Consider the following 59553-nt stretch of genomic DNA (forward strand, 5'->3'; position numbering starts at 1 on the left):
TCCTAAATTTACATAATTTTACACTTGCTGTTCTTTTAAGCATCAGGGGAAGGGCAAAGGTTTCGGGAATGGACAAACTAATAAATAACCCAATTGAAATGAATTATTGGTGTTTTCCACTGTACTGCAAACTTTCTAAGAGACCCACCTAGCTCAACACCCGGGCACCAGACCGAATTTTAGGGCCAAAGGTATTTTTTTGCTACCTTTGTGGCCTTTTACATGTAGCATCCCTGTGGCTGAGGGATGTTGCTCTATGCCTCTGGGTAAATCATTTGTTCATTTCCTACCCTTAAAAAATAAAAGAGGCACCCCACCTTTCTGCTTTAGGCAGTTTCAGAGCTCCCAGAACTGCTGCTTATGTAAAAGACAAACAAAAAAAACCCCAGTTGCTCACAGTTATAATCCCAGCTAGCTCAGCTTCATGAAAGCATTCGGACATGACCACAGCTAAATGCCATGCAAATGCCCAGGCAGATCCATTAATTAAATCAGCTGTTCAGCAAAGGCCTTAATTGGGCTGTGACAAGCTCCCGGAACAATTGTGATGAGAGTTTATTCCTCGTCTGTTGTTCTTATTAACTGCCACTTCCTTTGCAACGACAGGCCCTTTATGCTGGAAAACTGCATATCTGCACGAGGTTCATCGCCTCCCAGGAACCTAAGGAGAGCTCTGAAAAATGAGGCCAACGGTTAATCTAGATCAGGGGTAGGGAATCTGTCTGGCCCTCAGAAATCTCTCCACGCCACACTCCCATCTTCCCAGGCTGCACCCTTCACTGGCCTCGTTTTACACCCTCCTTGAGTGTTTCTGACTGGCTGGGATGTGCCCTTGAACCCCGAGATACCTCTTAGAATCATAGAATCATAGAGTTGGAAGAGACCACAAGGGCCATCCAGTCCAACCCCCTGCCAAGCAGGAAACACCATCAAAGCATTCCTGACAGAGGCTCTTGCTTCTCTGGATGGGGGATAAGGAAGAGGGTGTGCAGGTGGGTGCACAGAATCTAGCCTACTGTACAGACTTAAAATTTATATGAATCGCTTTGCCCACTTTTGTCTCTGGCTGCATCCAGCACCGACAAGTGGCCTTTGGAAGGTTGACCAGAAGGGAATGCAGCCCTTGGGCGAAAGGTTACCCACCTCTGATCTCAACTCCCAAGCAAGTGTGCACAGCAGCGCAACCTTAGCACCTTTGTAAGATATGTTGGTTGGCGAGACTTCAGTCGGGCCTCTCTATAATCTTTCACGGGCTTAATGCATTTCTAAACTGGACTGGATTTAGAGGCAGGTGGCCCAGGTTGCCAGATTCTGGGCGGGATGACTGTCATATGATACAGCCGCTCAACAACTGGAACAAATTCCACAAACAGTGGAATATGTGGATCTGGCTCCTGCCCCAAGGATCCCTGCAATACACAAATTTCCCCTCCCTCCCTCTACACGTACATAAGTGCCTGTTTTTGTAACTGCAGCCACGTTTTCCAGTCATAGAAATAAGAGGCAGGTTCATCAACAAAAACACCAACAGCTTTCAAATGTTTAAAGGGGGTCTTTCTCCATTTTAAATTTTTGCTCAGATAAAAAGCCTTCACATTCAGGTGGAGATGTAGACAGACGGATGTATTTCTGTGTGTGTGTGCATGTGTACACACCAACATATACACATACCTCTCTATAGATATATATATTTACATTATTTTAAAAACCACTATCCCATGTCAATAGCTGTCCTTGTCTTTAAAAACCAATGAAGACGTACAAGAAAAGAGAAGATGGTGAAACAAGTTTATTATTATTTTAAAAACTATTATGTCTCTGCTGCACATAAAGAAAAGGACTTTTTGTTGTAGCCTTCCCCATCCAGTTGTCTTGGACTTCAGTTTCCAGCGGCACAGCTGGGCTTCCTGGTCCAAAACCTCTGGAGGGCATGAGTTTGGGGAAGGCAACACAATGACCAGCAAGGCAAAGTTGCTGGTTCCATGTCTGAATGCAAGGTTTGGAAAGGATACACACCTCAAACTTTAGAGTGTTAGTTCTGAAAAGATTCTTTTAAAAAATAAAGAAATAAAAATTGTGTTTCACAAAACCCCTTCTTGTGGGTTTTGTGGTTTTATTTTGCAAATCTCAGAGAGATATAGTTCAAAGAACCATCAACAGTCAACATGTGAAAAAAAGATTAACAGTTTTGATTCAGTACACTTCCGGCTTAAATTCACAGTAAGCAGATATACAGAAACAGATTGAGGCTTATGGTTTGTTTGTTTGCTTTTTTTAAAAGGAGAAGGGGAAAAATAACATCAAGGCCATTTTGCTTCCAACGTGCTGACCCAGGGCCAGTCTAGATTTTGTGTTTTAAAAGATATTAGCCGTCAGCAAAATCTAAAAACATGCAAACGAGCAGAGTTCTTATTGCTGGTGAAATCGCACTGGGTTATCCTGCCAACGAATTAAAAATCCTGCAGCTTCACGTGTGTTATTCCTTGTTATCCTAAAGCAGACTTCCCCAACCTGGTGCCTCCCGCCCCCCCGCAAATGTTTTTTGCTGTCCTGCAACTCCCATCAGCCCCTGCCGACACAGCCAATAGTCAGGGACTGTCTGTTGGAGAAGGCTATTCCAGACTCTCATCTTGAAGGGAGAGAATTCAATTCTCTAGTTTTATTGTCTATAGCTTGTAAGGCCTATAGGAGTTTTTTCTTCTGTATCAATATTCTACATGCTGTGTATAGGGTGAGCAGCTAAGAGGGCCCCTCATTCTGCATAGCATGAAAGGGTCATCTCGACCCAAGCTGGCGTTAAACTTTCTGGCATGAAAAGCCCATTCCAATTAAGTCCTGGTGAGAGGGTCATCTTGACCCAAGAAGTCCTGGCACAGAAGCCCAGCTTTAATTAGTGTTCCTACTTTCACTTTTGAGAGGCGCATTCACCCCCCTCTCTGGGAAGTCAGTCTGTTGCCTTCCTAAGGAGAGAAAGGGATCTCTCTCTCATTCTGGACTTTGAGCTGGATTTTTGGGCTGAAAATCTTCTTATTTAGAGAGGAAAGAGACCCTCTTTCTCCCTGAATACAGGTAGGTTCTCCTTCTGAAAGACATTTAAATTCATATGGCTGGCTTTAGAGCTGTTCGGCAGTGGCAGAGGCTTGATAGCCATTTGTCAGGCATACTTTGATGGTGTTTCCTGCTTGGCAGAGGGTTGGACTGGATGGCCCTTGTGGTCTCTTCCAACCCTATGATTCTATTCTATGATTCTATATTGATGTAAGTTCCCCCTTTTACCTTTTTCTCTAGGTTCTTTTTCTTTAAGATAGTCTTTTATTTTCTGAAAGCTCTCTTTGTGCTTGAGTGCAAACCTCCTTAATGTTTCCTTTTAAGTATACTGTATTGATGTAACCTAAGTACACTGTAAACTTTAGCCCCATTTATTTGATATGATTGTCTGGCTTTTGTATTTTTTATGTTATTGGTATAATGTTCAGTTTTTCTGTAAGTTTATTTGATGTTTAGGTTTTGCCTGTTTGCTTCATATAATTTTCTGGCCATTTAATATTCAGTTTTCTCAGTAAGCTCCTTTTGAGGAACATGTTCTTAGTGCATACCTTTGTTTGCTGGCATATTATTAATCAATGAAAAGCTGTAGGTCAAAAAGCCCCTTCCCGTGGAAGGTATAGAAATTGGCCAGAGATGTGAAGGGGATTGGATAATCCTTTGATGGGTGATCCTACCAATTAGAGGGAAAGGCAAAAAGCTTTAATTATAAGAGCCAGCCAAAGGGCAGACTGACCCATACCTTAAGAGTGAAAAGCTTTAACTTTCACCCAAGTAATGAACTCAGGGCTGTTCTGGCCAGGAGACAAGATGAGTCATTGAATAGGTGGCCTGGCACATGAAGACAGGCAAGCACCAGGAACTTGAGGCCAAAGTGACCTTTTGCTTTGATATTACAAATGGTGTGACGTGCATGAACTCATGAATTCATAATGAGGGGAGAGGGATTCTGAAGGGTATAAAAGCTGTATGTATCTTTTCGCCTGTTGTATTTCGCTGTGAATTATCACGCGGAAGCCTTCTGCTGTCCTAGGCAGTCAGAATATAAATTCTTTCTCTATTTTATGTCTTCGGAGTCGTTATTGACCCCTTGTTCTCTCTCAACTCGTGGTGCAACGCGAACCCCAAGGTTAACGGAAATGGTCAGCCATGTAAAAAGGCTACATTTTCCTGGGGGCTCGTGCCGGGATTTGGCGTTCCCCGAGGTTGAGGGACAGTGACCGGAGCTGTCTCTGCTAGGCGATCAGCTCAGGTTCGGTTTGGGGCTCCTGTGCACGTCCTACTAGCTTTGTAGGAGGAGCAGCCATTCCGTTCTTGAGTGGAGACGCAGCAGAAACGGAGAGAAAGAAGAGCGGCCGCACAGGAGGTGCACAAGGGGTGCACAGGGGGTTTGGAAACCCAGAGGTAAGCTCTGTTGTGAGAGCTAAAACAGGGATCTGATCAATCCCGGCCGGTAGATTGCAGTTAAGTGCAACTGGCAGAGGAAAAGGCTGGTAGTTTTGCAGTAAGGTGCAACCAGCAGAGGTAAAAGGGAAGTGAAGGTGTGTGTGGGGACACTCCAAGTGTGTGGGGTTTGAGTGAATGAGACGCTAGGACTCAGAGTCACTGGCAAGGCGAAATGTTGGTCTGTAATGTGAAAGTGGATGTGAGAAAAAATTGGTTAGGTGGGGGGAGTGTCCCAGGTCATGGGGAATGGGAAAACAGCTAGCCTGCGCTAGCTGAGATGGGGAATTGGAATTTTTGTTGCTGTGTAAAAACTTATGATTTGTAATAATGTTATGATATTGTGAATTTCCTCTTGTGTGTGTGTATATGTGCCTGTCTGTCTCTGCAGTGATGCCATGTTGGGTGATTTTGTATGAGTCCACCTGTGTCTGAGTGATGCCACAAGAGGCTATTTTGGCTGCTAATCCAGTATGCATTGTGAAGTGAATTTTTATGCTAATCCAGTATGCCTGGTGAAATGATTTTTTTTCTATGTGTGGGTCTGGGTGAAATTCTGTTGTCTGTGTGTGTACATTCCAGTGAAAAACTGGGACAGGAAATCTTTTTTCTCTCCAGTTGTCTAGCGGACAGGGACTGCCTGTCCTCTTGTCCTCCTCCTCCTCCCCCTTTACCTCTCAATGTGTGTGAGTGAGTGGAGGTGCAGAGGGCAGCCCCAAGTTTTTTTTGACATTGAGAGAGAGAAGGGAGGGCTGCTATCTCCTTAGAGAGTGTGTGAATAAAAATTGTGTGTTCCTTTGACAATGGAAGCAAGATGATCTGTTTGTCTACCTGTTGTGCTGTTTTTCTCATTTTTAGTTTTTATTATGTAAAATAGCCCCTCTTACATAACAATCAAAGTAAGAGGAAGGAAGGGGGGCCTCACAACCCCCCCAATATCACTGATACTGTGTGTGTGCCAGTAGGAATTAGCCAAAAGGGAGCTAAGTTGCTGTAGGCTCCATGTATGTTTTTGTTTGTTTGTCTTTTTTTCTTTCTCTCTTTGCCTTAACACGCAACTTTGTTTAGGTCGAAGATAGCTTCGGGTCCTGGTGAGCTGGGATAGAGGAGAGAAGATCCCCCCCCCATTAAAGTCCACCCTCTTTCACAGCTCTTTCTCTGTGTATGAAGTGGGGTGGCTTATCAAAATCTTGCAAGTAGACCTTTGTATCATCCCTTGGCCCTTCTTGTGGGAATTTGGAATTGATGGCTGCACAATGGCAGCCTTTTCAGGTGGATTTGGAATTGATGACATGTGACTGTACAGTGGCAGTCCCCTTGTATGTCTTGTTTTGTGTTGTTGTCCCTTCAAGGAATCTGTTTGAACCAAGGGTTGAGTGAGTATTATTTACAACTATTTGTGTGCCAAGGCTTGTATCCCAAGTGGACATGTGTCTGCACAATTTCCCTTTCGAGGAATCTGTTTGAACCTAAGTGAGTGTGTGTGATTTATAAATTGTTTGTGTGCTAAGGTTTGCATCTTCAATAGAATGGGCTGTAAAAGTCTCTTTCTCTGCAAGGTTCAGGTGAATGTGAATGCCATTCTGAGAATTATTTCTGTGGGAAATGTGAGGTTTAAGTTTAATTGCTGTTGCAATCAGGAATGTTTGTTTGTTTTTGAAGCTAATACAGTCTTTGTTTGCTTCTCGATTGATATTTGTTAAGTAATAAAGGAGTAACGTGCTCATTAAAGGAATGTGATAGGGAGATCGCCCCTATCTCTAATAAAAGCCTGTTAGCAGGAATAGGAAGGAGGGGGAGACAGACAAACCTCATTTTAAAGAGCAAATTTCCCCCCCCCCCTCTCTCTCTCTTCGCAGCAGCAAAATCTTGGAAGGGAATTGGCTCTCCCACCAGCTTGAGGGGGAGGTGATTTAAGCAGGCTGATGATTTTCAATGAAGGTTTATTAGAGGAAAAGTTTTATTTTATATCCCAGGTTTTAAATTTTTTCTGGAAAGATTTTGAAGGTATAGTATGTGGGAATTTAGATGAAGGTTTAAAGTGGAAGGAAGGTGGCAAGTACAGAATGGAATGTAGGAGCAGAAAGGGAAGGGCTATTGGCAGCAATTGTGACAGAAGTCCGGACGAAAGTGAGGATTTGGGGGAAGTTTGAACCTCAGGAGAAAAGGGGGCAGAAATTTGGAATGATTGGAAGGAAAAATGATGGCAAAGAGAGTGTGTGCATATTGAAGGAAATATTTATCTTTTGCAGATTTGAAGTGTGCTTTCACCACCCACCGTGCCCAAGTTGCAGAGCACATCTCAGGGGTGACTCCATCGCCCGAACAAGACACCATGGAGCGGGGCTGGCGGTCCGCCAAGCTGCCGCTGCGGGACCATGGGTCGATGAGAGGAGCCTGGAGATGGCTCTGATATTACAGAGGTGGTAGGATATAGCAAACCCTTCAAAGACTGTTTTAAAAAGACAGGGGCTCTCCTTATTGCCCTGTCCATGATTCGTTGTTATCTAAAAGAACCCTGAAAATTGTCACCTTTGAATGAGCACATCGAGGGATTAACTCCATTGTCCAAAATGAAACTTTGCTAAGCTGGCCGCCACGCAGCATGAGATGATGGGAGTGACCTATCGATGGCTCTGAATCAAAACTGATGGCCAAGCTCTGTCTGATAACCCATTTCTGTAAGAGCTTGTTCCCTTTTGCTCTGTTTGCAGAACCCACCCTAAGTTCTCCTGAGGGTCAATAATGGGCTGGTGGTTTTGGTCAGGTATTAGGAAAGGGGACCATAGAAGCTGACATTCAGGTGAATAATATGGCATGGTAGAGGTTATGTTTCCATCTGGACAGCACTTAATCTGTGTGATTTCTGAGTAATTGAATATACTTGTTATCCACAGGTGATGGAGGCTTTGCGTCTTAAGTTGACATGGACTCTCCAGTCTGCTTGGATGCAAACAAACAAAAGAGGAGGGAAAGTTGATCTCTGATATTGTTGTTGGAACCGATAATAAAATTGGGATGGGGAAATGGATCTTATTTGGGAGATATTGTATCTTTCTGTTCCCTGACATTAGCAGAGTTTTAATGCTATATTGGTCTGAAATAGTGAAAATAATAATGATAATAATGGTAATTGTAATAATGATTAATAAATAATAATAATAATAATAATAATAATAGGATGTTACCTTTCAGTGTATGGATATTTGTCTAATAAAGGTGAATATCAAGTATTACAAATTTTGGTATTATGGAATGGAATCAATCCCCTGGGGGATGACTGAAGGGTTAACATATGGATAAGAATATATAATTTATATATTTATATATCAATCTGATGTGCAGGAGTTGGAGTTATTAATGTTATGAGTCTAAAAGTTCTGGAAAATGAACTGGCATCTTTAGGTGGTCATCTTGAAATGATAGATGTTGCAGGAAGCTGGTGTGTTGATTCAAGATATAAAGGTTATATTAAAATATTATCTAATCCATATGATTAGACAGGAGCAATAGATATTAAGGGCAAGATCTACCCCACTGCATATCTATGGAAATTGGAAAATATTATTCAAGTGGAAGTGCTGAAGGTATTAATAGATAAAAGATATATCTCCAATATCGATATAAATTGGAAATGGTTCAAAATATGTGGTATTGTGTATTTGTTTATACTTGTGTGTATTTTAAGGTTAGAGTGATTGCATGGATTGGGAAAATGAACCAATTTATTGCTCTGGGCCAAAGGTAGACCATGTAAGGTCAAGGGTGGAGTTATGGGATAATAATTGCGGAAGAATATTGTATTTCGAGGAGATAGTGATCCGACATGGTCAGCCTTACCTTATAAGTATATGGGAGGCCATCATTATTTGTTTAAAGTATTCTAGCTTACCTCAAAGAGGTAGGAGGACTGAGGTGTGACCATTATCGATCGTACCCTTTAAGAGCAGATATTATCTCTGTCATGTGTCTTCTATTTTTTTAATAGGAAAGCCCTCAAATGCTCGCCGTGTAGTCTTGCTAAGCCAGTTTATCCCTATGCAGCGGCTCTGAAATCTAAGTGGCTGAGGTGCCTCCCTGCTCGTGCAGAAGTGAACCTGCCGCAGCGTGCCGGAATATCCCTAGAAGCTGAAGATCCGGAGAAACCCTGTCTCTGACCCCACCGGGAGCGGGTCAGAGCACGGTCTCCAATGGCAACAAAGGCCTGCTGCCAATGCACCGGGAGCCATTGGCCCTGCGCACGCCTATAGAAGAAGGGGAAGAAAAGAATACTGAATGGGAGGACCGGATGATCGTATTGCTTTAATTTGTGTTGACCAGTTACCAGATAACGTGACCAGTAGAACAGTTTCTGTAATTAGTGTTAGGAACATTCGAAGTAAGGGATCTTTAGTTGAACCTGTTGGTATTGTATCCCCCATTGCACATAACGAGCGCCCTTCCGGCCAACCAGAGTGTTTTGAGGTAGGCTGCTACTCCTGTGGTTGTAAGCATTTGGGAATATCCCACGGGCCACACGGAATACCATTTGCCCTACCGCTTGGCCATAAGGCCAACTCCCACCAGAGGGGCCCTGCAGGAAAGTTAGAGGAGGTATTGTCTGAAAGGAGGTGGAATTTCAGTGATCCTGAAAGCCAATACATTTTAAGGGAAGCATATTATAGAGCAGGAGGAAATTAGAATGGATTGGTGTGAAGAGCCATGGAAATATTGGTTCTGGTGGGTTGGAACAGTATCAGGAGGAATACTCATGTGGCTGATAGGTTATTTTTGTTGGCATGAAAGGAACAGAATCTGTGGTCAGAGGTGTCCATCCCCACTAACCTTGGGATTCTCCTTTTGGGAATGGTAGGATGTCTTGCACAAGAGCTACACTCCATTGAAGCTCCCTGATTGCGGTCCCAGCAGTTAATCCATGAGCCCAAAAGGAATTATTAATGAGACGTGAGATGGCAGACAGATAGGTTCAGCAAAGGCCTTAATTGGGCTGTGACAAGCTCCCGGAACAATTGTGATGAGAGTTTATTCCTCGTCTGTTGTTCTTATTAACTGCCACTTCCTCTGCAACGACAGGCCCTTTATGCTGGAAAACTGCATAAAGACTAGTCTGAATAATGACTAGTTATTATTTGGGTCGTCTGAATAATGATGCTTCTTTTGTGCTGCGTTCCCCATTTACGATGTCTGAACATCTTCCCCACTTGCAGGGTCTAGGAAAGATTCTCCCATTTTGCAGCCAGCCAAGGCCACCACAATTGGGGCAGCGGTCTCAGAAGGCAGGCATTGCGTGCTGTTAAAGAAATTGTCGGTTATTTAATGACTACGTTTAATTTTATTAGGCTTTTTACCTCAAGGGGGTGCCATTTGACTTTTCTCGCTCAGATGATGCTACATCTGGCCTGAACTGTAGGAAGCAAAGTATTTTTTTGTCATAGTTGTGGGTGGGAACTCTGTGTCACTAGCAAGTGAAGTCCCAGCTCCATTCAGTCTCCCCGGAATCGATACAACACACACCAGAAATTAGCCGGGGGGGGGGGGGAGGAGCACCCTTTCATTGATTTCGTTCCTAACAAACTTCAGCTCGAGCACAACTTATATGGAGTCTTGCCAACTTTTGACATCTAAATTTCCTCGCTTCTGGTTTTCCGGCCGGCAAAGGCTTCCCATGCAAAAGAATCCCATAGCCCAGAATTCCACAAGTCCGGAAAGAAATTAGGCAGACTTTCAAGACTTTTCTTTGGTAACATACTTATAATGAGCCGTAGAATGGAATTCCCCCATGCGTTGCTTGTTTTCAACTGTGACCATGTGTTGGGCGACAGCACGTGACAACAGTATGTGCAAGAATGATTGTGTGCATACACAAATTGGAAAAAAGAGAAGCCCCCCCCCCCGTTCCCTGGTTTAACACAAAGCTGTGAGCCCTTGCCATGGCAGCTCAGTCTCTTGCCCTTTCTGCTCTGTCCTTTTCCATGTGTGATATCTGCAGAGTGGTTTTGCTATGGGTAGCAAGGTGCACACACACTGGACTTCTGCAGATGTCTCTGTATTATCTAGCTCTGAATACAGAATGGTGAAACCATAAAATTGGAAGGTACCCAAAGAGTCATCTAGGCCAACCGTCTGCCATGCAGGAATCAAATATTTCCTGACAGATGTTTAAAAACCTCCAAAGGAGAGCCCACCTGCTTCTAAGGGAGCCCATTCCACTGTTGAGCAGCTCTTACCACCAGAAAGTTCTTCTTAATGTTTAGTCAAAATCTCCTTTTTTGTAATTTGAATAAAAATATCCTTGTAATATGCCTGATTACGATTTTGTTTTGTTATCTGCTGTACTGTACAAACACACACAACCAGTCCTTGGAGGAATCTCCTGCTGGAAGCTAGCTATTTATTGTAAACTGAAAAGTATAGAACCAATTCCTTCTGGTCAGTAGTTTCCCTGCTGACCAGAAAGCAGAGGGCGGAGAGAAGCATTTTGAAGCAGGGATTCTGGGTGGCGAAGAAGGATTGCAACTCAGCCCCCAAAAGCGGGCTACTGGGGAAAAATCATAACCACGCAGAATGGTCAATACAGGTTTCTTTCCTGTTGGCAGCCAAGGCGCTGGAGAGGGTGCCTTAAAAGGGCTACATTTTAGTCCAGAGCTGACAGCTGCTGATTCTACAGTGGTACCTCGACTTACGAGTGACTCGACCTCTGGAAGCGAAAAAATGGCCGCCGCTTCCGAAACTTTCGACTTACGAAGGGAAAGCGGCGGCACGATACCTCAACTTACAAAGTTTTGAAAGCGTTTTTTTCGACATACGAATTTTTCCCCCGTTCGAAGATGGCGCCTTCGACTTACGAAGATTTCAACTTACAAGCGCGCCTTCAGAACGGATTAATTTCGTAAGTCGAGGTACCACTGTATTCCAAACCGTGAGGGTGGGGGAACTGTAGGCTCTTTCTCTTCTTATTTCCAGTTTTGTCTCATTTATTCTTACCAACTTTTGCTGGTTAATATCCTTCAGGTTGGATACAGGGAAAAGGGAACAGTTTTTTTTTTTAATCTCTCTGAACACAAAAAACACCAGCCTCTAGAAAAAAGCCAAGTTTCGGTCACTTCTGCAAAAATAAAAAAAAATGTTGAATTAAAAATAAATTCCTCTGAGGGGGAGCAGCAAGATTTACAAGAAGAGCAGGGTGAGAAAGGGTATCTTGTTCCATTCTTGCCTCACCCCCACCACCACCCATGTCTCTCAGACATCCACAGCAATAAAAGGCTCGCTACCCCTTTCATTCAAATCACAGTGGTTATTCCCCAGAAACTGGTATTAATAGACTATTGTATTTTAATATTCTGTTGGAAGCAGCCCAGAGTGGCTGGGGAAACTAGCCAGATGGGCGGGGTATAAATAAATTATTATTATTACTATTATTATTATTATTAAACAACCAGTGGCATTGTTTCAGCACCCAGGCCTATCAGTTTCCCCCTGGTGTTTAGGAAACATCTATTAAGGACCATTTCTCATGGCATCTGTGCATGGCCGCCTATTTTGGTTCCCGCCCCACGGCCAGATAGTGCTGTACGGCAAAGCAGCTCATCCAAATGAGGCGTTTGCCATAAAGCCAACCCGCCATTCCGTATCGCAATACCTAGCGCGCCAAGCAGCGGCTTAACGGTTGTGACGAACGATTCCGAGAAACCGAAATCCTGCGCAGCATCCGACTACCTGAGAATCTCATCTTTTCGCTTCAGAGAACAGCAGGCGTTTTAGCCCTCACGGATGCAAAGAGCAGCAACGGGGAAATGTGCTGGCGGCCACCTCCTCACGAGGGAACCCACAGCACGCAAAACCCAGCAGGGATTCTGTCAGTCGCCAAGGCCTAGAAACCTCATTGCACCAGCAAAATAAAATAGAAATATGGTTCCAGTAGGCATCCCGAAGGCTCATCCGAGCAGGTCTTTGGTCACACTGGCCAGGAATCGGAAGCAAATATTATAAAGTGCTGTTTCAACAGGTGGGTCCTCTTGGGTGTCCCGTCCCCCCCATGGCTGCTTCCGTCCACAATGCAGCTGCAGGCAGCGGTGTCTCTCGGGAATTTCTTCCATGCGGAGATGCCTCAGGAGAAGGGGTGGGGGAAATCTAAAATGGTCTTGTTCAAGTGAGTTTGGTTTCATACCACAAGTTAGAAGCGACAGCGCACAGACACTTCAAAGTAGCTTAAAATCCTCAGGTCCCCCCACCTACCTACAAGATTATCGACGGGTAGACAGAAAACATACACCGAAACAAGACTGCCATGTGACTTGCAACCCCAGGAAGGTATAGTGTAATCTCAAGAGCGCATGAAATCAGTGGGGCTTTGGAAAACCCTCCAAGGTGTTGTCTTCTTGCCAGAAATTCAGTTCTCGACAGTGAATTCTCCTCTTTCCGCAAAGCCCAGTTACTCACAAGAGTTTTCTCTCTCTTTGTACACGCGTTTTGCTTTAATAATCATATATACATATACAGAACAGTTATTTACATCCAAGTACACTTGTCTCTGTATAACTTAGCAGCATATAAGTAAATGATTTGCTTCCTAGTTCAGTTAATAAGCACTTTCACATACAGACAACCCGGCAGTGATTTCCCTGCAGATGCTAGCAACAGTAGGGTTCGCCCGACGCAAACCACCACTAGGCAGAAGGCGTCTGTCTCAGGTGGTCGAATCTGGGCACCATTGTAGAGCGGCAAACCATTTTGTTCCAAAACCCATTTATATATATATTTAGAGAGGGTGACTCTGCGCAAGTTTGTGAGAGTGTTGTTTCTTAGGCACCAGTATGTCTGAGAAGGCCTGACCCTGAATCCTGCTGTCGTGGGTGATTGGGAAAACTGGTGTAGAATGGGAAAATTTGTGGGTTCTTCTCTGATATCTATCAAGGCCCCCCCCCACCAAAAAAAGCACCATAAAAACCCTCTGAAGAAGGCATTGACCATCAGGCATTCTGGAGGCAAGCTACTGTAAACCATGGATTGCGCAAAAAGAAGACACACCCCCCCCCCCAAATCTTTTATGCAGCCAAATCAACTTACAGCACAAAGTTTTTGCTGCTGTTACTGATTTGCTGTGGAAGATGCAAGTGGTAAATCAGTATACAATCAGCAGCACAAAAACGGCGCACACAAATCTACTAAACCATTCCACGTATAGAATTCTATATTGGTAGTCCAATCAACAAGAAAGCAATGCAAAAAGTCAAAGAAGCCACAAACAGAAAACTCATTCAAGTTAGTACAACAGGACAATTTCAGTCTTTAAATGTCTTTAGCCAGGCTCCTGTAGATATTGATGAAAATAGGTCCAGTCAGATGATACGCACAGATGTTAATAGATGAAAGCAAGTCCAATCAGATGGAATATTGACGATGTGACGCACAACAATTAGACAGGGTGCCGGCGTTTGTCCCCTGTTTCACCCATGGACAATTTTGGGCTTCTTCAGTAAATAATGTAAATAATAATAAGTTTGTAAATAATGAAAAGATAAATGAATACAGGAATCAATACTTACACTTCATATGAATTAATGCTTAAGCCAAGAAAGAACTTAGCATATGAAGTGTAAGTATTGATTCCTGTATTCATTTATCTTTTCATTAATAATATAGAAATTTTTGATTATTCATATAATGAATGTGTAAATGTTAACTAGGTTTGGTTTATATCACCAGTGAAAGTGTGCAAATGTACCAAATCTTTGTGAAAGAATATTGTGAAGAAGACGACTAGATGTTATAGTTTAGATGAGATGTAACATGTAAATTGTAAGTATGGATTTTTGTATTTGTCTGTTCAGACATTATTTACAAACTTATTATTATTTACAAACCCTTTGCACTGTATGTTTTAATACTAATAAGGTTTGACTTATCCCACCAGTGTATGTATACAGTAAATCCTGGGAAAGAGTTTACTGAAGAAGCCCAAAATTGTCCATGGGCGAAACAGGGGACAAACGCCGGCACCCTGTCTAATTGTTGTGCGTCACATCGTCAATATTCCATCTGATTGGACTTGCTTTCATCTATTAACATCTGTGCGTATCATCTGACTGGACCTATTTTCATCAATATCTACAGGAGCCTGGCTAAAGACATTTAAAGACTGAAATTGTCCTGTTGTACTAACTTGAATGAGTTTTCTGTTTGTGGCTTCATTGACTTTTTGCATTGCTTTCTTGTTGATTGGACTACCAATATAGAATTCTATACGTGGAATGGTTTAGTAGATTTGTGTGCGCCGTTTTTGTGCTGCTGATTGTATACTGATTTACCACGAGTACTGGCAGCATAGGTTTATTTTTTCAGTGGAAGATGCAAGGGCACGTCTGCACTCCAAATATAAACCATCTTAAAACTGGGTTTAACTATCGCGGTTTCCCCGTAAATCCCGGGAAGGGTAGCCAAAGCCCCAAAGAGAATTGTGATGTCTCCTCTCTTTAATACGAGTGCTCAGGATTTAGTTTTAGGTAATAAAACGGGCTGGGAATAAGATTCCGGAGCCAAAAACCTTTAATCACAAAATGTAGACTCTAGCTTACATATTTCATGGTCAGGAGATGTGGCAATAACAGTTGTGGGCTTTACAGGGGAATTTCACAAACTGACAAGACACCGGCCAATTAGGGACGCTAGCTAATGGGCCTGACATTTAAAGCACTACGATACCACTGTCATAGCTTCCCCCAAGGAATCCTGGGAGGGTGCTGAGAGTTGTGAGGGAGACCCCAGTTCCACTAACCAAGCTACAGTTCTCAGAGTGGTTCAATAGTCTATCTCCCCCTTCCCAAAGAACTCTTGAAAATTGTAGCTCTGCGAGGGAAATAAGGGTCCTGCAACAACTCTCGGCAGCCTTAACTAACTGAACTTCCCCAGGATTCTTTGGAGGAAGCTACGATTGTTTAAAGTGGGATGACACGGCTTTAAATCCACAATGCAGATGTAGGGCCTTAGTTCCCATTGCAGGGGAGCCAAAGGGCTGCTTGTGGGCAGAGGGCCTTCTCGGTAGTGGCGCCCGCCCTGTGGAACGCCCTCCCATCAGAAGTCAAGGGAATAAACAACTACCTGACATTCAGAAAATACCTGAAGGCAGCCCTGTTTAGGGAAGTTTTTAAACTGTGATATTTTAAATGTATTTTAATGTTTGGTGGAAGCCGCCCAGAGTGGCTGGGGAGACCCAGCCAGATGGGCGGGGTACAAATAATAAATTATTATTATTCCTGAGAGCACTTACTTGGTTGGCCAATGTGAGAAGCAGGTGGCTGGACTAGAGAGATACTCCTGGTTGACTTGACCTTGCAGGGCTCTTTTTTGTGTTTTTATGGGTTCCTTGTCTGGTTGGGTGCCAAATCAGCTACATGAGCTTGAAATGGGAGTAGCTTTGCAGAGCAGACAGGCTCCAGATTTCCTGTTTCCAGGAGGCACCTCCTATTGCAAGGCTGCCACGTTCCCCCAAACACTTAACTTTGCGACGTTTTGGTATTGGAAAAATGCCACCGAACTTTCCTGTCCCAGCTAGCGAGCAGCCTTTGCTTTTAATTTTTTTTTTTTTAAATCACTTTAAATGCAAGTCCAACAGCACAATGGTAGCCACGAACGCCTTCAGATGGCCCCCTCCTCCAAGTAAGGAATTTTGAGCTCCCAATTGCTTCCAAGAATAATTGGTTCTTTTATCGGCCTTGCATAGCATTCATTCCTTTCCTAACCTAGGGCAGATAAGAAGGTCCATGAGAGGGTGTGGAAAAGCTGGGAGGAACCGGCTAAGTTGCTGCAGACTAGCAAAATACCACTTTTGAGGAAATCAGCTTGCTGAAATGCTCTGCCGCAAATACAGGTGAAACTCGAAAAATTAGAATATCGTGGAAAGGTTCATTTCTTTCAGTAATTCAACTTAAAAGGTGAAACTAATATATGAGATAGACTCGTGACACGGAAAGCGAGATATGTCAAGCCTTTATTTGTTATAATTGTGATGATTCTGGCGCACAGCTGATGAGAACCCCAAATTAACAATTTCAACTTTGGGGTTTTCATCAGCTGTACGCCACAATCATCACAATTATAACAAATAAAGGCTTGACGTATCTCGCTTTGCATGTCATGAGTCTATCTCTTATATCAAACTCCAGTAGCTAATGAAAACAATTGCTTACATAAATGGACTTCTCCACAATATTCTAATTTTTCGAGTTTCACCTGTATGGGAGCCCAACTCATATTCCTGGGACCTAATCAGCACTTGCTAAATAAATCTAATTGCATGCAGCTGAAGCAGCAGGGACACTTGGTGGCAGGAGCTCCTTCGCAAGGGAAGAGGAACGTTAATGCAAAAGGACTGGATGGTAGGCCCGGCGGTAGAGGGAACCTCTCGGGCACCTGGGGTGGAGTGCCCAGGGGCGGGGTGAACTGCCCATGGGGTGGTACACAGTAACCATAGGGGTGGGGCGTGCAGCAGGGCCTCAGCCGCCTTACAGCTGGGAGGGAGGCAGCGGACGGACAGCACAGAGCTTGCAGGCATGCTGCAGGCCCTGCGGTGACGAGTGCCACCCGCCATTTTGTCACCTCCGTCAGGGTGGCACCCGGGGCGGCCCGCACCCCCTTCCTTACGCCCCTGGGTAGAGCCTCTGCTTTTCATGCAGAAGCCCCCTGGGTCACCGCCCAGAATCGCCATGCAGGGTTAGGAGTGCCTCCTGCCTGAAATCCCGGAGGGTTGCTGCCAATCAGTGTAGACAATACTGAGCCAGATGTACCAATGGGCTGGCTCAGTATAAGGCAGCCTCCAAGCGTGTGTGTTTCTGCTACTCGACAAAAGCAATGTTCTGGGGAGAAAGGCCCGAGGGGAGAGAAAAACCACCCATCTCTCGATTGAGATCATCTCTAATTCTAAATAGGTTTGGCCAAACCATCTTCCCATTAAAAAAAATACAGTTTTTGGCTGAGCAAAGAGCAGTGCAATGATCTAGAGCAGCCTTTCCCAAAGTGGGTTAGTGGGATTGTCTAAGGGGATGCTAAGAGGCAAGGGGGCAGCCAGGGTAGGGGGAAGGCTCTGGAGCTGCAAATGACGTTTAGTCTTTGAAAAGCTAGGGTCACTGGATCATCCATTTTGTTGAATTAATGAAACTTAATAATTTTAATTAGATTTTAAAATAAAAATAAATGTTTTGAATTTTATTGTGCTATTATCTTCCTTGGTGGGTTCATCCAAAACCGCTGTTCTGCATAGCTGTCAAGTTTCGGATTTGAAAATAAGGGATGAGCACCCTCACCTGTCCCGGGGACAGTCTACGGTTCTCAGAGACAGTCCACGCCGTGGTAATCCCCCCAGGCTACAAATTAATTTACCCCAGGAAAGAGAAATCAGGGCAGAGAAAAGAAAGCACTTATTCACGCAGCACACGGTTAACCTCTGGAACGCCCTGCCACAGGGAGCAGCGATGGCCACCAGCTTGGATGGCTTTAGAAAAGCATTAGGCCAATTCATGCAGGAGGAGACGACCACTGATGGCTTCTGGCCAGGTTGGCTCTGCTCTGCCTCCAGTTTGGGGCAGCAATGCTTAATCTGAGAACCTGTTGCCAAGAAACATTCATCTATTTTATCTTCTTCTTTTTATATCTGTGTCTGTCTGTCTGTCTGTCTGTCTCTGTTAGTTATTAGGTATTTATATTCCACCTTTTTCTCCAAGGAGCTCCCTGGTCCTAGTCCTCATTTAATCCCCACAACAGTCCTGTGAGGTAGGCAGGCAGGCAGGCAGGGCTGAGAAAGGCAGGGACACAAGGAGTCCCCGGACTCCAACTCTCCTTCCCGGAAATAAGGGAAATTTAAGGGATATCAACAATAAGGGATAGCAGTGGGAAACGGCTTGGAATAAGGGAGTTTCCCACCAAAAAAGGGAGACTTGACAGCTATGCTGTTCTGGAATAATGGCTTTTTATAGGGTAGGGGGGCACCAGGGATGAATTTAAGGAGCCAAGGGTGTGTGTGGCCTGGAAATGCTTAGGAACTATTGACTAGGAGAACGCCTGTGCTCTTGCTTTCTTAACCACGCTGGACAAGGCAGATGACCCAATTGTGTTTAGTGTTTGGAGCTGGACTAGATGCCCCACATAACTTCCTTTCTATCCTGTTCTTCTGCCTTCTCCCCAAGTGCCAACTACATGTGGTAGCTTAGTTTTTGCCCTCCTGGCTGCATTAAAGGAACGAGATGTTAAGTGCCAACTATCTAAAATGGCAGTCAATTTTTTTAAAAAATGTTATCAATTTTCATGGGGGGGGCGGGGCGGTTTCACCAATCTAGGCCTACTGATCCCACCTCAGTTCACGACCCTCTCGTCGGGATATCTGGAGCACTGCCTTTGAGAGTGTTGTTTGGGTTCAGTCCATGCTGCAGAGCATAGATTGTACATGTCAGGAAGGGAGTCTTGACCCCTACTGTCTGTGCAACCTCTCTCACATCTTGTGTGTGTAGAACAGCATATGAACACCACCACAAACTAAGATGGAGTGTGAACCAGGAAGTAAATCAATATGACTTGCTTCCTATTTATAATAGGCTTAGCCTGGGACCGAAGGTGGCACACATGAACCCCGCAATTGAGAACTCAGAATTGGCTTTCATAGGTAACTCCTTTAAAAGGGGGCGACAGACAGCAACACTACGAATTCGTATCACTTTTATACTGGTTCATGGCTCCTCTCAAAGGATCCTGGGAATTGTAAGTTTTCTAGGTGCTGAGAACTGCCTGCAAGAGATCTGCACCCCCTGCTCCTCTCAGAACGACGGTATCCAGAGTTATCTAGGGAGCAGAAATTATGATTTATGTCCGGTTGTGACACAGAAATGCTTCAGGATAGCCTTCCCCAACCTTGGGGGGGGGGGCCTCCAAATGTTCTGGACCGCAGCTGCCATCACCCCCTGACTCTTGGCCATGTTGACTGAGGCTGATGGGAGTTGGGAGTCTGATACCTGGAAGGCCCCAAGGCTTCCTCAGAAAATAGAGACATTCTGCTGATGTGGAAAGAGAAAGTCCCTTTCCCCCCCTGAGGAACGTTGGAGGGATTCCGCCCTGGGTTATGGCAAAGATGAGGCAAGCCTGAGTGTGGCATGAACTTCTACTAGCCAATATGGCTAAAAAAATGCCCTGGAAAAAGAAGGGTGGGTCAGAAGACGATTAAGAGAGGTGCTGCAGTAATGGCAGACACAGAAAACTCTGAGGTGTCTTTGTCAATGGGGCTAAGAAAAAAACAACAACCCACACCAGGCACGCCAACTCCTAGGGGCAGAGGGCTCTACAACATGCCTCAATATTTGCTGGCAAGGGACTGGGCCCTCTTGATGTGGAGGGGGCAGAGAAGGCCGGCGTGGTTCAATGGCTGGCTCCTCCTGAGTACGAGAGAGGAGGCCGCACCCGGCTGCCCAGTTGGCCTCTTCCCGACAATGCACACCACACACGTGTGATGTCATACGTGTGATGCGCATTCCACGTCACGTCGAGGGGAAGCCGAGCGGGGAGCCCAGTGCGGCGCAGCTTCCTCTCTCGCACTCAGGAGGAGCCAGCCATTGAACCGCACCACGCCGGGCTCCCCACTCGGCTTCCTCCCGCCGATGCGCGTATGACATCACATGCAAGTGACACACGTACGATGTCACCTGTGCGACGCGCGTCCCAAGCATGACATCACACAATGCGATGCACGCTGGGCCCCCCCAATCTTGGGTGCAAGACTGCACCCCTGACCCCTCCCCACATACGCACACACAATCCACCCCCCCAATACTCCTGATGTCAGCTCATCCCTAGAAACACAGAAGAAACACCTGTCTCTATTTTTCCTTGATCACCCGCAGAGCACCAGAGCATGTTGGAGATGCCCAGGGCAGACGAACGTACACTGCTGGTTATATAGCATATTATTCTCCTTGGGAAGATCACTGGCTGAAGTACATGCACAGTAATTTGGGGAGGTGGGGTGGGGTGGGGGACAACGTACTTTGAACGCCTCAAGTCCTTTCCTCAGATCTCTGTGGACTCTATCCTCTCCAGCCTGGAAGGAGTCCATGCTTTCTTCTCGTCGGTGTGTGGCGGGCTGGTGACCTTGCTGGTCATTTCGCTGACTTTGTGCTCGAGAATTTGGTTCTTCTGGTACATCTCCACGTAATTCAGCTGCAGCTGCTTCTGGTACTTGATGACCTTCTCCTTCTCCTCCTGCCAGGTGCGGCGCTCCTCCTCAAAGTCCATGACCTGCTGCTCCCGCTGCTGCCTCTCGGCCTTCACCTCCGCCTGCAGCCGCTCCACCTCCTTCTTCAGCGCGTTGAAGTTCTCCTCGCTCTGCCGCTTCATCTTGGCCTCGTCACTCTCGCAAGCCAAAGGGTCCCTCGCCAGCTTCTCCGCGAGCTCGGCGCTGAAGTGGCCGTGGGCCCCGCCCAGGCTGGTGAGGGTCTGCTTCAGGTTGGAGACCTCCAGCTCACACTGGTCAAGTTTCTCCCTCAGCATCTGCACCTCGCCCATCTTCCGCTGCAGTTCGCCCTCAGAGATCTCCAGGCTGACGCTCTTGGTGCTGTAGGAGTCTTTCAAGTTCAGGATCTGCTCCTCCTTCTCCCTGAGGAAGCTCTTGCCTTCCTTGAGCTGGGTCCGCAACCCGACGATCTCGTTGAGCTTCTGGGAGACGTCGGACTGGGAGTCCTTCAGCTGCTGCTTCAGCAGAGAGATCTCGCCAGCCTTTTGGCACACCTGGAAGAGAGGCCTTGTCATGAGACAACTCAAAACAGTGTTTGCTCCAGTGCACACTATGCTTCAAGCAACATCATACCACTCTGGACAGTCATGGCTCTATTGAATGAAAATAACTGGGTACTGAACAAGAAGTGCAAAAGCAGAACTTACACCCCAGTTAACAGTGGCCCATTGAAGTACGCTTCCAGCAGAGTTAAAGATTAAACGCAACAGAAAAACTGACTTGGCTAAAGCAGGCACCAGGAGTAAAGAAAAGGCTTTCTAAACTAGAGTTTAATTTACGTAAACTAAGTAAGAACTCCCTGTTAGTTTCTAGCCTTCTTCCAGAGACTCTGTTAAACTAAATACAAATACACTTTATCGAAAAACTCTCACTCCCAGCCTCCAACATTCCCAACAACTCCCAAAGCTAGGAACGCGCTTTGCAACAGAGCCTTATTGAAATATACTTGGAGTCAAGTGTGAATTTCATGCTCTTTATTCAGCTCATAGTGGTGAGGAATGCAGTTCCCCCAAAACGTTTGCTTTATATACACTATTTACACAATGGGCCCCACGTGATTGGCTAATTCCGGGATACTCCTGTATGCCAATCGGAGTGCGGATTCACTTCCACCTGGAGCAGGATTGGGTGGCTCCTGCGGACCAATCAGACTGCTGCAATGTCAATCCTATTGTTCTGGGACCAATCAGACTGCTGCAATCTCAATCCTATTGTTCTGGGACCAATCAGACTGCTGCAATCTCAATCCTATTATTCTAGGACCAATCAGACTGCTGCATTTTGGATCCTATTCAACTCAGTACATAACACTTATATACACAGAGTAACGGCCACGCTTCAGCCAATTAAGAACAAAACACCGGCACCTGTATCTTCTATTTCTTAAACAGACAGTACTGACACCAGACTGGCTCAGGTATAATTTAAAACCCAACAGGCTCCCCCCTCCAAAGGATTCTGGGAACTGTCATTTGTTAAGGGTGCTGGGAATTGTTAGAAGACCCCCCCCCCTATTCCCTTTCAGAGCTACAGTTGCCAGAGTTTCCTGGGAAGAGGGACTGATTGTTAAAACAATCCGGGAACTGTAGCTCTGGGAAGGGAATAGGGGGCTCCTAACAGCACCGCTAACAAACTACAGTTCCCAGGATTCTCTGGAGGAAGCCATGAATGTGAAAGTGGTGTAGCACTGCTTTAAATGTAAGGCCTACTTTAAGCTGCTGTGCCAGCCCCACAGAATGAAAGGCACCGGGTGCCACAGCACTCCTGCCCAATTTACTTTACCCAGCCGCTCCACACGCAGAAATGCCGTTAGAGACGGACACATCTATCTGTCTTGGGATTGCTCAGTTTCTCATTTTTTTTCACTGGTAACTTCCGTTTTCCCACATTTTCATTTCAGCTAGTGAGCTATTTATTTTTAAGTCCTCGTGAAAATTCATCAGCTCTCTAATGCAGATATCTTCTAATGCATGCCGTTTTCACTAATAGGCACATTTTTGCAAAGCAGTTTGCATCATAGCACACGTTTTATGCTAGTTTACTTGCACATTACTTGGCTGGAGAACTGCATTGCTAAATTCAGACAAATGCACATTTCATACGATAGCTCAACAGAATATTAAAAATACGATAAAACATCAAACATTAAAAAATTTCCCAATGCAGGGCTGCCTTCAGCTGTCTTGTAAAACAGTTGTTTACTTCTTTCACATCTGATGGGAGGGTGTTCCACAGGGCGGGCGCCACCACTGAGAAGGCCCTCTGCCTCGTTCCCTTTAACCTCACATCTCGGAGTGAGGCAACCGCCAGAAGACCCTCGGAGCTGGACCTCAGTGTCCGGGCTGAACAATGGGGGTGGAGATGCTCCTTCAGCTATCGTATGAAATGTTTTCTTTCGCCGCCCCAGGTAGCGCGGAGCCTTACTCCGCCAGTGCCACTATGCAATGGAATCCAACCCCTAAACAGTGACAAATGTTGAAGCGCCCTAAGATTTGGGTGCCTGAGTTTAATTTGTTCCTTTAGATAATTGATAAACCGCTGGATCGAAAGAAATCATCCAAAAGAACGTAGAAAACATAGCTAAAAACCACAAACCACTTAATATAGAATCTTCATCAATATCTTCACTATTAGGAAGATAAAACCTGTAAGTCTTTACAACAAATATAAGTAACTAAATCAAGGGCCTGGACAGACTTGCTGGAACACAAACGTTTTCGGGAGGCATCTAATAAAACAATCCAGCAAGGCACCTACCTAATATCAAGGGGCAGGGAGTTCCACAGCACACGCGAAGGAACAGCTCCTTGCAAATGTGTAATGGACGTCATGTGGCACTTGTATGAATGCTAGTTTGGAAGAGTGAAATGATCTAACAGGCATGGAAAGAGGCAAGTCAACCCCATAAGTAAATTGGTTGTCAGCAGTTAAGGGCTTTTTGTACACTAATACAGTGTTACCTTGGTACTCGAATGGCTTGGCTCCTGAACAAATTGGCTCCCAAACGCGCCAAACTTGGAAGTTAAGTGTTCCAGTTTGCGAATGTTTTTCGGAAGCCGAACGTCTGACGTGGCTTCCAATTGAGTGCCGGAATCTCCTGCAGCCAATCAGAAGCCGCGCCTTGGTTTTCAAATGGTTTCGGGAGTCGAACGGACTCCTGGAACGGATTAAGTTCGAGAACCGAGGTACCACTGTAGTAAAATATAAATGAATAAATATAAATAAAAGTAAAACCACCACCACTGTCAGGGAGCTGCACCCCACTGCCAGACAGAGTCTGGGTGGGGACAGACAGCCCCAGCCACTCCTAGCCAGTGATACGTCTTCCAGCGGGTCTTCCAGCACCTCCCCTGGGGAGGAGGAGTTATCCTCAGGCAGCCAGGTGGAGCAAGGGCTCCTGGATGTTGCTCAAGGACCCAGCACCGCCCAGCAGACCCGCTCTGAAGGGGAGCTGCCACAGAGGGGTCAAAAGACCGGGTAGGCGGCACTTCAGGATGCCGAAATTCTTATGCTGGGGTCGCAGCCGTAGAACGGCACTTCCGGATTCGTCTAGCGACCAGGTAGTCATGTTTCTCAGTAGCTCTGCACTGTAAATAGCCTTGCACAATAAAATGGTTAAAAGACAAGGCGGACTAGGGGTGGGCTGAAAAATGTGTGTCTTTATGGATATTCTCTTGTGTTATGGTATTGACATATGGTAATGGATACTGGTTAAGGATTAAGGATTAGAATTAAATGCCAAAATTCTGGGGATTGGTGGAAGGAAGGGGGGGGGAGAAGAGCTAAAATGAAATTAATTAAAATATGTTGTTATATTGAAAATTAAAATTAGGCAATGGAGGATTCCGGAATATTGTAAAGCAGAGGATATGTTAAATTCATAAATAAGATATTTCAGATGAAAACTATTTGGTAAAAGAGTTTAAAGGAAAACGTTAGAATGTATAAGTAATATGGTGATTTAATTGGCAATAACTGAATTAGGATTAATCTGGAAATCAACGGGGGGGGGATCAGGGAAGTCTCTAAAGATGATATGTTAAAATAAATTGATTAAATTGGAAAAAATTGATAATTACCCCAGTGAGAGGGGGGTTGTTTGTTTTGCTCCCCTTGGTGAGAGAAAGGAGAGTTGGGAAAATTTAATCATGTTTTGTAATTTGGTTTAAATTGGAAAATCTTAATAAAATATTAATTTTTTTTTTTTTTTTTTAAAGACAAGACGGACTTTGTCTTTACTTGTGAGCAACCCCTTGAGGATCCTGATAACCGCCACCACAACCTTTGGCCCTCCAAATATCGCTGACCAACAAATCCCACCGGAGTTGTGGTTCTGCAACATCTGAAATGTCAAAGGTTGCTCACACATAATGTGGGCCTTCAGGACGCGTCTAGATTACACCCCCTCCTCAGGCCAACAACATCTTGAAGGCCCCCAAGTTGGCTCTCCGTGACACGGACCACACCTGCCTCTCACCTCCCACTTGGTCTCCTCGATCTTGGGAAGGAACTCGGCCTGCTCCTTCTTGAAAGCCACGAACTTCTTCTCCAGCTCTTCCCGCTGCTGGAGGAGCTGCCCCACGTCGTCCTGGAGCTTCTTCTTCTCCTGCTGAAGCTTGAAGATTTGGAGCTGCAGAGCCTGCTGCGCCCTCTGCGCCTTCTTGGACACCTGCTGCAGCTTGTTGGCGTAATTCTGCCGCAGGTCCTCCATCTCGCGCTCCCAGATCTTCTGCTTCTCCTCAAAGACCTGGTAGATGGCCGCCTCGCTCTTGTCTAGGTTCCTCCTCATCTGAAGGACCTCCTGCTCCTTCTCCCACAGCCGGTCCTCCAAGTCCTGGATGATGTCGTCGGTCGACGGCGAGTGGAAGGGCATCGTCTCGTTGAGGTGGTTGAGCCGGCTGAATGAAGACGTGCTCTTGCTGGAAGACCGGCCGCTGTCTGAGGTAGATATCCCATTGTAGCCCACAATGTTCTTGTCCACGTAGGTGGTCCCAATGCGGTTTATGTGGCTGGTCGAGGCGCTCATGGGCCCGATGTGCTGGCTATAGCCTGTGCCGTAAGTGGGCAGGCTGGTCAAAGAGTTCCTCCCGGAATCGGAGAGGCCGCCCGCCTGGTTGGTAGTCCTGTTATGGCTGGGCTTCTCCATCCCACTTTTGACCGTGGAAGGGCTATTGCTGTTGGTGTGGTTCAAAGTCTTCCGGGTCTCCGATATGCCGTTGTTCTGCGGCGGGCACAGGTTCTGCATGGAATGGAAGTTTTTAGGGACTACGGGCTTAAAGGCTGATGGTCTAACTAAGGGCTCGTTGCTCTGCAAGGAGGAGGGAAAGAAAAAAACAGCAAATTAAACATGAGGACTGACACAGCCTGGATAGCTCGGTTGGCTAGAACATTGGTTTTCTTTTTTTAAAAAAAAATATATTTATTTTGTTTTTCAAATTAAGATTTCACAGAGATATATCAAACATAAATAATAAAAACGAGATTCCAAGGAACTTCCTGGACTTCTACCCTCCCCTTAGTGGGTCCTATTATTTATCATTTCCTCCTGCATCTTCTTTGATAATCCAAATCCTTTTACCTCTTCCACTATGTCCAGAATTCAACCTTAAACTGCAAGTGATATTCCAATCCTGAGCATTTTCAACCGGTGTGCCATAGCACCCTGGGGTGACTTGAGGAACATTCAGGGCAGCCCTGGGGGGCGGGCATCATTTCATTAACTTGCAGCCCATAATTTCCTGCATTATCTCTATTTCTCTCTGAGGAACCGGCAGTTTTAAGTTGCAGCCCAAAATAAAGCAATGGCAAAAAAGTGGGGAAACACTTTTGCATGACTGTTTCTCTTCTTAAAATCTCCCTCCCAGGGACCCAGTGTGGTGTAGTGGTTGAGAGCGGTAGACTCGTAATCTGGTGAACCGGGTTCGCGTCTCCGCTCCACCACATGCAGCTGCTGGGTGACCTTGGGCCAGTCACACTTCTCTGAAGTCTCTCAGCCCCACTCACCTCACAGAGTGTTTGTTGTGGGGGAGGAAGGGAAAGGAGAATGTTAGCCCCTTTGAGACTCCTTTGGGTAGTGATAAAGCGGGATATCAAATCCAAACTCTTCCTTTTTCTTCCTTTTATTTTTTTTGTTTGTTTAAAAACAACTTTATTGAAATTTTAAATTAAAACAATCAATTAAACAACTTAGCCAGATCATACATACTAATCAAAGCATACAAATCATACACCTATAACCCCTCATCGCCACCCCCCTCTGACTTCCCTCCAGCATCATTTCTTCTTCTGTCATAAATCTGAGGGCCTTCTGTCGGTTCCCTCACTGCGAGAAGCAAAGCTACAGGGAACCAGGCAGAGGGCCTTCTCGGTAGTGGGTTTTGTGGATTTTTAAAATATATATTTTTATTTTGCTGGAAGCTGCTCAGAGTGGCTGATGAGCCAGTCAGATGAGCGGGGAATAAATAATAAAATTATTATTATTATTTAAAAAAATTAAAAAACCCAAACCCAAAGATGTATACAAATCAGACACAGGTCTTAACAGATCCTGCCACGCCAGAAGAGGCCACAGATACGTAAAACACCTTCAAATTAAGGGCCAGAAGCCTGGGTAGAAAGGGTGCACTTTCCCAAAGTCAGTCCAACAGGTGCAGCTCTGACGCCGGAAGCACTGGGAAAGGAGAAACCTGCTGCTAGCTCATCAGACCTGCAAATGGCACCAAGTTGGGAGGGGTAACTAATGCCATGGAAGGCAGAACTGAGATTCAATATGGCCGCAATTGCGGGTGGCGCTGTGGGTTAAACCACAGAGCCTAGGGCTTGTCGATCAGAAGGTCGGCGGTTCAAATCCCCGCGATGGGGGGAGCTCCCGTTGCTCGGTCCCTTCTCCTGCCCACCTAGCAGTTCGAAAGCACGTCAAAGTGCAAGTAGATAAATAGGTACCGCTCCGGCGGGAAGGTAAATGGCGTTTCCGCTGCTCTGGTTCACCAGATGCAGCTTAGTCATGCTGGCCACATGACCCAGAAGCTGTACGCCGGCTCCCTCGGGCAATAAAGCGAGATGAGCGCCGCAACCCCAGATTCGTCCGCGCCTGGACCTAATGGTCAGGGGTCCCTTTACCTTTATGACTGCAAGAGATTGGAGAATTGGGCCCAAGCCAGTTGAATGGATTTCACATGGGACAAATGTCAGGTGCTGCACATAGGCAAGGAGAACAAGATGCACAAATATGATGGGGCACACCTGACTTCCTAGCAGCACATGTGAAAAGCATCTAGGGGATCTTAGTGGACCACAAGGTGAACATGAGTCCACAGTGTGATGCAGCAACAAAAAAAACAACTCATGCTATTCTAGGCTGCATCAACAGAAGTCTAGAGCCTCGATCAAGGGAAGTCATAGTACCAATCTATTCTGCCTTGGTCAGACCCTACCTGGAGTCCTTTGTCCAGTTCTGGGCACCACAATTTAAAGAATGATGTTGACAAGCTGGAAGGTGTACAGTTTAGGGAAGACATAGGCAAACTTGGCCCTCCAGACGTTTTGGGACTACAATTCCCATCATCCCTAGCTAACAGGACCAGTAGTCAGGGATGATGCGAGTTTTAGTTCCAAAACATATGGAGGGCCGAGTTTACCTATGCCTGGTTTAGGGCAACCTTGATGGTCAAGGGTCTGGAATTTCTCCACCAATTGTTTGACTTGGCAGCTTCCTTGTGTTCCTAGGACATCCAACCCCCAGCCATGCCCCACTTGAAAATTGGGGGGGGGGGGTGTCTTGGCAGACCACTTAATGAGGATAATGGTGATTTATTAAATTTGTTCATGTCACTTCGTCTTGCCCAAGGCAACTCCAAGTGACCTATAACCAAACAACCAAGCATCGCCTGTTGTACATGCAAAGAGCTAGATGTTTCGTTATTTTTAATCGTGTTTTTTTTAAAAAAAATTGCTTCCTTCAAACTGCAATACAATGAAATGCAGTCTGTAAGAAATAAAGGAAGCAATGAAAATACAATTGAGAATGAATGCAAACATTTAATGCCGTCATTCCACAGACCACCTGCCGTGAGCCAGTGTGGCTGCTCACAGACCACGGCCTGGGTACCTCTCTTCTAGGATGCAAATGGAATCTCACCTGGTCTAGTTTACCAGAGACTGGCAATATCTTTGGTGGGTTACTGGGTTCTCTGTACTGGGGAGGAGGTGGGATGTTCTTCTCGTTGTTGGCCGCGACGTTCCCACAGAGGTCCGCCTTCCCCTTCTCGCTCTTGCGCAGGTCCCCGTTGATGTAGATGGAGTGGGAGATCTTCTCCGTCTTGTAGGTCTTCTCCTCCCCGGAGTAGCGGTTGGAGATCTCCCGCGTGGAGTAGCTGTTCCGGGACCCATCGAGCTGGCGGCTGCCGCTCTGCGTCCTGGTACCCACGCTCTTCATGGCGAACTCTTGCTCGCCGGCGACGCCGCTGCCGACGCTTCCCATCGTGCCCTGGGAGGCGGGTTCGGTGAGCCTGGGGTCGAAAGGGTGGAAGGCTTCCTTGCTGTGGTAGCTGGCGTCACTAAGGACGGACAGGGTCTCTAATTTGGCCATGGCAAGCTATGGTAGTGCAGGCACGAGACGTCAGTGGCACTGGGAGAGAGAAAGGGGGAGAGAACAGAACGTCACAAAAAGAGGTCGCTTTGAGAAGCCGTGAGAGCACAAGAAAAGCCCAGCTATGGAGCCACAAGGGGAATAAACGTGAGAAGAGCCTCACCAAAGGCCCATCTAGCCAGCCTAGCATCCTGTATTCCAAGTAGCCAAAGAGATGCCATCCAAGCAGGACCTGGGTGCAAGTGTCCTCGACTCCTACCTGAGTTCCCTAGCAGCTGGGATTCAGAGGGTGTATTGTCTCCAAAATTGGTTAGGAAATTATAAAAGTTCAGAAGTAAACTAAAGCCGAGGTAGAGAAGAAAATATATGTAACTAAGTTTGATGTAATAATAATTGTAAAAATGATAAGGAGGAAAGAAAGGTGGTATAAATTAGATTTGAAGATGATTAGAAAACTGGGAAATAGGTTTTATTTTGAAATCAACCGGGGGGGGGGGAGGATTTGAGGAAGTCATTTGAAAGATGAAATTGAAAAGACTATAAATACCAGGCCCAGGTGCAGGGCCAGGACTTTAGCAATGATTTATATAAAATGATGGGTTAAATGTGAAATGATACTATATGTGCCTCTGTGAGAGGGGGGTTTGGATTTTTGCTCTCCTCGGTGGGAGAGGGGGGAGTATGAAAAATTTAACCATGTAATGATTTCTGTTTTAAATTGAAAAACTTTATAAATTTTTAATAAAACAACAACAACAGAAGGTGTATTGCCTCTGACCCTGGGGGACAGAACACAGCCACCGTGGCTCACAGCCACAGATGTCCCCCGTGGTTTCCCCGCCTCCCCCTTTCAAGCCACCCAAGTTGGCAGCCACCACTACGTCCTGCGGGAGCCAATTCAGCCGAGCGGCATGCTATCGGTGGCTACCAGCCACAATGGCTTGTCTCCATCTCCACCGGGGGAGGCAGTAAACCTTGGAATCCCACTTGCCGGGAACTGCAGGTGGAGAGAGCGCTGCCGGAACTCAGGTCTCGCTTCCAAGCTTTTCTTTCTGCTTGGCTGCTGAGCTAGATGGACCATGGGGCCTGATCCTGCAGGGCTCTACTTGCGTCCTTGCGATTCTTGTTTCTGGGCCAGGGTAAGGGGCCAGGAGCTGGCGCGCTGCAACTCCTGCTCGCCTCTATCGCAACATTTCTGAGTTGCCGAACATTAAAAAAATAAATAAGCGGTACGAATGAAAACGCAGCGAAAAATGAAAGAATGGTATAAAAACAGTACAGATCACAACAGCAGAGGTGTAAAAATCCAGACTTTATTGGGTCAGAGAGAGGAGGGTGTTCCAGACTAGAGTCTCCCTGTGCCTTGCCCCCATAACAGGAGCCAACTCTTAGGGGCCGAGGTCTCTGCCTCCCCAATAAAACATTTGAGGGGGCCAGCCCCCCAAAGTTGATGGGCATTGCCATTCAAACAGTGGGTGGGTGCCACATCTTGTGATTGATTATATGGGGCTGGGCTTACCTGGCCGCCCCCTAATGTTTTATTCAAGCTGGCACCCCTGCTTGCCCCTCTTGGCAAACGGCAGCAACCCCTGCTGTCGGGAAGCTGGGAGAGCAACGGAGACCTACTGTGACCACTGGACGCTACTGCCTGCCACCCCCCTCTCGTCCTGTCCCCTTCCTGACCTGTTAGCCTGCTCACCCACTTGCCTATCTGTTAGGGACTGGCTGGATGAGGAAGAATGGTGGGAGCCACCACCCAACTGCCCCCGCCAGGAGGGCACAATAGATGACAACTTAGATCCTGGATCCTGGTGGTGGGACACCGGCCGCACCTCATCCCAGGCCCACTTTGGGTGGATTTCGTACCCTTGCCCCGCACACTGACCCTCATGTAGACCTACTGCAGTCCAGTATAGGATCTAACCAGGTCAGGCCCTTGAGCTCAGCTGCCCACAGTCCAGGGCTAATGATACAGCCTTCTGGCCCTTACATGGGTGCGATTTAATAAAATAAAGCACAGCTGAGATCGTCCCACCCAGCCTGCCAAGGTCATCACCCTGCATGCTGAGTCAGAAAAACTGGGAGAAGGGCTTCCGGTTTGGTGCCGGATAATGGCGGAGCGGAGCTGAAGAGCTCCGGCTCCCGGGGGGTTTTAGGGGTCTCCTTGTCTGCGCCAAGGGCCCCTTAAAGCCACGGGAAGAGCGTCCCGTGGACCGCGGCCTCGTGGGTCCCAGACGTGCCGTCTCTGCTCTTGATTGACCCTCGTAAGGGGGGGAAATCAAGCGAGCGGAGCTCCGACACGGGACTGAAGAGGCGGATGCACCCCCCCAGGAGATCAAAGCAGCGATTCTGCCAGACCTGAGCACCAAGCTTTTCCTGCTAACTTCAAAGAAAAAAGAAGAACCCCGGCTGCTGTAAGTACGGGACTAATTGGATTTACATTTGAACAATTGGCAACCGGGAGGGATGTTAAAAGGAAGCCCGTCCCTCTCCTTTGTTGTGTAGAGAGGTAATTAAGTTTCAAGTTGCTGCAGCTACATCGCTAGATACAATGTTGTTTGGAACTACTTTGACAGAGAAGATGGATTAAATCCCGGTGAGGGGATTGAAGATTTTGGAAACATCTCTTCTGTGACTTTTGGAATTGTTCTTGGCACCCTGTCTCAGGGAAAATGGCGCTGGAAAACTAGTACGCAAGATGGAAAATTACTGACATTTGATACCCTTTGTTTTCTCCAACCATGCTTGCTTTCGCTTTTAAACTGATCCTAGATCCGGGTATTACCCAGGAACAAAGAACAATCCTTCTGCAATTTGAACTGATGAATCGGAAAATGGACTGGATAAGGTGCAATTTTAAAGAAATTTGCTATGGAACAAGAGAAACCAGTCAGATCTGGGAGGACTTTGATAATTTGGAAGTAAACTTCTCCAGGGAGCTGCAGGAGGTGCTGGAGAAATGTGATGAACTGATTCAGCATCCCCAAGTAAATGGATGGCCCTGTTGTAGTGAGAGACACAGGGCCGATGTTTTGGCTGGAGTTACAATATCCTGTCTCTGGAGTGGGAGTCCAGAGATGAAGGTGAGAAGATTTTTGAAGACACAAGTGGAAGAAAATCAAAATCGTGAATTGGAGTTGCTGGAACAGGAGAGTTGGTGCTCCTTGAGGCTCCTAAGGAGGAGATTTATAAACTATAAGGTGATACTGAACAAGGACAATAGAGGGAAATGTAAAGATGAATGGCGGGGGAACATGGGAGAGGGCAGAAAAATGATAAGAAGGGGAATAGGGTGAAAATGATAAAATTGAATTAGGACGGATTCATGGTACCCTGAAGATAGCGTGTTAAGATTTTAGGATTTTGTTGTTAAGCTGTAAGATTCTGATGTTAAGATCTTGGGAATATTGAATTAGTGAAGAGATGTGCAATTGATTAACAGCAGCAGTTTAAGTGAAAAGAAGAATAAGATTGACTTAAGAAATATTCTATGATACTATAAGATGTTAAGTTTTTATGATAGTATAAGAGGTTAAGTTTTTTTTTCCTTTTTTCCCCCATGATTTGGAACAAAAGATAATTGAAGGATTGTAAAAGTAAAGAAGCTTATTGGAATTTTCTAACAAATTAACCAACTGTAAGTGGATATGGATAATGAATTGTAATGTTAAAAATGGATGTTACCAAAGTATATTAGTATAGAAAACAGAGGAGGGAGAGCGGGGGAGGTCTCTCAAGAAGATTAGAAACTAGATTTTGTTAAGTAGTAAGAGATAAATTGGTGTCCCAGTTTAGGTATGTATTTGCGTTTGTTTTGTTTGAATTGTTCTATTTGTTATTATGTTATTTTGTCATTATGTTATTATGTTGATGTTGTTGTGTTTTTTATGGTGTGGAAAACCAATAAAATTTATGGAAAAAAGAAAAAGAAAAAGAAAAACTGGGAGAAAGCCAATGGGGCCCCAACCGTTGCTATTTCTCTCTCCCCCCTACCCCGAGGTCTGATACTGCCTAAGCACCTCAACAGCCTCACCTGAATATCTGTCTGCCATCTCCTCCCCCATTCCATCTTAGGAAGCTGCTGTTGTAGGTGCTCTGTGAGATTCTCCTCTTTATTCATCCCAGGGCTTAATGGTGGCACCCGGAGGAGATTCCAGGACGCCGGCTGCGTGCACCCGACTCCTTGCAAAGCGGGCATCAGCGAAAGGGGCAGTTTGGATGGGCAGCAAGCTAGCATAGTGCAGCAACCCTCACAACCGAGACAGCAGGGAGTAGCGCAACAGCTAACCGGACGTAATTACGATTGTTGCACGTACAGTGAAACCACAGCTACCAACACCCCCATGATCCCTTCCCAACACACACACACACGGACATGGACACACACACACCAATAAAATCCTGCAGCAAGGATGTTAAGTGCACTGGCATTCGGAAAACTCTAACCACAACAGCTACACACACACACACACACACACAGCCACAAAACAACACGTCCAGTCCCCAGTGCCATGAGAAAAGTGCTGTTGGATCAGGCCAAGGGGGCCCATCTAGTACAGCGCGCTGTTCTCGCGGCATCCGAAAAGGACGCCCATAGGATGCCCACACACAGATGCTGAGCGCAACATCACCCTCCACCACCAACCCCGCGATTCCCAGAAACTGGTACCTGGAGGATGGCGCCTCCAACACTGGGGGCAGAACATGGCTTCGTCCTCATTGGAGGTTGGGTGGCCATCTGTCTTGGATGCTTTGGTTGAGATTCCTGCACTTGCAAGGGGTTGGACCAGATCAGTGTTTCCCAAACTCGGGTCTCCAGCTGCTTTGGACTACAATTTCCACCTTCCCTGACTACTAAGCTAGGGATGATGGGAGTTGTAGTCCAAAAACAGCTGGAGACCCGAGTTTGGGAAACGCTGGACTAGAGGACCCTTGGGGTCCCTTTCCAACTCGCTGATTATATGATCCTATGAATGCCATTCTAATATCAGGTGCTAAATATCAGGGAGGCTAGTAGTAATGGCATCATAACCTAAAGAGAGCCTTGGCTGCTGGATGAGGCCATAGACCTGTCTGGTCTCTCATCCCCTTCTCACAGTAGCTAAACAGGTGCCTACAAGCAGGTGATAAAACTGGAGGAGCGAGAGGAGAGACATGTTTCACCAAACAGGTCGAGATCCAGATCCACAAATGTGATAGCCTGCAGCTCCTCACAGCTGCCATTTGAAAACTGGGGAAGTCGAAGGTTTAACCATACAGCTGTATGCATATACATGGGGGGGGGGGACAGAGTGTTTGTGTGTGTGTGTGTGTGTGTGTGTGTGTGTGTGTGTGTAAGACATTTCTTCAAGGTAGCATGTAGCCACAGGTTCCATGTGACCAACTCAGGCACCTTTCCAAACCAGGGCATGTCATTTTAGGGGGTGAAACTTAATTTTTGCTAATTTCTTCAATTGGGGGGGGGGGGTGTCTCTAAAACTGCAGTTATTTTGTGACAGGACAACATTTAGCTCGGCAAGTCTGCGCTTGATGAAGAAGCACATATACGGCTTTGGGAAAACCAAAGACTTTCACCTTCTGAAAACACCACGTAATGCTAAATAAATAACAACAACAAATAACTGCAAGTGCTTGGCAATCATTTTTAATGATTCCTATGCAATTTTATGCACATTTTACTTGCCAAACAAAACTAAATTGTGTTAATTTAACCGAAATATCTTTCGAATTCCCAAGTCGTGTTAATATATATATATTTTTAAGCATCCCTAGTTTTGGGAATTTGAAAGTTGAAAAATTCAAGATGCCTTATTCCCACATACCTGAGCCCATCCTCTTTTGCCAAGTTGTGGCACATTTAAAAGAACCAATGTCCACAGCGGAATGACAAGTCTCCTCACCTAGCAGGGAGAGATTGCTATTATAACCCCCATGCAAACTCACTCACCAACCACGGGGGGTGCGGATTCCGACCAGGGGAATGTCAGTCAGCAAAAGAGACAAATTGGGTTGACTGTGGGGGCGGGTGAGGAAGAAAAGGAATTAGCTTAGGATGCGGTGCTCTCGTGGGTTGGCCTCGAGGTCATCGTGTCCTTATCCCTCCCTCGCACAAGACAGAACAGTGATTTTATTTACTTGAATGAGCCGGCTCAGGTCTAAATCTCCGGCTGCGACACAGCACCTCCTAGGTTCCCAAACGATCCCCGCTCATTCATGGGCCTGGTTATAGGTGCTAAAAAAAATGGAATGGAAGAAGATAAAACAGATTAAAACAAGGCCCCTCATCTGGAAAGTCTTGAAAACAATACAATTTTCATTCTGCCCCTCTTATCCTGACAATGTGTTCGCCTCAGAAGCGTCACCCTAGAAGCGCCTCTGCAGAAACAGGAACCACAAAAGCCACTTCAGATTTTGCATACGAGCAAAAAACATGGCACTTGCCCCGGGTAACCCTTCACCACCTGAACACAGGATTTGTCTCTTCCCTTCCACAGTCATAAATGACTGGTTCACTGAAGTCCATAATTCATTGGCTCCGAATACAAATCTCACTTATTCATAATGCTACATTCAATACAAGGTGAGCATTAAGAATCCTGAGTTATGCCCCGACTTGGATTGAATCTGAGCCGCAGAAGAACTCCTCCTTATTCCCACCCACCCACTGACTTGTCTGTTGTCAAAGTTCTAAGTGCCGGGAGCCCTGGGAGGTACCTGGTATCAGTATGGCTACCATTGCCTTGGGGAAATTACATTTCCAAGGGCTCCTGAAATGTAACTATAAATAGAATTCCAGGCACCAAGGATGGTGGGAGGTGGGAGAAAGGAAGAAAAGAGGAGAGTTGAGAAAGACCTTCTTCAGTCACTGAGCAGTAGCCACCATCTCCCAGTTAAGCAGCTGGAGGTCGGTCAACAGTTAGGAATCTATTGGGAATTTGGGGGGGGTGGGAGGAGAGACGATCTCTGTGAGCATGCCACACTTTCGTTTGGGACTGGCAATTACCGTCTAAGACGAGCCTGGGAATTCACCCACCAGTAGTAGTAGTAATAATAATAATAATAATTTTATTATTTGTACCCCACCCATCTGGCTGGGCGGCTTCCAACAAATATTAAAATACATTAAAATATCACAGATTAAAAACTTCCCTAAACAGGGCTGCCTTCAGGTATTTTCTGAATGTCAAGTAGTTGCTTATCTCTTTGACATCTGATGGGAGGGCGTTCCACAGGGCGGGCGCCACTACCGAGAAGGCCCTGTGCCTGGTTCCCTGTAGTTTTGCTTCTTGCAGTGAGGGAACTGCCAGAAGGCCCTCGGCGCTGGATCTCAGTGTCCAGGCTGAATGATGGGGGTGGAGACGCTCCTTCAGGTATACTGGACCGAGGCCGTTTAGGGCTTTAAAGGTCAGCACCAACACTTTGAATTGTGCTCGGAAACGTACTGGGAGCCAATGTAGATCTCTCAGGAACAGTGTTATATGGTCCTGGCGGCCGCTCCCAGTCACCAGTCTAGCTGCCGCATTCTGGATTAATTGCAGTTTCCAGGTCACCTTCAAAGGTAGCCCCACGTAGAGTGCAGCACTCATGGTGCAAGGACAAAATGACACCCCCTCCATAGAATTACCAAACTGCACCCATTTTCACCACCCCACGGTGAAACTCCAGTGGCATAAACTGCTAGCACCTTCATGGGCAGTGGCTTCATCTCGGTGCCAAACGGCAAACGCAGACATTGTCAAAAAGTGCCCAATTAAACAATTCAAAACAGGCTTAAAGGCGGGTGCTGTGTTTTCTTTCTTTCTTTCTTTCTTTCTTTCTTTCTTTCTTTCTTTTTTAAAAATGCACCCTTTTAGTCATTGAAAATGCTTTTATCGATTAATCTAAGCCAGGCACATCCAACTTCTAAGAGACTGCGATCTACTCCCAATATAAAGAAAACTGGCAGTGATCTTCCCATTGGATTGACCAGAGTTATTGAGCTTTTGGGGGGGAGGATGAGACAAAGTTGTTGAACTTTTCCTAGGGAGGATGAGACAAACTTGTTGAGTTTCTTTTGGGGGGGGAGGTTCCTGCGATCAACCAGGATCAACTGGGGACATCCTGGGATCTACCAGCAGATCGCGATCGACCTGTTGGACAGCCCCGATCTAAGCAGTTTCATTTTTGTCACCCTTATAATAATCAGGACATGCCTGATTGTCAACACTCCCCCCCCCCAAAAGAGAGAACTTAGCACCGTACATGAAGATTCCCTTATGGTCAGTTTTGAACCACTGGACTCACAGACTTTGAAAAATATGGTCCTAACAGACCCATAATGCGCTTCTTGCACCTGCAAGAGAAGAGACCATAAAGCATGGGAGTGACAACTCAGCCAAGGACTTTCTCGGATCAAGGCCAGAGCGCGCCTTAAATTTTGCCTTCCCTGCCTGGCGGCACAGCAGAGCTCCCAACGTAGCAAAGACCAGCTATAAATCTGTTCACTGCCCGTTGATGGCCGGTGCATGGTTTGTTCAGCCCTTGTAATAAAGAAAAAAGGACAACCTGCAGAAGCTGTTCTCCTTCCTCCGCCACAACAGATCCTGAGTTATGTTTTTTGGGAATCAATATGCTGCTCTGTTCCAATTCAAGCAGCCTTCGGTTACAGAAAAGGCCCTGCGGTTTCAATCGCCAGCCCCCAGAACGCCCTCAGAGGGGGCACACAGAGAAGGGCTCCGATACTGATCTCAGGGTCCAAGAGGGTTCGTATTTATGTTTCGCTGTTTCGTGTAAAATACAGTGGTACCTTGGTTCTCGAACGGCTTGGCTCCCGAACAAATTGGCTCCCTAACGCCGTAAGCCCGGAAGTGAGTGTTCCGGTTTGCGGACGGTTTTCGGAAGCTGAACGTCTGACGCGGCTTCCGATTGAGTGCAGGAAGCTCCTGCAGCCAATTGGAAGTCGCGCCTTGGTTTTCAAACGGTTTCGGGAGTCGAACAGACTCCCGGAACCAGGGGCGGAGCAAGGGGGCAGGGTGGGTGGGGGCGGTCCGCCCCGGGTACCGCCCTGGGGAGGGTGACACTCTGGGGGCAGGCCCCACCCCCGCGATCGACACCGTCGGTGCGGCAACTTTTAAAAGGCTGTAACGCGCAAAAAGCAGCACAGCGTCTGTGCTGCTATTCACGCGCTGCAGCCTTAAAGGTTGCCACACCGCACGTGTATAGAATGTCCTGGGAGATTGAAGTGTTCTCCTACTGGTTTCTCCGTCTTGTGATTCCTGATATCAGATTTATGTCCATTTATCCTTTGGCGTAGGGTTTGGCCTGTTTGTCCAATATAGAGAGCTGAAGGGCACTGTTGGCATTTGTTGGCATACACAATGTTAGATGTACACCCTTATATACACCCTCTCTCTATATATAAGGGTCTGGTGACTTCGGTTTCAGTGTATCTGGTGAAGTGTGCATGCACACGAAAGCTCATACCAAGAACAAACTTAGTTGGTCTCTATGGTGCTACTGGAAGGATTTTCTTTTTTTTATTTTGTTTTGACTATGGCAGACCAACACGGCTACCTACCTGTAACCAGTTTGGAGAGATCCTTTTCCTTCTAGCCACCCCAAACAATTGGGTATCATCAGCAAACTTGGCTGCCTCACTTGCTCAACAGAAACCATCTGCCATGGATGCTTTAGCTGAAATTCCTGCATTGCAGGGGGGTTGGACTAGATGACTCTTGGGGTCCCTTTCCAACTCTGTGATTCTATGAAACTCCAGCTGACCTATGAATATGGTAGAATGCAGTGGTCCCATTGTGGGAATACACTTCGTGGGTGCACCTGCACCTGCGGTCGTTTATGTTTGCTTGTTATTATTTATGCACTATTTAATGTATCCCTCCGCAAGAAAGTGAAAGTGAAAGGAGGATCCAGCAGGCGACTTGCCGCTGAGATCCCTCCGCCGGGACTTTTTGGCTCCAAGTTCAAATTGTTTGGTGGTCAGTTAATCTGCTTCCCGCCCTTTTCAAGGGCAGCAACAGTGTTCTGATTGGTAAAAACATTGATCATGACGTTGTTTGTTCTTGTCAATAAAAGGCTGCGGCTCCCCGTGCTGGGGGTGTAGAACGCGAGATCAGATCGGATAAGATAGGAGTTAAGAGAGATAGCTAGCTAGCGTGGAAGACGGTAGAACGGACAAGCCCAGAGAGAAAGTTGCGTGGCAAGGTACAGAGAGAAGAAACAGCCCACGCGGGTCAGCCAAAGCCGTCTTAAAAGAGACCATGGTCGTTGTCTTTATTTCATTTTAGTTTAAATTTTAGCGTTTACCAGTGTTTTATTTGGCCGCAGTTTTGGCCACCCTTTACTTTGGTGCTTTACTTTCCGGAACAACTTAGGAGGTCGCAGACGCCTGCAAATCCATCTACGAGGCATTCATTCATTCAACTCACTCATCCTTCAGATTCAAGTCGGCGGACAATCTACTTCACGGCACGGTGTGAGCTGGGCTCCGGAATTACCGGCCGTCCCGTCCGCAGGCTTGGCCGGTGCTCCGTGCAAAGGTGCACGTGAGGCGCTGGCCACCAGATCCCCCAGCAACTGGTATCCCGCGTGCAGTTGACCTTGTCCTGTGCGCGGGAGTCTCCAGCCAAAGAATCCCCGCATCCCATATCACCATGGCTAATAGTCATGGACGGAGCCATTTCTCTGGCTTGTTTTCCTGTATCAAAGAGCGCCAGTCCTTGCTTGCCCTCCAAAATAAAACCTAAATATAGAATCTAGGGTTGTCTGGAATTTCTCGGACACAGCTGGTATTCAGCCCTCGTGAACAGCGCCCGGGCAGAAACCGCTGGATGCATGGCAGCCCATGTCGGTCGTATAGGTTTTGGAAATACGGCAACTCTCCTGATGTCGTCCTGTCATCCTCCATGCAGCTTGGCTAAGGAGGCAAACTTTTTCAGAACCCGTAAAGGAAAATAAAATGCCTGGCACCCACTGAGGCTGCTGGACAAAGTCTGTTTCATTAGCTAACAATAGTCTGGCATGTCCCCAGGCACTGGGAGTTGGATTGTCAGATTCTACTTATGATAAAACCATACTTCTGAAAGAGACGGGCAAAGGGGGGCAAACCAATTATGGGTGGTTTAAAAGAAGGGGATTCACCTAAAGAATGAGACAGGGCAGGGGAGAAGGCTCCCATTTCTTTCTAGGGAACAGGCAAATATATCAGTTTCGGCTTCTCCCCATTTCCCATTTTTCCAATCTTGAATTCAGGTCTCCGTATTTCCTCAGCAAATCGCGAATCGCGAATTCTTTCCTCATGAAAATGCATCTAGTGCATTTAGTGCAAATTTCTCCTAATAAGCAAATCTCTGCATTCTCCTAATAAGCAAGTATTCAGATAATAATTCAGATACATATTTCTGCAAAAATGCCCCATTATAATGCATTTCTGTATGTTATTTTTTCCACTAATACCTGCATTTTAATGCACACTTTATCCTTATATACGCATTTCTGTACACAGTGCTTGGAGAACTGCATTGTGAAATTCAGAGGCGTGCAAATTTTGAAGAATAGGTTCATGCATTGGTATGGGAAGCTCAAATTAGCTAGGTTTTCATTAAAATTCAACAAAACAAATTTTCTCCCTCATCCCTATCCCCCCCCCCTTGACATTACTATCATGGGAAATTCTGTGCTAATGAACTTAAAAATTCACAAGCAGAAAATTCCATTCTCACTATTGCAACAAAACTTGTCCGACTCTTCGTGACCCCATGGACCAGAGCACGCCAGGCACGCCTATCCTTCACTGCCTCTCACAGTTTGGCCAAACTCATGTTCGTAGCTTTGATAACACTGTCCAACCATCTCATCCTCTGTCACCCCCTTCTCCTTGTGCCCTCCATCTTTCCCAACATCAGGGTCTTTTCTAGGGAGTCTTCTCTTCTCATGAGGTGGCCAAAGTACTGGAGCCTCAACTTCAGGATCTGGCAACAAAACTAGGAGGTCCCCAATTCACTCCTAGCGCTGGCACCACTATTTTCTTACTACTGGAAGACCCACCCTGACCTTTGGAGAACAGCACAGCCATCATATGTGCTTTGTAATTCTTCCCTTGCGTCATGAGGACTAGCACCTTGCTTGTTTTTTTTAAAAAAGAAAAAAAATTCTTAAAGGAACCGTGAAGATTATTTGGATCCTGCAGCACAATACTAAAGGCTGAGTTAAAAGATAACGTTTCACTGTCACAGCAACGCCAATTCAAGCAACTTTTCCAAGCGGCTCCCGGCGGGGCAGAGATTGGAAGCCCTGCTTCTGCATCACGTGTGCAAGAGAGACAGAACTTTCCCATCTTTATTACTGCCCCATTCTGGTATGTGTTTGTTATGTTTGGCTGAACATGAGCAGGATTTAGTCTACAAAACTTGACTAAGCCAACAGTCAATATTTAACCAGCCCCTCCCTCACGGCTCCAAAAAGGGTTTTTGGTTTCCTCAGCTGAAAGCATCCATTAGGGAGATTTCGTGCAACTACAAAAGAGGAGACAAAAGAGAACTTCTCCATCATCAACGCTGATCGAGTTTTCTATTTCCGGGGAGCTGAATCCGAGGTCTTTGTCTAGCCTAATTCCCCTTTTCTCCCCATGTTCAAGCGAGGCTGAGAAGAATCTCTTTGTTTGGGTTGGACTGTGGTAAACGGAGACGTCCTTTGCAAATCCTCTTTTTCAAAAAAGAAAAAAAGGAGGGGAGGAAGAGGTCTACGTACACTCATCGAACTGGTTAATGCTGTAATAAAAGGGTTGTCCTTGCCCCACAAGAAATTCTCAAGCTAAGACTGAACCCTCAGGGTGGGGTGAGAGGCCTGGCCACGTGCCATGGAACGAAGGGACTCCCTTTTGGCCTCCCTTCTCCATCTGGTTTCAACTCTCATTTCTGTCCCAGGTCACAACCTTCAGCAAGCACATCCTTGCAACTTCCCCTCGATTGGGGTGTATTTCTTTATAGGGCAGTTTCCCCCAAACTTTCTGGGGCGGAGCACCACTCCCTTGTTTCCATAAACCATGGGTAGGGAAACTAAGGCCCGGGGGCCGGATCCGGCGCAATCGCCTTCTAAATCCGGTCAGCGGACGGTCCGGGAATCAGCATGTTTTTACATGAGTAGAATGTGTCCTTTTATTTAAAATGCATCTCTGGGTTATTTGTGGGGCCTGCCTGGTGTTTTGACATGAGCAGAATGTGTGCTTTTATTTAAAATGCACCTCTGGGTTATTTGTGGGGCATGGGAATTCGTTCATTCCCCCCCCCCAAAAAAAAATTTAGTCCGTCCCCTCAAAAGGTCTGAGGGACAGTGGACCGGCCCCCTGCTGAAGAAGTTTGCTGAACACTTCTGCATCAGGAAGATTTTGGGACACCGCATCGCATGGCAGGACAGGGTCTCAAACAAAGATATCAAAAAGGCCTGGGAAAAGACATAATAAGGATTTGAAGAAAATGTGGAAAATGATTGTTGTTAAAAGAAGAAGAAGTTATGATATTGAGATGTACAGGACTTGACGGGTTGTTTGAACAAAAGACTCTGTTCCGATATGTGAGACTGGATGCCAGGCCAAGTCCAGCCAGCCCCTATGGAAGGAAGCAGCCTCGGCCAAAGAATATAAAGAAGAAGATTGGCAAAATAAATTACTGAACTATGCAGGGCAAATTATTACAAAAAAGGGCAACTGCTCAATGCATATTTTTTAAGCTTTGTGTGCAGATTTTTACATTAGTTCGAAAGCACGTCAAAAGTGCAAGTAGATAAATATGTCCCGCTCCGGCGGGAAGGTAAACGGCGTTTCCGTGCACTGCTCTGGTTTGCCAGAAGCGGCTTAGTCATGCCCATCTTAGTTATACCCCGCCCATCTGGCTGGGTTTCCCCAGCCACTCTGGGCGGCTTCCAACAGAATGTTAAAATACAATAGTCTATTAAACATTAAAAGCTTCCCTAAACAGGGCTGCCTTCAGATGTCTTCTAAAAGTCTGGTAGTTGTTTTTCTCTTTGACATCTGGTGGGAGGGCGTTTCACAGGGCAGGTGCCACTACCAAGAAGGCCCCCTGTGCGAGGCAGGGAAGGGGGCGGTCTCTCAGGGCGGGGGGGGGGGCTGCTGTGATTTTATCGTGTATTGTGAGATCTTCAGATCAAGGGCGGTATATAAATTTAATAAAAATAAGAATAAAATAAGAATGAGAAGCTGCTGGGTGAGAGCTGGTAGGGTCCACCCCTTTCTGTGTGAAGCAAGGGTTCAAATCTACCCTTGAGAGAGGACTCTGCATTATTATTATTATTTATTATCTCTTTCTGTTTTTGTTTTCATTTAGATTAGTCTGGTTTTTTTATTGTATTGCATTATGAAAAAGCTTTAATGAAATCTCATGGAAGGGGCGGGGGAGAGGGTCATGCGAGCCAACCTTCAGTTGGCTAAACCTGCCAACTATTTGAAAATAGAATTCCATTTAGATAAGAACATGAAATAAGCCCATTTTGGGCCTGGTAGGTTAATCATTAATGTTGTGCTAGCCAGCAGCTGCGTGAGAAATCCCCGGGCATCTTTCCAGTCCCAAAACACAACAGGAGGACTTAATCAGTGCTATTCTAGGGGAGAAACCTGTAGTTACCAACAGCAAAGGAGCCCAGGGTGTTCTTGTTTACCCTTCATTCATGGCCATTGGAAGCGCGGATGTTGGGAATGTGGACATTATGGGGGAAGCATCCGTTCTCAGGCACCGAAGGGTCAAAGAGCGGATAAGTCTGTAGCCATGAAGACAGGCGTGTAAAGAAGATATTGTTTCACATGCTGCCCTGCTGCATTCATCACACGCACCACTGTTTCCGTTGTGCTGCAGTTACGCTTCCGCCAGAAACCATGCTATTCACCTTGCGTTCCACAGTGGTGAAATCATGTTAACTGATATAGTTTACTGTCACGGAGGAGAAGTGCTGCGTCTGAAAGCCCAGATTTCAAGCGGATCTCAGCGGCGTCCCCGTCCCCCATATAAAATGCAAAATCCAAGGAGCAGAAACGACTATTTATGTACAGGACGACAGCAGCCCGGATACTACTGGCCCAGAGATGAATGGCTGATGAAGACTATGCTGAAACAGCAAAATCAGAAAGCAGGAAGAGAAGAACTTTAAGAAGGAATGGGGGTGAAATATAATGTATTTAAGAGAACATTGTAAACAACTAAAAACTTTGGCAGGATTTGAACAATGCTTGCAACGCGCGAAAAACTATGGTAAAAATGGATTATTATTTTAAAAAATTGAGAAAATAAGAGAAGCAGTTGGGGGGGAAAGATTGATAATGGTAACCATGGAAGGGCGGAGGGGAGTCGAAGGATTCAGGGATGATTTTGATGTTTGATGTTTGAATTTAAATCAGCAATGTAAAACTCAATAAAAATGTATTTTTTAAAAAACAACAACGCAAAATCCATTTTGGAAAGGCCGCAGCTGAGGCAAAGTGGCAAACGAGGCCTCCGTCTCCTACGGGCGTGGGGAAACGCAAACAAACAAACAGTTGTAAACACAACGCACAGGCTTCTTTTTCTCCCTTTCATCCCAATAATAAGATAATTGTAGGCTTTTCTGTTCTGGAAGACAACATGCCCATTATGGGGGCTGCGTCGCCCATTTGCATAAGTAATCACAAGGCAAAGGACAGGCGAGATGGAAACGGGACTGGCGCTGCAATGAGCGAGGGGATGAACGACGAAGACGCATCACACACAAACAAGAAAGTCCCAAGGTCCATCCATCAGGCATTATTTAGTATTACAGTCATAACTCGGGTTACAGACGCTTCAGGTTGTGCGATTTCGGGTTGCGCACCGCGCCGAACCCGGAAGTACCGGAACAGGTTACTTCCGGGTTTCGGTGCTTTGCGCATGCACAGAAGCACCGAATCGCGACCTGTGCGTGCACAGACGCGGCGCTGCAGGTTGCAAATGTGCCTCCCGCACGGATCACGTTCGCAACACGAGCATCCACTGTATCATCATCATCATTATTACTTGACCTTCATCGTAAGGTCCCAGAGCGGTTACAGCATTACAAGACAATATTAAAAACAGTTTAAAACTGCAGCCATACCTTGGTTCTCGAATGGCTTAGTTGACGAACAAACTGGCTCCCGAACGCTGAAAACCTGGAAGTAAGCGTTCCGGTTTTTGAACGTTTTTTGGAAGCAGAAATGTCTGGTGCGGCTTCCGATTGAGTGCAGGAAGCTCCTGCAGCCGATTGGAAGCCGCGCCTCGGTTTCTGAAAGGTTCTGGGAGTCAAACAGACTTCCGGAATGGATTAAGTTTGAAAACCAAGGTTCCACTGTATATTGTCAAGAGACAATGGAGTGCGCCTCTGGGGGTGAAGTCAAACCGCTGCGTTAGGAACACCGAAGTGACCTCCCTGTGGGCGCAAGCCTGGGGAGTGTGTCCGGAGGTCCTGGTCTGCCCAGATGACAAGACACCCCCCCCCGGCCTCGCTGATGGGGTCCAAAGGAAAGCAGAGAAGAAGAAGAAGAAGAGGAGGAGGAGGAGTTTGGATTTGATATCCCGCTTTATCACTACCCGAAGGAGCCTCAAAACGGCTAACATTCTCCTTTCCCTTCCTCCCCGACAACAAACAGTCTGTGAGGTGAGTGGGGCTGAGAGACTTCAGAGAAGTGTGACTAGCCCAAGGTCACCCAGCAGCTGCATGTGGAGGAGCGGAGACGCGAACCCGGTTCCCCAGATTACAAGTCCACCGCTCTTAACCACTACAACACACAGAGCAAGATGTTTGGCACCAACTTAGCTGTAGGAGTTGCTGAAAGGAGGCGTACAAGGTGCCACCCAACCGCCTTAAGGACTCCGCTCCAGATTTGGGTAGGGTTTACTCCTGAGCCTTTTCTGCTCCCCAAGATATCCCGCAAGGGAGAGGAGGTTTAGGACCAGAGTTTTCCTTCCCCTAGATGGGCTCCCTCCCCAGGCTCACAAGCCTCCTCTGCCCCCTCTACTTCACGTCCAGAAACCATCTTTGCGACCGTTGGGCCCACTATTGGTCTCATCCGCTCAATTCGCCAGAGCCTGTCTTTGCTTGCAAGAGAAGTCCCCAACTCACCAAGGGTTTGAGACCCATCGCCTACCCTCACTTGGTTTAGCTGACTAGTTGAAGCCCTTTCCTGGGGTGTGGCTGCTGTCTCGTGCTGGCAGCTTCAAGGAGCCACAAACCGAATTTGAACATTGAAAACAAAAATGGCCAATATCATAAACTGCAGTGAATCCTTCAAACTCAGGCCCTGAAGGGTCAGCGGATGTGAAGACCGAACAGGGTTAGTCAGAAATGAAAGGAAATTATTAATATACTCAGGGGAATACCCAAGTTTGCTAAGTGCAATTGAAAAAGAATTTAAGAGGGTAATTCGCACACATACTCCCAAAAAGTCCAGGGTAGTCTTAACATGCTCAGTAACCAAAGAATATTGAGTGGTCAGGTGGAACATTCTGTGGTAGGCCTTATAACTAGTTTGTAAAATGTACTCCGGTTTTGCTAGTCCCAGGAAGCGTCAGGAAACTGTGCAGGACAGCAAAGTCCTTCCTGGGTGGGAATTGTATTCAACTGGCTGGATTCCAATATTTCAGCTGATGTTGCTCATGCCTTTCCAAGCGTATCTTTCCCTCCAGAAGGGCTGTAAACAGAGAAGGAATACAGAGTGTTCCACAAAAGACGGATTCGTATTTTTATTTATTTATTTCGGTACCTGGTGGGTGAGCCTGGCTCCCGTTCCACTTTCATTTGTCACACATACCTGCCTCCACGGCAAACGCCAATTTCCTTGTCGAGCTTTTGCTCCACCCTTGCGCTTCTGGGGGACGGCCAAAATATATAAGCACACAAATAGCTCTTTGGAACACAATCTGATTGCACCTGCTTAAAACACAAAGGGCGAGGGGAATGCCCACACCCGAACGCCCAGGGTCTTGCAGCAGGGAGCAGTTTATTTGCAAATCATACCCACTGTAAGAAGGTCAAATCTCCCCACAGTAGCCCCAGCGACCCTGGACTGCAAACGCATTACGGATTTGTTATTAACTTGGCATAAAGAAGCTGAAGCGCAGCGTTGCTCCTGGTATGCTACTGGCAAAAGAAATTCGGCGTGGGAGGGTCCAAAAACACTAGTTATTCATTGGTGGGGATTCAGCCAGAAACTGCAAGTGTTAGGCCTTGAAACCAGTTTGAAAGCCGTGATTTTGAAGGCAGCTTTCGCTCAGCTGGTGCCCTCCAGCTTCTTTTGGACTATAATTCCCATCAACCCCAAAAGCTTCTCTGGTTTGGCTTCACCCCTTGAGGCACACTCCATTGTCTCTCAAGACAGATGGATGCCAACAACAAAAAGCATGGGCAACTTTTTGCAGGGATGCCTCCCCTCACTCCTGGTTATCATGTTCAGAGATTTCTGCATTCTCAGGGTGTAAAAGAAAGATAAATAGACAAAGCTATTATTATTATTATTATTATTATTATTATTATTATTATTATTATTAAAATCACAGCCTGCAACCTGAACCCGTTATGCAAACTGAGCAAGTCGGGATTCATGTCCTCATTTTACCATGCAAATCAGGCTTCTGGCAGAATTTTGCAAACATTTGGACTACCCCTTGGGTTGCCAAGGAGTACGGCACAATCTCTTGAACAGTGTTTTTCAACCTTTTTTGGGCAAAGGCACACTTGTTTCATGAAAAAAATCACGAGGCACACCACCATTAGAAAATGTTAAAAAATTTAACTCTGTGCCTATATTGACTATATATAAAGTAATTTTTCAATTTTTCCCACGGCACACCAGGCAACATCTCGCGGCACACTAGTGTGCCACGGAACAGTGGTTGAAAAACACTGCTCTTGAATATCGTTGCCGCACACATCTGTTTGCATAAATGCAAAGCTGCCTTAAAAGCTTGACAGTTCCAGCCCAGCGCTGCGAGAAATCTCGCCAGCCAAAGTCTCTTGCAAATATCCTGCTTCTTGAGATCTTTTTTTTTTTTTTTTGCTCATCTGGGGAGGCCTGGGTTTGAACCTGGGATTTTATGAGAGCGTGTGCCTCTGCTGCTGAGCTGTGAGCCATCCCCGAGATGGTAAAACGATGGTGTATTTAGAAACACAGAAAACTGCCACTATGGCAAGTCAGATTATCTGCCCATCTCAGCCCCAGCAAGCCAGGCTCCCAGGGTGCATGGGAGTTGTAGTTCAACATCTGGAGGTCTAAAGGTTCCCCACTCCTTGTAGGCTTTTCATGTGAAAAGTCACGATTGGAAACAGAGTTGCTTGATACAAAAACAAAAAAAAATTGTCTAAAATGTATAATTTGCTGCTGGAGTGGCACATGAAAGATGAGCAAGTGAAGTCAGTTGTGATTGATTGGGCAAAAGATGTGGGTCACAATATTATGATGAAGGACTGGGAAAGACTGTGGAAAAATGGTATGAAATTTCCTGCGTGTAATGTTTTGAAAGAGAACGTGCTAAAAATGATGTATAGATGGTATTTAACACCTGTGAAATTAGCTAAAATGCATTACGCAGCTGATAAAAAGTGTTGGACATGTAAAGAAAAAGAAGGCACCTTTTTCCACATGTGGTGGACATGCCCCAAGACTTCTGGGGGGAAATTTATAATGAACTGAAAAAAGTGTTTAAAAACACTTTTACTAAGAAGCCAGAAGACTTTTTGCTTGGAATTGTAGGAGATGAGATCCCAAGGAAAGACGGTACATTCATTTTGTATGCCACAACAGCAGCTAGATTATTAATAGCCAAGTACTGGAAAACGCAAGATATTCCTGCGATAAATGAACGGCAAATGAAAATGCTTGAATATATGGAACTCGCCGAGATGACTGGAAGGATCTGCGACCAGAAAGAGGAGAAAGTAGAAGAAGATTGGAAGAGTATTTGAAGAAATGTTGCAACATATAGAATACCCTTATGGAAGTACAGTTAGGTTATCGGTGACTTATATAGTTTGATGTTTTGCAAAGTATTGGTTTTATTATTATTTACAATTTAAATGTCTAGAAAAAGAACCTGCTACAGGAAAGAAATGCACAATGAAGCTCAGAGGAGGGGTTTGGGGGAAGTCACCAAACAATGGAAAATTTCAATGTAATGATTCGTGAAATGTACCAGTATGTGTTTTGTCTGTATGTCTTGTTTTTCTTTTTGATGTTCTGTTGTTCTCTTATAAAACAAATAAAGGTTCCCCACTCCTGATTCTAATCCTATCCATGGAGGGTGGGCCATTAAGCTGAACTGCTTCCTGTCCCACGAACCTCAGTCCGCCCCCCATCTGCGTGACGGCAGGGAAGGGGTGGCTCTGCCTCCAACTTCTGCGGGTCTCCTTGCCCACCAGTTTCAGTGGGCACCAGTCCCTACTGGATCCAATCTTGTCTACTCTGACTGGCAGCAATTCCCCGGGGTCTCACGGAGGTCCATTCTCTAATCCTTCCAACTGAAGCTACCAAGGACTGCATCCCCTCCGACATTTCTCCGATGAAAATAGGAGCATCCAAAGGAAAACAGAATCAAATGAGAAACCGAGACGGCCTCTGTAAATCCAGACTGTCCCTGGGAAACAGGGACACTGGGAGGGTCTGGTGACTGAAGTCGAACCCAGGTTGCTCTGCATGCCCCTGGAGCATCTGTTCTGCAACCAGTAGCAAAAAATACCTTTCCTCTGTTTTGTACACAACCCATCATTGCTCCTGATGCAATTGTTTATCTCGTTGCACCGTTCCGCCTGGGAATAGCTCTCGCTCTCTCCTTTCAAGCAAAGGTATTCTATGGGGTATAAGCAAATCTGACCAATTATTCCACTCCAAAGCCACAGAAGCAGTTTAGCCCCCAGAACCACCCACCCTTTCAAACAAGCGATGCCTCTCGTGTAGCCCAGTTCCATGCTCACGACGGAACCATACAGAACTGCGAACACGTTCCCCCTCCTCAAAAACTGCAGATTGATCTGCAAAGGGCTGTCTAAGGGTCCTTAAAAATCAAAATAAGCCAGTTTCCTAAAATAGCAACGTAAAGATATAAGTTGAACCTTGCTTGATCTGACTGGGTTACCGCAGCCACTCTGGGCGGCTTCCAACAAATCAAAACATCAAATAGAGTAAAACATCAAACATTTAAAACTTCCCTGTACAGGTATACTGGTCCCAGGCTGTACTGGGATTTAAATACCAAATCTTGAAAGCTAAAACTGAAGCCAGTATAACCCTTTGAAAAATGGGTGCTATGCTGCATTCTCTTCAGCCAGTTTCAGTCGCAACTCGTTAATGTTTCTGAACACTTTTCGAAGGCAGTTTCTCAAACACAGAGCCCCACCGAGTCCCTTTAAAATTCTGCTGCTTTCGGAAGTCAAAACAGATCTTTCCAGCAGCTTTCAAGGGAACCCAGGCCCAAGCTTAACAGATGTGCAGCTTGAGCCAAAGACATCCCACAATCTAAAAAGAACTCCCCCCCATCCAAGAAGTAAGGAGCGTAAGACAGCAGTTTCAAGCGTTGGAACTAACACTGGTGAAGTGTGTATGTGTGAATCTTCCCAACAACTGTGCCAGGGGCAGCTCCCGACAATTTGCTTGTGCTAGCACGTGTGCAAAGTTTAGGGTGGGGGGATCCCCTGCTTCTCAGAGACCCCAATCCTCACAAATGGGAGGGTTGGGTTGCCAGCTTCTTGGGGGAGGCAGAGCTCCCATGCTTTTAACTGCTCCACAACAAGCAGAGGTTCTGCAGGACAACAGGCACACAATGACAACAACCACTTTTCTCGCTCAGTCAAAACCTGCCATGCAGTTTTCAAAGGCCTGGGAGTACTGCGGGAGAACAAACCCAGCAACCCTACTCGCAAGGCAGTGGCTATATCACCTGCTGGATCATATCCCTGCCAGAACTCGAACCCGGCCCTATTGGATGCCGAGCGGGCAAAGTCCAACCCTGCAATCTGCTCTGAGCAAAGGAATGAAAAAAAAGAGTGTCAGATGAGCATGGAGACATTGTGCAAAGCCACTCACCCAAGAGGAGTTGCAAACTCCCAAAACACATTTGCTGCAAACAGCACCTCCGGGTGCAAAAAGGAGGCGAGTGAGATTTTCTGCAGGAAAAGCAGCCGATCGGGGCAGGGTTCCCCTCCCATGCCACAGCCCTGGAGACGGCTTGTATTTAGTATTACGCTTTTAAAAGTATTCCCCCCACGAAAGGGCTGCTTGAAGAAGCTTACAGATGTCAAAGCAACATGTTCCTGGTTCTCTAAAACTGGGACAGGAACACTTTTTCCAGCTCAAGGGCCACTTTCCATTTTAAGCATCCTTATGGGGGCCACATTCCAGCGGCGGGAACGGCCAGAGGAGAATGCGGGCAAGTAGCGGGTGCTAATTTCGCCACTGTACAGTAGGTTCGTTGCTATACACCCCCACTCACCCACCCCACCCCTCTGCCCTCTATCCAAGCAAGCAAGAGGCATTGCCATATTCCAGACAGGCAAAAGGATAACTCAGTCCGCAGAGCCTGAGACTCTTAATTTCAGGGTCGTGGGTTCGAACCCCATGTTGGACAAAAGATTCCTGCATTGCAAGGGGTTGCACTAGACGACCCTCGTGGTCCCTTCCGATTCCATGAATCGAGGAGGGTGCAAAGCAGAGCTGGTAAAAGGGCTGCTGCTCAGGAGGGGGCGTATGACCTGGCGAGAGTCCCGGGGGGCCAGACGGAGATATCTCGAGGGCCACGGGGTCTGAGATTTCCCCCTCCGCGCTCCAAACCTATCGATGGAGGGGCTTGAAAACAAACCACAAAACACACAATTCCGGGGGGGGGGGGAGGAAGGCCATGGGTCACAGATTCTGGCCCAAATGTTTGCTCTGCACCTGCGGACAGAAACCCACCTGTCTGAAGCCTCCTTCCTCAGCCAGCAAGGACAGAGCTGGCTTTTCAGTTTGTACCCCCCCCCCCCAATCTGCCCAGCCTGGGAAGGTCCTGCCTTATTGAAAAGAGGAGAGTTTCAGATTACCCTGCAAAGGGAGGTGAGAGCGAAGCAAGTTTCTTTCTTTCTTTCTTTCCTTTTTTTAAAAGGAGTCCTTTTTAAAAACCAGGAATTCCTCAGGTCATTTACCTCTACGCTCCAGGAGAGGCTTGTTCCCATGCTCCCTCCGAATCCTCACCCTCGCTGGGCTCTAAGCTGCTTCCTCGCCTGCAGGGACTTCTGGAGAAAAAACTAAAATTAATACCTGCCGTCAACAAACCCATCACCTGTTGCCAACCTTTGTTCCCTCCGATTGGCCGATACCAGGAAGCGCTTGCCTGCCAAGTTCCATTAACTCTTCCCAGGCGAGACGGCAACTTGCCCTGACCTGCCTTAGTAAACCTTAGGAACAGAATCCTACAACTGCAGAGCTGTGAGGGGCCATGGGGGTCATCTAGTCCAACCCCTTGGAATGCAGGATTATTATTATTTTGTCCAACGTTGGTTCTCGAACCCACAACTCGGGGATTAAGAGTCACGGTCTCTACCAACTTTGAGAACAGCAGAAGCAGCTGGGAAGAAAGAAGAGGCGTTCAGGGATATTTAAAGACAAAATTATAATTATTGTGTGTCCTTGTTTTTCAGATTAATCCTTTGACGTGGTTTTGTACGTTTGGTGGTATTTTATGGATGGTGACTTGCTATTATTTTTATTGATTATAGTTTAGTAATTCTTTATTGTAATGATTAAGTGTAAACAGTTTAATTATTATTTGCTGATATTTAAATTTGCTACTTACTATTATATTCCAATCAATTATTGAATATTGCTTTGTTTGATTTAAATTGTTTGTTTTTATTATGACTTTTTGTACTGGATCAGACTGTGTGATCTTTGCCGTCCATTGTTATTTCTTCAGCTTGCAAACTGCCCTGTGTATAATAATATAGAAAGGAGGTATACAAATTAAAAGTGAAATGAAAGGATAACTGCTTAAACTGAGGTCGGTGAGAACAGAGGCAAACCTCCTGGACTTTCTTTTGGCTGCAATAGCTCGATTGGTAGAGCATGAGACTCTTCATTTTGCAGGGTCGTGGGTTCGAGTCACAATGTTGGGTAAAAAATTCTGCATTGCGGGGGGTTGGACTAGATGACCCAAATAAACACATTCTGTTTGTTTTTTCTCAGCTATAAGACACAATGCGATCATACGTATTTACAGTGGTGCCTCGCAAGACGAAATTAATTCGTTCCGCAAGACTTTTTGTCTTGCAGAAATTTCGTCTTGCGAGGCACCGTTTCCCATAGGAACGCATTAAAATTCAATTAATGCATTCCTATGGGGAAATAGTCCGGGGGCGCCAGTCGGAAGGGGCGCCAGCCGATCGCATCCGCCATCTTGGTCGACTGCGCATGTCTGGACATGCGCAGTCGACCCAAGATGGCGGACGCGATCGGACGGCACCCCTTCCGACCGGAGCCAAAAGGTAAGACTTTACAGCTATGGCACCGCGCCGCATTTTAAAGCTGCAGCGGGCAAACAGCAGCACTGCTGTTCGCCCGCTGCAACTTTAAAACGTGGCGCGGCGCGGCTCCGGTTGGAAAGGGTGCCGGCCGATCGCGCCCGCCATCTTGGGTCGACTGTGCATGTCCACCCAAGATGGCGGGCGCGATCGGCCGACACCCTGCCAACTGGCACCAGGCCGCGCTGCGTTGCGTTTTAAGGCTGCAGCGGGCGAACAGCAGCGCTGCTGTTCGCTCGCTGCAGCTTTAAAACGCAGCGCGGCGCGGCTCCGGTGCCGGCTTACAGTGGTACCTCGCCAGACGAATTTGTCTTGCGAAAAACAGCTACAGACGAATTCGTCTCGCGAGTCAACTAAAAACTCGCAAAACCCTTTCGTTTTGCGAGTTTTTCGTTGTGCGAGGCATTCGTTAACAATATTGCACAAGAAACACAGCAAAACATAACCTGTTCAGAAGAGACCAGGTACTGCAATTACATCCAGGGCCGGCGCATCCATTTAGGCAAACTAGGCAATTGCCTAGGGCGCCAAAATGGAGGGGGCGCTGGCCAGCCTGCCCCGCCGCCGCTCTACAAGCGGCAGGGTGCTGGGGGAGGGGGGAGCAGCCCAAAATCAGGCTTCTCCACCCCCTCTGCCAGTGGCAGAGTGGCGAGCAGCCCAAAATCGGGCTCCTCCGCCACCAGCTGCAGAGCAGCGGGGCTGGGCAGCAACATCTCAGCAACACAGGAAACGGCCTTGTAAAATGTCAGATTATTTGTCTATCCAAAGTGGTGCCTTCCAGAAGTTTTGGGCTACAACTCTCATCAGCCCTGGACAGCATGGCATTCGGAGGAAACCCAGACTCAAACCTCCACTCGGCCACAAAGCTTAGCTGGCGACCATGGACCACTGCCCAACCTACCTTGCAGGGTTGTTGTAAGGATAAACACAGGGGAGGGGGCTCAATGCCCTCAGAATACTGACTGACTGGGGGGGGACGGGGAATGAAAACCAGGTGGTGGTGGAGAGAATTGGACATAAAAAGCTGACGGGTGAACTGAACCATCTCATTGTCTGGACGGGTTATGTTTGACCTTTTGTATTTTATTTTTTATATGTTTTTCAGGTTTATACGTATCACTAATTTTACAATCATTTTGACGTTTCAAAACTTGACTTCCTTCCCCCTCATTCTGCGGTTCCTTAAATTTATTTTTAATATTTCCTGCATATCCAAATTAACTTAATTTGCTCATTTATTCGTCTACTTTAAATCTATACTCTTATAAAACGGCGAGTTATTACGATAGTCCTGCCAATGTTCTTATCTGTTTGCAATTTATCTGTAAATATTCGATAAACCATTACCATCCTTTTATAAAAAGTTTGTTATCTTGATTTCTTGTTCTTCCGGTAAGTTTTGCCGTTTCTGCATATTTATTCCATAAGTTTTTGTATCCGTTCTGCCCTTTTCTTTTTAAATGGCTCGCTGGGTTTGGAGTAAGAGCTGCCCATCAAAATCAACGAGGAAGACCAAGATATTGAAGTTGGAAGGGACCCAAGGGTCATCTAGTCCAACCCCCTGCCATGCAGGAATCTCAGCTAAAGCATCCCTGACAGATGGCCATCCAACCTCTGCTTAAAAACCTCCAAGGAGAGTCCACCACCTCTCGCGGGAGACCGTTCCACTGTCAAACAGCTCTGCCTTTTGGAAAGTTTTCCCCGGTTCTCAGGGAGAAGCCATTTTCAACAGAGCGCAGCATTTGAAGCAAGCAGCTGTGCTGAGGCAGCACCAGGTGTTGAAATTTTGTGCCCCTAACAATTTTGTGCCCCGGGGCAACCGCCCCTGTGCTACGCCACTGGAACCTGGCACCTTCTAAATGCCTGCTCTATAATGCCTGGCACACTAAAGATGGAAGGGCCTAGGGCTTTCTGTTCTCCTTCCCTCCTCCATCCCAAGATCTCCAAATTTGCACCAAGCTAGCTTGGGCACGCAGCACTCGATGCTTCCTCCTTTCAGAAAGGGCTTCCCTGCACCAGGGATACCAGCTGACCTATTAAACTTGGGCAGGAGGCAATCTTACAATCACCCGCAGAAACTAGGTCAATGTCGGCATCCACTGGTAGCCCGCAGTTAACCAAAAGGTACAGTACCCGTTGGAGAACTCGAGTCTCAAGGCTTAATTTCGTACCAGAGCGACAGAGTCTAGATACCCATTTTAAGACTCCCCACAGGACGGGCGTTTCACCGCAAACCCATTATCCTGCCGTTTGAAAACAGAACACCTTGTGTCCTTTTGCACACCACATCCATTTTCGGCAAGTGTGCAACGGTTAGGAAAGACTGCAGCGGTCAACACGCGCAGGTGCGCTTTTCGAATACGGATCCCTAGGCTGTGAATAATTTAATGCTGTGGGCTGCAGACCATGTGAAATTGCAGACGTTTTGCAGAGGGGGAGAGGTGGGAACCAAAATAGCCTCCTTTCAAATATTCTTGCAAATGCATGGTGCTCTGAACGCCGACAGTCCAGGAAATCATAGATTTGTAGAGTTGGAAGGGACCCCCGAGGGTCATCAAGTCCAACCCCCTGCAATGCAGGAATCTTGCCCACAGCCATCCCTGGATGGGTTCGAACCCCCAACTTTCTGGGTAACAGCCAGATGCATGGACCCATGGTGCCAAATGTCTGCTAAATATACAGAAATAAAGACACCCACTATCAGCCATCAATCACACATTGCTTAGAGGCAGCAGCTGAGGAAACCCCAAGGGAAGAAGGCTCAGAGCCCGGAAATTGCTGGTGGGATGACGACAAGTGGTCAGAGGGAGAAGAGGCAGAAAACTGGGAAGAGGAGGTGTCGGAAGCTGAAGAGGCAGCAGGGTTTAGTGAGTGGGGAGAGTCTGTAGCAGAGAGCAGTGCAGAAGCAGAGGCTGGAGAGGAGGAGGCCCAAGAGGCAGAGATGAGCCAGGCTGCTGAAGAAGCCAGGGGGTCTCCCCCTCCTGCTGCGACCAGCTCCCTCCCCCCTGGTCTCCGAGAACCCAAAGTGGTATGAAAAGGGCGGAGCAAAGAGAGACGCGATGACAGAGCCTTAGGCTGCTGGGGAAGGAACTGGGGGAGGAGTCTTAGAGAGCGGTGGAAAGGTGGGGGGACCTTCAATCCACGCAACTGCCTCCTTGGGGCAAGACCCACTGAATAAAGAGGGCTTTTTTATTGCTCACTTATGCTTCTGACATCAGTTATGCAAAAATGCATCCGAATGAATACACTGCATTTTATGCACATAGCAGTTAAAACCCAAGCTAAAATTGTATTATGTTAGCGTTAGATTTGCAAAAATGAGCACATGAAGAAAAATTGCACGGCGACATGTATACTGGGAGAAATTCGCTGCTGAATGTCCTTATTAAAAAAAAAAATCCAGTGTGATGTGGAAATGTGGAAATTCAAGACTAGAAAAATGAGAAACCCGGGGTAGTCAACTTTTTTTTATACCTAGCGCCCACTAATGCATCCTTCTTGATGGTAAAATTTCCTTACCGCCCACCAGTGCTCAATGGAAGGAGGATTCAGCTTGTGCCGTAGAACCCTCTACCACCCACCTAGAATCCTGAAACGCCCACTAGTGGGAGGTAGGGACCAGGTTGACAACCCCTGATCTAACCATTAGCACATTCAATGTTGTAGCCCTATTCCTGTTGCCCGTGGACTGTCTCGCCAGAGTGGTGCATGCTCTGGTTATCTCCCGCTTGGATTACTGCAATGCGCTCTACGTGGGGCTACCTTTGAAGGTGACCCGGAAACTACAACTAATCCAGAATGTGGCAGCTAGACTGGTGACTGGGAGTGGCCGCCGGGACCACATAACACCGGTCCTGAGAGATCTACATTGGCTCCCAGTACGTTTCCGAGCACAATTCAAAGTGTTGGTGCTGACCTTTAAAGCCCTAAACGGCCTCGGTCCTGTATACCTGAAGGAGCGTCTCCACCCCCATCATTCAGCCCGGACACTGAGATCCAGCGCCAAGGGCCTTCTGGCGGTTCCCTCATTGTGAGAAGTGAGGTTACAGGGAACCTGGCAGAGGGCAGAGGGCCTTTTCGGTAGTGGCGCCCACCCTGTGGAACGCCCTTCCATCAGAGGTCAAGGAAATAAGCAGCTATCCTATTTTTAAGAGACATCTGAAGGCAGCCCTGTTTAGGGACATCTTTAATATCTAACGCTGTATTGTTTTAACATTTTGTTTGGGAGCCGCCCAGAGTGGCTGGGGAAGCTCAGCCAGATGGGCGGGGTACAAATAAATTATTATTATTATTATTATTATTATTATTATTATCATCATCATCATCATTCCTGGCTTTGCGCCTTTGTTTCCGCACAAGGGATGGAATGCATGCACACCGACGGCTTTCCAACGGTGTCCAGGAAACTCCGGCATCCCTAAGAAGCTTGCAGCTCCCTGGTGAGATGATCAGTATCAGCACATAAGCTCCCCGGAGAGAGAGCCTGCCCTCTCCTGCTGATCTTCCCTTGCAGGGTTGCCAATGTAGGGCAGAGTCGATTACGGTCCCCTAAGGGTAGGCACGAGCAGGAGATCTGGCTGCGTTTGCAATCCCACAAACAAAAACATACACGGAAACTTAGCTGGGTCCTTTCAAAATTCGCACTTCTCCGAAATTTGCAGTGCAGCTCTGGAAAATAGTGACAAGGCTAGAAGGGAACCCATTGTATAAAAGAAGCAGGGGCGTCGCAAGGGGGGGTGGGGGGGCAGTCCGCCCCGGGTTCCAGGGGAGGGGGGATGACACTTGGGCGGCCCCCGTCCCACCCCGCCGGCAGGCCCTGAGCAAGCCATGGAGCGAGGCAGCCTTGCCCCGCAGCCTGCTCACAAACCTGCTCGGCGGCCTGCAAGCAAGCCGCGGAGCGAGGCCGCTCCGCCCCGCGGCCCGTGTGGGGCCCGCCCGCTGGCACCGCTATGGGGCTGCCTCGCCCCTGCTGCTGGAGCTGCTGTGGAAGCGGCAGCACTGGCCCAGACGGAGTGCGCATGCGTGATATGTTGCCCAGACAGAGTGCGCATGCGTGATATGTTCCACGGCAACTTTGCGAGCCCGCCAAGTGAAAAGGCGGCTTGTGGGGCTGCCGCGCATGATCACTATTTGCCTGAGTCCGCCTTAGTCACTATTCCTGGGCGAGATCACCTGCGACTTCAAAAGAAGCCACTCTGCAAACGGAGAATCTTAATAAAAAGAAAGGCGCCAGAAGGAAGATTTCGATTCGAAAAAAGCAGGTGAAGCAATACGGGCAGGATGGGTTTTTGTTTTTCATCTCGGCAACAGATTACATAACACTCTCATAACACACACTTGACTATTCTACAGCTGGTATCTCCAGAGGAACAATCAGGAACAACAACAACAACAAAAAGTTACAAGATTCTCTCTGAAGTGTATGATATAGTCCTCATTATTTCTATAAAAAAAATATCCTCAGGGGCAAAAATAGTGATATTTTTTTTTTACTTTTGTGGGAAAAAATTCCAGGATAACCACTTCTGTGCTTGCAGAATTCGCCATCCTAAAACATTAACTGCGCCGTAATGGACAGGCCAGAGAAGTGCTATATGGGAAACGAGGATGGAGGAACACCAAGCAACATTTTCTGGGTTGTGGGATCAGAAGCAGATTTCTTTCCAGCCTGGTACCA

The 59553-nt window shown here is 46.7% G+C and overlaps 1 protein-coding gene across 2 annotated transcripts; it reads right to left on the reverse strand.

Annotated features, from left to right (window-relative positions):
• Window positions 1–20339: 20339 nt before the first annotated feature.
• On the reverse strand, window positions 20340–52324 carry LOC117053337 (leucine zipper putative tumor suppressor 3-like). Of its 2 annotated transcripts, none has more exons than XM_033161006.1 (5): window positions 52276–52324; window positions 35478–35574; window positions 28893–29381; window positions 25233–26063; window positions 20340–21249 (listed from the first exon to the last, which is right to left on the reverse strand). In XM_033161006.1, exons 3-5 carry the CDS (start codon window positions 29340–29342, stop codon window positions 20533–20535), a joined length of 1998 nt encoding a protein of 665 aa, XP_033016897.1. In that variant the 5' UTR covers window positions 29343–29381; window positions 35478–35574; window positions 52276–52324; the 3' UTR covers window positions 20340–20532. The 2 variants fall into 2 exon arrangements, with proteins under 2 accessions (XP_033016897.1, XP_033016898.1); XM_033161007.1 differs by lacking the exon at window positions 52276–52324 and adding an exon at window positions 47098–47116.
• Between the last annotated feature and the right edge of the window lie 7229 nt (window positions 52325–59553).

Source organism: Lacerta agilis, chromosome 9 (assembly GCF_009819535.1).
Source record: "Lacerta agilis isolate rLacAgi1 chromosome 9, rLacAgi1.pri, whole genome shotgun sequence".
NCBI classification, from domain to species: domain Eukaryota; kingdom Metazoa; phylum Chordata; class Lepidosauria; order Squamata; family Lacertidae; genus Lacerta; species Lacerta agilis.

What these genes read in the sequence shown, in the direction of transcription:
- LOC117053337 (XM_033161006.1), bottom strand. Translation starts at nt 29,342, where the DNA reads ATGGCCAAATTAGAGACCCTGTCCGTCCTTAGTGACGCCAGCTACCAC. An exon ending in TCTCTGGTAAACTAGACCAG is followed by an intron (nt 26,064 to 28,892) that starts GTGAGATTCCAT and finishes TCCTCCTTGCAG; the next exon opens with AGCAACGAGCCCTTAGTTAG. An exon ending in TCGAGGAGACCAAGTGGGAG is followed by an intron (nt 21,250 to 25,232) that starts GTGAGAGGCAGG and finishes CCTCTCTTCCAG; the next exon opens with GTGTGCCAAAAGGCTGGCGA.